The sequence below is a fragment of the Vitis vinifera genome, chromosome 3, assembly GCF_030704535.1.
Source record: "Vitis vinifera cultivar Pinot Noir 40024 chromosome 3, ASM3070453v1".
NCBI lineage: Eukaryota > Viridiplantae > Streptophyta > Magnoliopsida > Vitales > Vitaceae > Vitis > Vitis vinifera.
The window spans coordinates 19,309,884-19,364,585 of record NC_081807.1 but is presented as its reverse complement, the minus strand read 5'-3'; the positions used below and the strand labels follow the sequence as shown (position 1 = coordinate 19,364,585).

General features: G+C 35.9%; 2 protein-coding genes and 1 pseudogene across 2 annotated transcripts; 2 read left to right on the top strand and 1 right to left on the bottom strand.

The window, feature by feature from the left end:
• Positions 1-2,154: 2,154 nt before the first annotated feature.
• On the bottom strand, positions 2,155-4,037 carry LOC100256448 (7-deoxyloganetin glucosyltransferase-like; annotated as a pseudogene).
• Positions 4,038-8,391: 4,354 nt separating this feature from the next.
• On the top strand, positions 8,392-13,368 carry LOC132253522 (uncharacterized). Its single transcript, XM_059735705.1, has 2 exons — positions 8,392-8,540; positions 12,987-13,368. Exons 1-2 carry the CDS (start codon positions 8,392-8,394, stop codon positions 13,366-13,368), a joined length of 531 nt encoding a protein of 176 aa, XP_059591688.1.
• A 15,002-nt stretch (positions 13,369-28,370) lies between these two features.
• On the top strand, positions 28,371-33,993 carry LOC100251294 (small ribosomal subunit protein eS6). Its single transcript, XM_002271596.4, has 6 exons — positions 28,371-28,504; positions 28,599-28,663; positions 32,172-32,229; positions 32,315-32,423; positions 32,537-32,809; positions 33,474-33,993. The coding sequence occupies exons 1-6, from the start codon at positions 28,499-28,501 to the stop codon at positions 33,710-33,712; spliced, it is 750 nt and encodes a 249-aa protein (XP_002271632.1). The 5' UTR covers positions 28,371-28,498; the 3' UTR covers positions 33,713-33,993.
• The last annotated feature ends 20,709 nt before the right edge of the window (positions 33,994-54,702 follow it).

Genomic DNA, 54,702 nt, shown 5'->3' with positions numbered 1-54,702 from the left:
TTTCCCAAAGTTTAAGTCACTTGCATTGCAAGATCATATTGAGGTGCTGAAAAATATTGATTTGATTGCAGTAAAGAGGTTTTTACAAGCTCGTGATGGAGAAAGACAAAACAATATCTCTAAACGGAGTAAGAAGAATATGGTCAAGGAGGAATCTAGTGTACCAAGCATGTGGTACAACACTAAAAAGTAATTATTAAGACGAGTTTGACATTAAGGAATGAGGAATGAGAATGAATATTTTGATTTCATTTTTATTCCCTCTTAAATAGGAATGAATTTGTTAATTCCAATTCTTATGTTTTAATGTATATAGGAATGTAACAGTGGAATGGTAATTTGTTTCTAGTCCAATATTAAATAAAATAGAAATAAAAATGAAAAAAAGAAATAAATTATCAATAAAATTCGTATTTATGGTTTAAAATCATTTTTTATTTTAATTTTAATTTTTTTAAAATCTTACATTGTACATAGTTTGAAATAATTTTTTATTTTCATTTAGAAAAAATCATTGAGATTTTTTTTTTTTGCTAAATAATAAAAACCTATTTGAGAGTGTGATTTAAAAACAAGATTGTTTTAAAAAAATTATACCACAATTTGGTTGTTATTCTTTAGAAACAATTTTTAAAAACAAAATAAAATAGAGAATTGTTCTTTCAAATTTTTTCATTAGAAAAAATGAACATCAAATCAAGTGAGAGCCTTTTCTATTGAAGTTATTAATAAATTTAATAATTTTAAAAAATAATTTAAAACTCAAAAAAATATATATAATGACTATAAAAAATAATAGACATAATTAACGCTTTAAATTGTTTAATAAATCTTGTAATTTTTAAGAATAATTTGAAATTCAAAAAACTAAATAATTAATTATAGATTAAATAAAATAATTTAGAATGTTATCTTCTTTATACCTTAAAAATTAAATTTTATTTATTTTTATATTCATTTAAATCAGAATAGTATTAACATTTACTAATTTTGAATAATTATTTTTTATTTTTAACAAAATAAATTAATTATGATTTTATAATATTTTAATATCCCTATTTTTACAATATTTATAAAATCATGTAAATGGTATTAGAAATTATTAATTTGAATTATTACTATTTATATTAAAATAAATAAATCAATTAATGTTAATATTTATATTTTTATAATATTTATAAAGAAGTATGATTTATGATTTTATTATATTATTAATATTCATATTTTATTAAAAATAATTATTTTTAATTTATTTGTAATTAAAAAATATTTTTATTTTTAATAAGACATGAATTAAATTTAGTTTACATTATATAAAGTGAATTTACAATTTGTGTTTTTTACAAAATCAAAATAAAAAATTATTTTAAAAACAAATTATTTAGAAAAGTCTTTAATTTTTACATTTTTAAAAACATTTTTAAGAATAGCTTGCACTAGAAAATCAAAATACCTCCTAATTGAGATTTACGGGCTAAATCTCACTTATTAGTGGGATTTTATTTTCATTACAATAACTTTTGATTTCATTCCCACCTTCATCTAAGTTATTCAAACACGAAAATGAAGGAGAAAATGAATGAGATATTCATTCACTCCTCATTTTTGTATACTAACACATGTTTTAAGAGTTTTAGCTCATTTGGGGAATAATTCACGTTGAAGAACCTGCATAACTCAAATTGATGATATTATTAAAGTTGTTTTGGAAGAGCAACATTCCCCACAAACTATCACTCCCCTTCATGAAAAGTGAAGTAGGAGAAGAATTAATACAATTCATTCATCATCAGATCGTTAAATAGGGATTACATAGGGCCAACACCATAAAAAGGGGAAAAAATTATCGTACCCTCCTTTAATGGGATTCAAACAACATCTTTAGTGATAAAAGGAAATTAAGAACATCACAAGCACAATTAATGGCAAAACACTAAGGCACAATCAATGGGATTAAATAGGGTTCAGCAAAATCTCATTCACTCCCTTGCAAGCTGATAGGGAGGTAGCCACAGGACCTTATAGCAACATTGGCAATGAGAAATGGGTAGAAGTCCTTTAGTGAAGTGATCTTCAACTTGAGATTCTCAAAGACTACATAAGACATGGAGAACACCATTGGTTTGGTACATATGCATTCTTGCAAACAAAAGCTGAATGCACACATTAAATCTCATATGCATGGTTTGGTACTTAAAAGAATTGATTACATACATTAAAAAGCAAGCCCTAGTGTGTTCATCAGTCTACTTCTTTGACAACAGCACATCACTCAACAGTTTGTTGAAGTTGTTGTAAGAAGACCCACCAAGCATAATGGCCTCTTCTGCCAACTTCTTCCATTCCATGGCCTTCTTCTTCATCTTCTTACCCTTCTCTCCATCCATCAGCTCTCTCACAAGCTTTTCCACCTTGTCTCTCTTCACATTACCATTAATCTCCATCCCTATGCCCCATTCACTGCAACTATAGCGACAATTTGTCGGTTTCTCGGACCTGAATGGCATGCAAATCAGAGGCGCACTCCTCCACATATGCTTTCGCTTGTGGAGTTCCAACCACAATGTGTTACAAACCCTCCTACGGCCGGGTGCTTCAGGACTTGTTCTTGCGGAAACCAGCTTGCTAACATGCCTCTATCTCTTGTTTCAGTTATAAACTCTGGTGGCAAAGGCGCTGAGTCCCCTGCCACCAAATCAGGCCTTATGATCCATAGGAAGGGCTTGTTGCTATTAGCTAGTCCCCAAGCTAACTCTGTCAGATGTTGAGGTGTCATCACAATCATGCTCCCAAAATTCACGTACACTACTGAGTTGGGTTCTTTGGAATCGAGCCATTGGAGACATTCAGGTTGTTCTTTCCATAAACTTGAGCCTAAATTTGTCAGCCCATCGTCTGAAATCTGATGAACCAAATGCTGAAGAGGGCCGATGGTGTAAACTGGAGGAAGATTGGCTCTGAGAGCATCCAAAACATCTTTTTCCAATGCATCGAATGTGTTCAAAATGATGGCAGAAGCTTTACTAGCTCTCTCTGCCTCCACCATGATGAAGTTGAGCATGATATCGTTCGGGTCTGTAGTTCTGAAGATAGCTGGAAAATCCCTCAGACGGATGGTTTTCATTATTCCAGGAGTGGAGTCAACAATGGTGTCTAAGTACCCATTGGTCAGACAGCTTTCATCTGTGGATCACACACAGAAATTAGCTCCCAAACTCATATCGTTTGAAGGAAGATATTTGGATCTCAATTAAATCAAGGTAGAAACTAGAAATGCATAAACTAGATTTGAAACCGACCAGGATACATGTTGATTTCAGATCTATTTATAAAGGAAAATTTTATGATACGGCGACATGACACATGTTACTGAACTTCCGATCTCAATATTTTGTGAAAAAAGACAGATGCTATATATATACATACTTTTTGGAAAACTAAAAAGGACTAAAAAAGAAAACCTATTCTTTCAAGATTAATTTCAATCATTTAATGTTTTCTCGTTTCAGTAGTTAGAACCGATTTTGAACTATTGGAGTACGGGATCTATCTCCCCAAAAAATCGAAACCAAATCCAACCGTAGCCTCAGATAGAGATAAACAATACCTTTGAGTGGTATAAGACCTCTTTGAAGGAGGTCCCTGTACTGCCTATACCCCAGAAATCCACATGCACTTGTTGTCCAAAACACCACTTCAGGCACTCCAAACTTCTCAGCAGCATCAAGAGTGAAGGACATGACGCCATCGGACACAATACAGCTGACAGGCGAGCAAGAGGAGGAAGGATCATTCAGCTTAGAGATGAGGCTGCAAAAGGGAGCCAAGCTGTTCTTGGAGGTGGATTCACAGACTGAAGCGGTGCGTTGGGTGACATCAGCATCACTTGGTGGGAGGCCATCTGGGATAGACTCAAAGCGAAAATCAGGGAAGCCATCAAGAGAGTTGGGGCCTCTAGACCTGAGCAAACGCTTGTGGCTGTGCTCAGTGTTGACAAAAGTGATGAAAAAGCCTATGTTGTTAAGCAGTTTTGCCATGCTGTTGGAATTTTTTGTGTGGACTTACATAATCAATTTGATAATATCATAAATCAGTGTTAATTTTATTTTTTTGCATTGTGGTCCATAATGGGACTGGACACATATTGTTGCTTGATTTTTTATGAGCTCACCTTAATTCACTTGACTGACCCATTAAGTCAAGTCGTTCAAATAAAGTGTGTAATGTGTAATGTGTTATATATATATATATATATATGAATTTATTTATATATATATAAAGAGATGTGTTTGCATGTTTTTTGGAGAGCATCCTTTTTCTTCTTTTGGAGAACACTCCCGGCAAACACACACGCTTGCACTTTGGACTGAATTTTGGGATGCAAGGGAAGAGCTCATTGATCTCTCGTTCTCGGACCATCACGCACTCGGAAAGCAACTTATTGGATATCAACGGGAGAAGAAATGGCTTCCCATGGCATGATTCAAGGTAACCGGTTGAATTTTTGCTATTAAATGCATGCTTAAATGTTAACATGTGATCCTATAATATTTCAATTCTCTTCAATTGGTATCAGAGCAAGCATGATTGACATTTGAGCTGTAATTTTGGGTTAATTTTTTTATTTCTCGTTTTCTGGTTTCGGAAGACATTTTTTGGGGGTTTTTTTTTCGTTTGGTGTTAATTCTTGGTTTTCAAGCCCGATTGAGGTTGGAGACTTGTAGAGAATATTGTTTGGAACAAAACCCATCAATTTTGAAAAAAAAAAATTTCTTTCTCCAGAACCAGGCTGTGTTCAGTTGGAAGAGAAGATGAACAGTACCATGCTGATGTCATCATGACGTCATAAAAATAAAAAAAAACAATTTTTTTTTTGTTTGCCTTGGTATTCTTGGATTGATTATGCATATGTTAGAATTATTATGCATTTGTTAAAATTGACTTTATTGGGACAATTATTATAATTATTGTTTTTATGGTATAATTTTTATTTTATACCAATAATGTTGTCCAAGGTCAATTTTGTTAACTATTTAAATTTATTGTAGCAATATATAACACTTGTGTGATTGCCTATCGCAATTCCAAGTGTGTCAAATTGCGCAAATTAAATATTTCAGTTTATTGTCAATTGTGATAATAGTGAACATATATGTGGTTGCCTATCGTGACCCTATATGTGTCAAATTGTCTTTGCTGAGATAATTTAACTCCCACATTTAGTTGCTTTATTATTGTAATTACTAAGATCCATACGGGTATTGTAATTGTCCTATCGATGATAACAATACTTGGTAGGATGCTTAGATTGGTGAAGGAAATTAATTGTATATTATGAACCGTACTAATTTTCTTTGCCCTTTCAGTAATAAAATTAGTACATCTTGGTTGTAATATTTAATAAGTTGTCCTTACTACCGTGGAATTTTCAAAATTCCAAGCTATTGCTAAATTGAGAAATTATGGAAACTAGCAAATGCATGATATTGTAATAACATGCATATTGTTGAATTTTGCTATTTTCCAGCTACTAGCAATCCTGGTATTTCTCTGCAATTGTCTGCCATCAAACCTCTTACTGGAAATAATTTTGAAGAATGGTTTGAGTCCTTTAATGTGCATATGACTCTGCAAAATCTGGACTTGGCTTTGAGGGTTGATGAGCCAAGTAAGCCCACTGATGTGAGTTCTACAGATGAAAGATCATTTTATGAAATATGGGAGCACTCCAACAGGAGTTGTTTGATGGTGATGAAATACACTATGGATAAATCTATCAAAGAATGCGTGCCAAAGACGGAAAGGGCCAAAGACTTCTTGGAATATGTGAAGGCCAATTATACCAAGGTTGATAAGGCAGAAATGGCAACTCATTTGAAGCTTCTCACAACTACTGTATATGATGGAGTCAGTGGGGTTAGAGATCATATCATCAAGCTAAGGCACTACTTCAACAAGGCAAATGAGATGAAAGTGGAGTTGGGTGAAAAATTTCTGAAATGGTTGATACTTGAGTCTCTTCCTATTTCCTTTGATGCAGTGAAGTTGACTTACAATGCCTTGAAGGAAGAATGGACTCTGGAGGAGTTGATGTCCATTGTAGTGCAACATGAAGTCTCACTGAAGAAAAATGAGACTCACCTCCTTGCTCTTGTAATTGATCAAGTCAGTAATATGAAGAAAAAACCTCCACACAAGAATTTTGGAGGCTTTAAGAAGTTCAAGAGGAAAGGGAATTCAAATCAAGGAACCTCCAATGCATCTGCTTCTTCTAATGTTGTAAAGAGTGAGAAATTCAAGGGGAAGTGCAACTTTTGCCATAAGATTGGCCACAAGCAAGCTGATTGCTTCAAATTTAAAAATTGGCTAGAGAAGAAAAAGAAAGATGAAATTGTGGTTGTGGTTAATGTGAATGCAAACATGATTGAGACAAATATTGTTGATGTTCATGACAATTCTTGGTGGTTAGATACTGGTGCCACTATTCATGTCACTAATTCTTTGCAGGAGATGACAAACAGAAGGAAGCCGTCAAAGCATGAAGAATGTGTATATATGGGTGACGGAAGCAAAGTGAAAGTGGAATTTTTTGGCATGATAAAGCTGAAGTTGATCACAGAAAGTTTTTTATTGTTACACAATGTGGCTTTCATACCCTCACTTCGGAGGAATCTGATTTCTGTATCTTCTTTGGATAGACTTGGTTATTCTTTTCACTTTGGAGATGGAAAAGTGGATATTTTTTGCAACTCAGTCTTAATTGGCAATGGTGTTTGGTTTGGAAATCTTTATTGTCTCAGTTTGCATCATGGTTTATTATGTGATTCATCTTCTGTTAATTCTGTTGTTGGTTGCAAGCGTGCTAGAATGAATTTGAGTTCTTCCATGTTGTGGCACAAACGCCTAGGTCATATTTCTAGGCAAAGATTAGAGAGATTAGTGAAAGATGGTGTGCTTTCTAATCTTGATTTCTTAGACTTCAAAACTTGTGTTGTTTGCTTAAAGGGGAAGATGACAGCAAAGACCAGAAAGGAGAAGATTGATAGGTGTGGAAGTTCTTTAGACTTGGTCCACATAGATATATGTGGTCCTTTGACACCAACTGCTTTAGGGGGTTATAAATATTTCATCACTTTTATTGATGATTTCTCTAGATTTGGTTATGTTGAACTAATCCATGAGAAATCTGACTCCCTAAATGTGTTTAAAGCCTTTAAGGCTAAGGTGGAGTTGCAGTTGGGAAAACCCATTAAAGGTGTGAAGTCTGATAGAGGTGGTGAGTATTATGGGAGATATGATGAGACTGGACGGAATCCTGGACCATTTGCTAAGTTTTTGTTGGAATGTGGCATTGATGCGAGATATACAATGCCAGACACTCCTCAACAGAATGGGGTTACAGAAAGGAGGAATCGCACATTGTTAGATATGGTGAGGTGCATGTTGTCCAATTCCTCTTTACCAGAATTTCTATGGGGTGAAGCCTTAAGGACTGCGGCATATATTTTGAATTAAGTGCCCAGTAAGTCTGTGCCTAAGACACCTTATGAGTTATGGTCAAGAAAGAAACCCAGCCTTCACCATTTCCATGTTTGGGGATGTAAGGCTGAGGTTAGGCCCTATAACCCACGGTCAAAGAAACTTGATCCTAAAACCATTAGTGGTTTCTTTGTTGGCTATTGCATTGGATCAAGGGGTTCCAGATTTTATTGTCCATCTCATACCACCAGGACCATTGAGTCAGACAGGGTTGTATATTTTGAGGATGAAGTTAATGCTGATCCAAATTTTGTGCCTCGTGAGATACCTTTTGGAGAAGAACATGTTATGATTCCTTTTCCTACATCTCATGTTCCAAATGTGGATGTTCCTATTGTCCAACAGCCAGCCACTAATCAAGGGGAGCATGGTGATTAAGTGGAATCTGGCCTTCCTGTAGATGATACTGTTGTTAATGAGGTTCCTTTGAGAAGATCACAGAGGGTTCGTAGGCCGGCTATTTCAGATGATTATATGGTTTATTTGCAGGAGCATGAGTATGATGGTTATAATACTTTTGATCCAGTCACTTATCAAGAAGCAATTCATTGTCCTTAATTCACTTCTTGGAAAAAAGCCATGGATGATGAAATGAATTCTATGTATATGAATGGTGTTTGGGACTTGGTTGAATTGCCACATGGTTGTAAACCAGTTGGGTGTAAGTGGGTCTTTAAGACCAAACGTGATTCTAGTGGGAAAATAGAGAGATATAAAGCTAGACTTGTGGTTAAAGGTTATAGTCAAAGAGAAGGAATTGATTTCAAAGAAACCTTCTCACCTGTGTCGACCAAGGACTCTTTTAGAGTGATTATGGCCATAGTAGCTCATTTTGATTTGGAGCTACATCAAATGGATGTCAAGACAGCTTTCTTGAATGGTCATTTGGATGAGGAGGTGTATATGGAGCAACCTACTGGTTTTGCAGAAGTTGGAAAGGAAGATTTAGTTTACAAGCTCAATAAGTCCATTTATGGTCTTAAACATGCTTCGAGGCAGTGGTATTTGAAGTTTGATAGGATTATCACCCAAAATGGCTTTAAAGAGAATACAATTGACAGATGCATATATTTGTGGGAGTAGTTACATATTTCTTGTTTTATATGTTGATGATATACTACTCACATCAAATGATCCTGACTTGTTGATTGAGACAAAGCACATGTTGTCAACCCATTTTGACATGAAGGATCTTGGTGAGGCCTCTTATGTTTTGGGCATAAAGATTCTTCGTGATAGGGCTAATGGAGTGCTTAAATTGTCTCAAAGAGCCTATATTGAAAAGATATTGAAGAGGTTCAATATGCACAATTGTAAATCTACTAAAGCGCCAATTGTGAAGGGTGATAAGTTTTCAAAGGCTCAGTGTCCTCAAAATGATGATGAGAGAGAGGAAATGAGGACCATTCCTTATTCATCTGTGGTTGGCAGCCTTATGTATGCTCAAGTATGTACACGCCTTGATATTGCTTTTGTTGTGGGCATGTTGGGAAGGTACTTGAGCAATCCTGGGAGTCAACATTGGAAAGCAGCTAAGAAGGTCCTTAGGTATTTGCAAGGAACTAAGGACTTAATGTTGACATATCAGCGCACCAGCTTACTTAATGTAGTTGGGTTTTGTGATGCTGATTTTGCTGGCTACATAGATGATAAGAAATCCACTACGGGCTATATCTGTATGATGGCAGGAGGAGCTGTATCTTGGAAAAGTGTCAAGCAGACACTTACAACATCCTCAACTATGGAGGCAGAGTATGTGGCATGTTATGCGGCTTGTTGTCATTTTATGTGGATGCGGAATTTTATTTCAGCTTTGGGAGTTGTTGACTCCATTTCTAGACCGCTGAAATTATTTTGTGATAATTCCGCAGCTGTTGCTTTCTCCAAGAACACTAAGAGTATTTCTCGCTCCAAACAAATTGATGTAAAGTTCTATTTTGTTAAGGAGAAAGTGGTAGAGTCTCTTATTGATATTGAACACATGTCCACAAAAAGTATGTTGGCAGATCCATTAACAAAAGGCTTACCCATAATTGCATTTCAGGAACATGTATCTCAAATGGGGTTGTTGGAAGCCTAGATTGTATTAAGTTAGTGGGAGCCACTTTTGGTATTGTAATACTATGTTATTGTTGGAAGGATTGCTATTATTGTACATTTCCCTATGAATCAAGCAATGAAGCATATATGATTGCTTTTGATTATTTGTTTTTGATGAGATTCTATGGGACATTGATTTATGATTATGTATATGTTGTGATGTTTGATTATGTAGTCCAAGTGGGAGAATTGTTGGAATTTTTTATGTGTGGACTTACATAATCAATTTGATAATATCATAAATCAGTGTTAATTTTATTTTTTGCATTGTGATCCATAATGGGACTAGACACATATTGTTGCTTGATTTTTTATGGGCTCACCCTAATTCACTTGACTAGCCCATTAAGTCAAGTCGTCCAAATAAAGTGTGTAATGTGTAATATATATATATATATAATGTGTTTGCATTTTTTTTTTAGAGCATCATTTTTCTTCTTTTGGAGAACACTCCCGGCAAACACACATGCTTGCACTTTTGGACTGAATTTTGGGAGGCAAGGAAAGAGCTCATTGATCTCTCATTCTCGGACCATCACGCACCTGGAAAGCAGCTTATTGGATATCAGCGGGAGAAGAAATGGCTTCTCATGGCATGATTCAAGGTAACCGGTTGAATTTTTGCTATTGAATGCATGCTTAAATGTTAACATGTGATCCTATAATATTTCAATTCTCTTCATCTGCAGCAGTGGGTTTACATGGCCTTGAGATGGTATGGGATACACACAGCATGAGGTTTACCAGAAGCTCTCATTGAACCCATCTCTCTCTCTCTCTCTCACACACACACACACACACATGCATGGGTTTACACGCCTTGAGATGCATTTTAGAAAAAGAAGAAAAAATAATCTCTCTTTCATTTGTGGATTTACATGGCCTAGAGATGGGTGCAGTTGATTACTTGTATTTTAAAACAAGGACTAAAGAAAACCTGCGAAGATTTTTCATATTTGAGGACTTTAAAAATGGTTTTTAGCTTGAAAACTTCAATCATAAGGAAGTAGATTTTCCCGTTTGTTTAGGAATTATTTCATCATACACTTTACTTCATGTTTATATTCTTTATGCATGTTAAAAACTGAATAGAAGTAAACTCCTCTAAGGTTTTTACTTCCATTACATGTATTTTCAAGCTACCCCACGAGTTCCTAAAGATAACTATTTTGTAACCATTGATTGACCCCATCTCTCGCACAAAGGGGACAGTTCTCATCAAGAAGAACTAGGCATGGTGTTGGGCTATATGGCCATTGCAAAAGGAAAATTTTAGGTTTATGTACCCATATTAAATCTTAGGTGGTGTTTGTTTTTTCACTTAATTCTAAATAGAACTTTAATGCTTAATAGTATTAAATATTAGGTTGTTTGTTTTTGTAGTATTTTATTTATATTAAGTATTAAAAAGTAAAAAAAATCAATATGTTATTTTTTCTATTTAGAAAAAGCTACATATTTTGGCTTTTTCTATTTAGTAAAAAGTTTATAATAAGTCATGCAAAAGTAGAAAAACAAACAACCTAAATTCTAAAACTAAATTGCTTTCAGTAAAAAGCAAAAAAAACAAACACCACCTTAGTATTTTATATTTATATTTAAAGTTAAATCATTAAATAAAAGTAAATAAAAAAAAAAGACCGATACAAATAAAAGTAATTATATATAATTTTTTATTATATCAAATAAGATAAAAACTATACCAAATTTTGGAAATCATTTACAACCCACTTTTCTTTAGACGAACCCAATCCCAATCCCATGACTAAACCACCCATGTCATTTCAGGGGAAAAAATGTTCAAAAAACATTGCCTTCGCATTTAAATTAGCAGTACCCCCCATCATGTCATCAGTATAACAGTAATAAGACCAAGCTCGATGGTGCGAGTGTGAGAAGTGGTGGTGGTGACTTGTTTTCACAGGATGGAAAACATACAAGGACTTGTGGATACTTGTTTGATGGGAAGCACAAGAATCACATCCATTTTAGTAATACAAAGAGTGTATAAAAAATAAAAATTACAAATTAATAATATCATAGATGCAATTAAATATAATTAGTGTCTAACAAATGTATAAGATATTGAAGTCTTTGACATTAAACCCTCACTTGTTATCTTTATTTTGTATAGGTATTAAATTTCACATATTCATAAGATATCAAAAATAAAAAGCAAAAAATATATCCAAAGTTCACTTTGATCTTTATCCATTTTGCAAGCCCTTTTTTTTTTTTTTTTATTTGTCCCTTCTGATGGCGCAGCCAACTAAGGCTTAGGAGGGCAGGTTGAAAACGTTAAAAGAATAATCTTTATTTTCTTGCAACATGAATATAACCCAAAACCCCGTTTATGCCCCCTACCCCTAAAAAGGGTTAAGGTTAGGCCATCAGGTTTATAAGTGATAAAATTTATATATGCCTCAAATCACAATTAGTAATTTCGTTAAAAATATGAAACTAATTGAGATGACTCTTGATAAACCCATCTCAAGACCTAACCAAACTCCTCCATTTCTCTGCCCAAACCAGCATTGAAAGAAAAACAATGCTTGTTTTTGTTTACAATTCAATGATCATCAAATTGAAAATTGGTATCTAGGTTTAATCATCAGGCTCCGTTAGTCCCTTCCTAAATCACAATTAGTAATTTTGTTAAAAATATGAAACTAATTGAAATGACCCTTTATAAAGCCCTCTCAAGACCTAACCAAACTCCATTTCTTTGCCCAAACCAGCATTGAAAGAAAAACAATGCTTGTTTTTGTTTACAATTCATTGATCATCAACTTGGAAAATGGTATCTAGGTTTAATCCTTGTTTTAGTAAAAGCAAACCAACAATGGAGAGAGAGAGAGAGAGAGAGAGAGAGAGAAGGCATTGTTAAACCCATCAAATAGAAAGCTACATTAAGGCTTAAACCTTGGACTTTAAGTTCAAGGGCATGAGTGCCACACCTCTATGTTGGTTGTGTTTTTATGTCTTTATGTTAAAATTTGCAAAACAATAAATAAAATAATATCACTCTTTTTTATAAATAAATAAAAAAATTATAAATATGTAAATAATATAAATAAAATAATAAGATGCTTTTTAAAATTATAAAATAAATAAGATATATAAATTTTAATATTTATATATATAATTAAAATTAAATAAAAGAATTTTTCTTCCATTTTCGATATATATTCACACTTACTGTTATGAATATTTTATTTAATAAAATTTAAATATAAACACATTTATACTTATTCATGATTTAATTCGATATATCAATTATGAAAAAAAGTGACTCATGAAGGCAATAATGCTGTGAAAGTGTCCAAACTTCAAATGTTGACCTCTAGGTTTGAGACAATTAGGATGGAGGATCATGAGAACTTTGGAGAGTTCCATGCAAAACTGATGGACATTGTGAATTCTAGCTTTAATCTAGGTGAGCCCATCCCTAATTCCAAAGTGGTTAGAAAAATTCTAAGATCTCTTCTGAAGAGATTTAAAGCACAAGTCCCTGCCATTGAAGAGTCCAAGGATGTGGATTCCTTGAAAGTGGATGAACTTGTGGGTTCCCTCCAAACCTTTGAAATGACTCTTGGATCACCTAGGAAATCAAAGGGCATTGCCTTGAATGCCATTAAAGAGGAGTCCTTGAGATTCACATTTTCAGAAACGCTTAGAGTTGGTTCCCAACACAACACCTTTGAATGGTTGGAGGAGAAGCTCACATAGCCATGCGAGAATGGGTGGAAATTGCAACTCAAATTTAAGCATTTTGGTTGGGTTGATTAGCAAAGGTGCGCCAATATTCGCATGGGCATGCAAATCAGGTGTGGAAAAACAGCACAAATACAAGTGTTTTTTGGGGCTTCATAGGAGTATTCCAAACCTTCCACAGTTATGCAAACAAGAAGTAAAAAATGCAGCCCATATCATGCATGTTGGTTATTCTCTCATAGCCATTCCAATCTTCGCATAGCAATAATATGAGTTTTTTTGCTAATTATTAAAGCTTTTCTGTTCTCTACAACAAAAATAAGAAATAAAAAAAAGGTTTGAAAAACATATTTGACAACAAAAAAATTAAAAAACAAAAAAAAAATTTAAATCAATTTTTTATTTTTAAAAACAAAAAATATGGTGTTTTTTAAAATCTTTTATGTTAGATTTTGATAATCCGAATTTTATTTTGTTTAACCTGAAAAGCTCATGGTGTGGCACATGTGGTGAATAAAAGTTATGAGAGTTTTTTGGGATTGGCTCAATCCTGTAGCCTACCATTGATATTGCTAGGGGTATAGGAGCTTGCCCTACGGTATGGACCTACTTTATTTATTTTATCTCCCATATATATATATATGCTATGATGTATAAGATTTAGGGCTATGTAGTAGCCGCTTGATTTTCTTCCATTTTATACCAATTTTTTATAGTGGATTTTCTTTTCCTCTATCTATGGTTTTTTCTATCTAAGGTTTTCCACGTAAGTCTTTATATTTTTATTTTCTTATTGTCTATTCACGTTTTGAAAAATAATTATACAATTATAGGGAATGATTAAAAATAATATACTATATATAAAAGTTATTACTAAAAAATATTTAAAAATATAGAAATTAGGTTTAAAAACATTTCAAGTTCTCAAACAAAATTTTCTTTTACGAAATATGCATCATAAAATTATTTTAAAAAAACTCTTCTCAAAAACAGTTTTCATAATTACTTTTTAAAACACTCGCCCAAACACAACCTATATTTTCACTTGTTTTCAGCTTCTAATATGGAGAACACAAGCAGCCTTCTTCCTTTCCTCTTTTAACCATCAATTCCAGCTTTCATTCTCATCATCTTTGACATTAAAACAGCTCAAGGATCATTTACTAGTAGCATTAGCATGGATTCCAAGCATCTCAATCATGGAACAAAGGATTCACAAGGTGTAAAATTGTATTCCCATTGTGGAGACTCACATTCCTCTCCCAATGGTCATTCACATAGCCATTCGAGGATGAAATTAACTTTCTTGCATGGGTATTCAAATTGGTTAATGTAACAATCAGTAGTTAATATATACCTCTCCCGGTCATGTTCGCATAACCTATAACCATTTTTGCAAGGAAAACATGAAGAACACAATTGTCGATCAAGTTCATATGATCATGTTAAATCTACTAAATCCAGCCTATTTTGCATATTCTCTTATACAATTCAAAGTTTTACATGTTGGATTTTAAGGGTATGGAAACAAAGACTAGTCCAAAAGACACAAACAAATAACAGAATGAATAAAAAGAAAAACTTATCAGCTGAGGCGTGACAAACACTGTCCTTGAAATAGATCCACCCTCCTCGAAGACGAACTCGGTGCATTAGGGTACCAGTAGTCTATCTCCAAGATTCAATAGTCAGATCTCGCCTTGGGTGCACTCCGAGAGCAAGATGTGCACAGCTCGAGTTTTGAATAAATTCCTCTAAAAGGATGTATGAAAAAAAAACTCCCTGAAAACTCTCTAAAAAATTGGTATCTTTATATAGAGAGGGGTGACCTGCTTTTGTAGGCTACTAATACAGTCCCAATGGGAATCTACTTGTAATTAGAAAATGACACAAAGTGGAAGGTGATTCTACTTATAAAAGGAATGAGACTCCACTAGCACAATCCCAATAGGACTTTTCCCAAAAATATAACACTAATAGAATAAAATAAAATAAAAAATAATTCTCAATAGGACACTTCCCAAAAATAGAAGATTAATATAATAAAATAAATTAAAAGTAATTTCCAAAAATAAAAATAGAAATTATTTACACTCTTCCTACAATCCCCTATAGAGTGTAAACGTTTTTTTTTTTTTTTTTTTGAGGAAAAAAGAATCCAATGCATTAGTACTGGTGCCCAAAGGTTATAAACCAGTCTTAGGACAAATAAGTATTGAATCACAAAACATGGCGAAAATAAATTTCTATGAACCAATATTTCTTTATGTAACTCAAGGGACTTTTATCCACATTGGTTTTCTCAACTACACTACAACCTGTACAAAACGGGTTGTCACAAATAGGACATGCACCCTGCCTGGATATTCATGAGAGCTCTAGAGAACCTACCTAAGTTCTCATAGGAAGTAGTCCCACTTCAACTCTCATATAGGTGAATCCATCAAGTATGTTCTGCATTTAAACATACCATCCATGAGGAATATGGTATTCATTAAGAGTAAACACTCAACCTTAGTCAATGTAGAATACGTTTTATCTACACCACAGGGATGGACTCTCATACAATTAGAGTTGATAGAGCACCTCAAGTCAACAAGTGATTTGTTATTACCCATATGAACCTACTTCATGGAATTTCCATTCTAATAGGTTAGGTTACCACCACTCTTGACTTCTGTAATAGACATAAGCCCCATCCCCCTCGATGTTTCTTCCACTAGTTTCTTATTTAGTGGTTTGGTCAAAGGATCGGCCAAATTCAACTCTAACCTCACAAATTCTAGGGATATAACCCTTGTTTCAAGAAGTTGCCGCACAATATTGTGACTTAGGCGTATATGTCTGTTCTTCCCATTAAATATTTTACTCTTAACTTTAGCAATTGCAGCTTGGCTATCACAACGCATAGACACAAACGGGGTTGGTCTCGTCCATAAAAGGATATCTGCTAAGAGGTTTCTAAGTCACTCAACCTCAAAACTTGTATTTTCTAAGGCAATAAACTCAACCTCCATAGTAGACCGAGTAATGCAAGTTTGCTTGGCAGACTTCCAAGAAACTGCACTCCCACCAAGGACGAAAACATATCCACTAGTGGATTTCATCTCATCTGAATCCGAGATCCAATTTGCATCACTAAATCCTTCAAGGACACTTGGAAATCCACTAAAGCACAAACCATAGTTAATGGTGCCTCTCAAATACTTAAGGACTCTACGAACAACAGTCCAATGGTCCTGATTAGGACTTTGGGTGTACCGACTCAATCTACCTACTGCATAAGCAATGTTAGGTCTGGTACAATTCATTAAGTGCATTAGGCTCCCTATGACCTGAGCATACTCTATTTGGGCAACATTATGTTCTCTATTTTTCTTCAATTGTGAGTTAGGATCATAAGGAGTTGACATTGGTTTACAATCAAAGTGTTCAAACTTCCTTAGGATCTTTTCAACATAGTGCTCTTGAGAAAGTTTAAGCCCATTAGGTGTTCTAGTTATTTTAATTCCTAAAATCACCTTTGCCTCTCCTAGGTCTTTCATATCAAACTTAGAACCTAGGAATTTCTTGGTCTCAAAGTGTTCAAACTTCCTTAGGATCTTTTCAACATAGTGCTCTTGAGAAAGTTTAAGCCCATTAGGTGTTCTAGTTATTTTAATTCCTAGAATCACCTCTACCTCTCCTAGGTCTTTCATATCAAACTTAGAACCTAGGAATTTCTTGGTCTCACACACAACCTCCAGGCTAGTTCCAAAGAGATCGGCATGTCATCAACATAAAGGCAGAGATGACTACACATGTGTTATCTTCATACTTGTTGTAGATACACTTATCAACATCATTAATGGAATATCCATTAGTTACTAACACATGATCAAACTTGTTGTGCCACTGTTTGGGAGCTTGTTTTAACCAATATAGTGATTTAACCAACTTACACACCTTTTTCTTGTAAGGTATTCTATTTTGAATATGGCATACAAGAAGGATAGCTTCCCCCCCACAAGTTCAAGGGTGTTCCTGAACTTACTGACATTGCATTCAAAGGTTTTAGGACCTAATTTTTGTTTTTTAGGTTCAGAGAGAAGAACTTTAACTAAACATCCCCACACTTTTAGGTATGCTATATTAGGAGCATAACCTTTCCACAACCCATAAGGAGTTTTGCCAGTTTTTCAAGTTGGTAACAGATGAGAACTATTTTCTAGTTTTAGGTTAGTCAAAATGTGTCCCAAGTTCACTACATTGATTGCAAAGAAAACCCTTTCCTGCCATCTCTTAAAGAATGTCCCATTGAAGGGATCAATTTTAGAGGTGTCTGGAAGGGTGTGAACTAGGGAAGCTTCCATTTGGATATATTTCAAGATTGTTAGATTTTAAGGGTATGGAAACAAAGATTAGCCCAAAAGACACAAACAAATAACATAATGAATAAAAAAAAAAACTTATTGGCCAAGGCGTGATAAGCACTGTCCTTGAAATAGATCCACCCTCCTCAAAGACGAACTCGGTGCACTAGGGTACTAATGTCTACCTCCAGGATTCAACAGCCATATCTTGCCTTGGGTGCACTTTGAAAGTGAGATGTGCACGGCTCGGGTTTTGAATAAATTCCTCCAAAAGGATGTATGAAAAAAAAACTCCCTGAAAAACTCTCTAAAAAATCGATATCTTTGTATAGAGAGGGGTGGCCTGATTTTATAGGCCACTAACACAGCCCCAATGGGAATCTACTTGTAATTAGAAGATGACGCAAAGTGGAAGGTGATTCTACTTATAAAAGGAATGATACTCCATTAGCACAATCCCAATAGGACTTTTCCAAAAAATATAACAATAATAGAATAAAATAAAATAAAAATTAATTCTCAATAGGACACTTCCAAAAAATAGAAGATTAATATGATAAAATAAATTAAAAGTAATTTCCAAAAATAAAAATAGAAATTATTTACACTCTTCCTACATTGCAAGAGCTTGTGGAATAGTGCAGTAAAGAAATCCCTTTTAAGCTAGTTGGGTCTTTTCCAAGGAGTCCAAATGATCCTATGAAGTTTAATGTTGTAGCCACCATAAATATCTTTTGTTACATTTCATATGGCCATATGAAATTTTTGCATGCCTATCTGAAACTTGGTCAACATGGCATTCCTTCATATTTCAGCCTTATTTATTCACTCAACAAGATACCCATTCATCTTGGCTTCCCTGGATGCATAATTTCAATCCAATTCCTTTGGCTGCAATTACACCATATGAACTTCCAATCCATGTTCTTCCAATCCGTTGTTGCCATTTACAAGATTAAGTTTGCCAAATTGTAGAACTCTATATACTTCTAAGACCTCAAACTCATGCTCCCTTCAACTAGCTTCTATATTTTACCATTTTAACTATTATCAAGACTCCAATTGTAGCAGAAACCAAATTAAATCCACACAAAAAATGTTATAAAATAATTTTACAATCAAATAAAGCGTAGTAAAATCAGATAAGAAATACACTTTCAATTTATAATCAGTAAAAAATGAAAAATGAAAAATAAATAAAAATAAAAACACCTATCTAGTAGTTCAAAGATTCTCAAAACATCTCAAATTTTCTTCATATCTCCATACTAAAATTCCCACTCTTCAATTACCTCCACATACACATTTTCTTATCCTTTCTTGCAATCAAAGAGATTACGAACTAGGTAATGAGACATCTTTAAAGGAGAAAGCAAGTAGTTGCTTTATGTGAAATCCATCTAATTTGTAAACCTATTGTAAACACCCAAGAGCGAGGGTGAATTGAGTAATGGTTGCTTTTAAAATTTTTACCAAATTACAAGATTAAATGCAACAAGGATATAAAATGATAACCAATAATATAACAAGAAAATCATAAGTGCTAAGAAGAGAGAAAGCAAACAACAATTTTGATGTGGTTTGAAATAATTCTACCTACGTCTGTATCCCCAAACTTCCATCCAAGCCTTGAGATACTCTACTATATATGCTAAGGATCCTTCCAACCAAGGAATCCTTTAATGCACACTTGGCTTATAAGTACCAATTAACCTTTGAAATTCTATGAAAGTTCTTCAAACACTTAAAACAACTTCACAAGTGTTCTTCAAATATTTAAAAATACTTTCTCATGGAGTATACTAAATTTAGAAACAAAAAAATACAAGAACTAACTTCACAAATTGATTATAATGAAAAAGGTAGCTAGTCTCAAGGTGCAATGAGTAAGTTTTGTAAGTTTTGAAATAATTGCGGTCAAAATATACCAAAGACTCAAATTTTGGATTACAAGATGATTTGCAAGTAGTAATTCACCTCTCCATAAATATTTTAAAGAAAGCATTCCATCTAATGATTCAACTATCCAATAGTGTAGATGCATGGGTTGTGGCTTGTCTCCTATGGTCTACATTATTTTCATGTTACAAATTTGTACATCCTTGCGTCTATACCATAACATTCATAATTCATCCTTCTGTTGTTGGAAATGATCTTTTTCTACCATGTTGGTAACATATTTTCCATTTGATATGGCATATTTGCAAAATCAATTCATGCCAAAAATGATAGAAATCTTTATTGGAATGAAGCCTAAAAAATTAAATATTTAATAGGGTTGCAACTTAGACAAATTGTGTTAGTTAGTGGCTTACCCAAGCATAATCCAACTCAAACTTTAACCTGAGGTACTCAACCCAACCTTGTTTTTTCAAAGCTCGGGTTGAGTTCAGGTTTGTTAGGTTGATCAAGTTATATGATTCAAAATTCATCTTTAATATTTTTTTTTTTAAAAAATTATATATTTATATCAAAATTTAAATAGTAAATGATCCAAAATTTTAAGACAATAACAAAAAATAAAAATAAATTTATATATAGAAAAAATATATGATAGAATTATAATTTAATATTTTGGTTAAAGTTTTAAAAAGAAATGAATATTATTGTAATATATAATATACATTATAAATATTATAAAAAAATAGTAAATCAAGTTCAAGTTAGGCTCAAGTTATTCAAAACTTGATCCAACCCAAACCCAAATTTAGTTTAAGTTAAAAAAAAAAAAAAAAAAAAAAAAACTTAATCTAAATTCAACTCAAGTATTAAAAATTAGTATCTAAGCCCATCCAAACATCGGGCCAATTTGCCTAAGTTGCACCTCTAATATTTAAACATGATCAACAAATAAGTCAACTCATTATTAAACAAAAAGAAATCCATCAAAACCTTAAGAACACAAAATTCACAAACAAAAATTTGAATATACAAATATTATGTAGAATAAAGAGGCAATATATTACCAATGGATGCCTCAATAAACATCCATCAAAATTTCAAATCAAAAAAATAAAAATAAATAAATAAAACCATAATTCAAACATAATAAAAAATATAGGAGTGAAAAATATGAAAAAATATATCAAAAATTAAAATTTTCAAAATATCCAAGATCCTTTTTATTACACATCAAGAAAATAAGAAATTTCTCATACTCCTTTTGTTTTTATGAGAAGGGTTTTGCTATACTTGTTTGAATGAAAAATAAAATTTTGAAGCAAATCACTAGAATTGTTAGATAAAGGAAGCATCCTTATGATACTAGTGGTATTAGCATGCTTTGGTATTAACAAACTTGAAAAATATGGAGTCAATATAACTTTAACATCTAGCCAATTCCTAGAAACTTACTTCTCCAAAACTGAATACTTATTTAGTTTCTCTATTTTAAAATGAATTAATATATGCAAATATGTAATACTATGCACTATTTAGAAGTATCTCCAAAATCAAATTTTACTTAGTGGATGAAGCTAATGGTTAGTAAGATGGAAATTTGCTTACTGGTGAGGATGAAAGCAATGAGATTCACAAGTTCTACATTTATTAGTAAACAGCCAGGTTTTCTAAATGTTTTTTGTGAGTATTCTACACAAGCTTTCCCTATGGTAACTTTTTCATAAAACTTCCATTTAGAAGAAAAAGAGGGGGAATTCACATATTATGTTGGGCACGATAAGCATATAGTTGAAAATATTGATGGCTAATATGTTATCATGCTTGTATAATAAAACAAAAAAAAAAATCTTTTTGGAGAAAGAATAACAACAAAATTGTTCCCCATTTTATGTTAGACATTTTTATTCAATGAATTAGTAACTAAGTATATTATTCAATTTTTTTGTAATTATGAGAGATTTTCTTTGTGTCTTGCTAGATTTGATGAGAGGCTAAGCTATAGAAAGTTTCAAGCATATGACAAAACAAATTTTCCTATGCCTCAATTTTTAGATTCCACTTTCCTCCATGATGTGACAATTGCATTAAGAAAAGAAATCTTGAAATTCTTATCTTTGAAATTAAATAGAAGCATAGTGATGATATCTACTATAATTATTTCTACATTGAATTATAATAATGTTGTGGTTGGTTAAGTCACCAACCTTGATAGACTAAAAATTTCAATCAAAAGAAGTGAGAAGTACATCACTTTTATAAGTCTACTCCTATATTTGGAAAACTATGATGAAATTAAAAGTTCAATCAAAATGAAGTACAATATGATATAAAGAGGACACAAAATTAGGCGTTACATAACCTTTGGTTTCGCGATTGACCCAGCCTTGGGTCTCAGGCTTCCTATGCCTACTTGGATAAAAGCTCTTAGGCTAAGCATTATAGCCACGTCTATGGACCCATGTCATCCCCTACTCACCATGGCCCTCAAGATGCATCTCCAATATAGGAAGCATTTGCAAAGGTGGATGAGCTTTGAGCTATATGGAGTAGGATGCAACTCCAAATGTAGATTTTCTTGAGCCAACTCTAAGGACTCAATCTAGTCGAGGTCGTGCTAGTTCTTCACAAGCTTCACACAATGCATCTTCTTCGATCGACCCGGCTTCCCAAGAAATGATGGATTCCATACGTCGTCTTCACTTAAGGATGGACTCACAAGACAAGTAGCTTCATGAGGGTCAACTCTCATATATCATATCTTGGATCCACTATGATCAAGGCGTCTCGAGCTCCACCCCTTCTTCGCCTCCTCCAGATGCTTAGTTTAGTTATTTTTATCTATTTATTTGTATTTTATTTGATATATATTACTATTTATTGCTTATCGCCTATAACTAGAATCATCTTTTTATTATATGTGTGTGTGTGTGTTGCTTTATAGTTTCTATTTTATATGCTTCGCCATTTTTGTGAAAAAAAAAATAGGGAGATCATTGACCATATTTGACTTACTTAAATAGGGGAAGCATATTACTTTTGAGAGCTAATTGAGAAAACATAATTAAGAAATTCCTTAACAAAAAAGGGGAAGATATTCTTTAGGGGGAGTTAGTATTTTTTTTTTAATTGTTTAATTCATTTAATTCTTAAGGGAAATTAATTGAAATATTGGAGAAAACTAAACCTGAGACATTGGAGAAAATCAAATAAACTAATGAAAGCATGCCTTAGAAATTTAGGAGAGATGTCTGATACAAATGTTTCTTACAAGATATTTCTGTTCGAATTGCCTATCTATCTCTCTAAAACTATTCTAAGTCACAGAAGCTTCCTTTCATGATTTTTACTACCTATTTTCTGGTTAGAGATAGACATTTGTGCTTTATTGTTGATCTATTGTGTCTTATCAAGCTTTTATTATGTTTGGTTGATTTGCATACATTTATATTCCTCTTGAGCTTAGCTTTGTACATTGATGTCGCTATAGGGACCTATTCCTCTTTCATGCTTTAACAATGCATCAAGCAAAACCTCCCACTATCATGTTTTGTTGCTTTGATCATATCTTATCCCACCATTGTTTTACCTTTGGTATAGTTTTCTGTATGTGTTCAAGTTACAAGTTTGGGAAATAAGTACTACAAGATGGTGAAATGCATTCCCTTAAATCATTTTTAATTGGGTGTTAATGTATGTTATGTAAAACTTCATTGTGAGAGTACAAATGGGTTTATGTAACAATGTTTTATCATAATTGCCAATGGGAGAGGTTGGTAGGACATGCAGTCTTGTTTATTTGTTGGTAATTTTGTTCATTTTAATGTTTGGTCATAGAAGTCTTTTTGGATAGTGACTTACTCTCCATTAAAAATCAAGGATTATTGTTCGTCTAACCAAGAAGTCACATGTACGTCTAAAAAGGTTTGACTTGTGGCAAGTTAGGCTCCTAAGCGGTATATATAAAAAGGAACGATATCTTTTAAATCAACAAAAGGTGATTGTTTGTAAAAGCTAAAAGAAACAAAGGATGCTTGAGTAGGAAACAGTGCTAGCTCAAGCATTTGGACCACTCAAGCACTAGGATCACTCAAACACCGGGACCGCTCAAGTGCTTAGCACCACTCAAGCACTTGAGGTACTCAAGCGGTAGTTAAGTGCGCTCAAGAACTCATGTATTTTCTTCCAAAAATAAGATAATATTTTGAAAATTTCATGCAAAATGGATTTGGAAACCTATTCATACTAACCCTTTTTGGGTTATTTGCTTATAAGGTAAATTGGTCAGACAAATTTGTATAACTTAATCTCATATAGTGGATTTAGATTAGTAGTCTTAAACCTCATAGTTTTTTATCTCCATAGTTAATGTAGGGGTTTTCCATGTAAAAATCCTTATGTCTCATTACTTATTTTTTTTATTATCTTGATTGTATTGCCTATCATTGAATGAATTGATAATCCCTAACTACTCAGGGAAAAAGTTAGTTACAAATATATATATATATATATATATATATATATATATATATATATATATTAATTTTTAAATGCACTCATTCAACACCCCCTCACCCTTCCCCCTTCCCCCTTCCCCCTCCCTCTCCTTTTAAGTGTTACCCTACTGAACTTTCGGGTTTTTTCACAAATTCTCCAAGGTGGCTCAAAAAGGTAAATTGTATGAGTAGCAATGGACCATTGGGGAACTACTATGAAGTATTGAAAGAGCACTTAATAAGCATGTGCTAAGAAATAAAATGGAAGGTCTACACTATATTACCAATAATGACGCATCTTTGGATCCACTTATATATCATGACCCATATATGGTCTAGTATCGTTCCATCACACGTCTATTTCTTACTGCCCTTAGATCATTTCATGACTTATTGGTTAAAAAAAAAAATCCTTATTTTTTTGGGAAAATTTTATTTAATTTTAATAAAGACTTGAACTTTATCTTCTTTCAATTTATAAAATAGCACCTTGCAGTAAATATGTCATCTAACACATGCAGATGATCATTATATTTTTCAATTATGCACCTCTTCATTAGCAATTGTGCATGAGATAAATCGACTTCAAGGATCCTCTCCTATTGCTACGACACAATTATTGCCTCAAGGTAGAAGGGTACAAACGAGGGGAGGGAAGGTGCAAACGAGGAGAAAGGGGGCAGAGATAGGAGAGGTAGAGCCTTCTAAGGGGGCTATAGTGTTGAAATACCATCATCATATACATCACATGCACCTAGATCATATCAACATATAGGCACATAATCACAACCTCGATTAGAGCCTTTATTTTGTGATGACAGAGTGACACAACTACACGTTAGCTCACTACCTCAAAAGAAGTCCACCATGCATAGTGAAGTATTTTTAGAGTTGCCATCTAGCACTGAGGAACCAAAGCCATCCACTCCACTACCAACACCTTTGATTATGCTATCACCACAACCATTAAATGAGGGACGTGGACGAGGACAGAGACGTTGGGTAGCATGTGGGGCTCCTTTTGATTCATCATAGTTGTAGGCATTTCATATACGACCACAACAAAATAAAGAAGGTTCCTTCATGTGGCACACATTAATGGTTTTGTATATTGTTTTGTACATGTAAGCTATTTTGGACATAATTTCTAGTTGGAGTTGTTTTTTAGATTATCATATATGACATGTATTATTATAGCTATTTTGAAGATTATTATATATGGGCATGTAATATTGCAAGTATAGCTAGTGATATATGTTTTTTAGTTGTTAAGTTAAATTGATGTTGGTTGATCCTTATTATTATGATTTATTATTGGATGTTGAAACAGAGAATTTTTTTATGTATTTAGGTAATTTGAGTGCCTAAAATAAAGTAGCAGGTAAGAAATCATATTAAATTTGTGTTTTGCAAACACGATTTCATTATTTTACACTGAAATTATGTCTTCATTACACTGAAATTGTGTCTTGAAGTCACATGTTACACTTAAATTGTGTCTTCAAGTCACAATTTCATTATTTTGCATTGAAGTCGTGTCTTCAAGACACGATTTTATTATTTAACATTGAAGTCATGTCTTCAAGACACGATTTCATTATTTTATACTAAAATCGTATCTTAAAGACAAGATTTCATTATTTTACATTAAAATCATGTCCTCAAAACACGATTTTATTAATTATTTTACACTATTTACAATAAAGTCATGATTGAAGACACGATTTCAGTATTTTTATATTGAAGTTGTGTTTCAAAGACACAATTTCATTAAAATACATTAAAATCATGTCTTGAAGACATGATATCCATGTGGCGCTTTGCTAGTACAAAAGTGCCATAGATTTGAAATATTTTTTAAAGCGTCATATTTTAAAATTTATGGTATTAAAATAAAAGCCCACAAAGAATTTGAAAATAGTTTATGAGAATTGTTTTTTAAAAAATAATAATAATTTTTTTAATATGTTTCAAAATAAAAGTTTGTTTGAAATATTCTTAACCTATTTTTCGTATTTTTAAATATTTTTAAAATGATTTTTGTTTATAATATTGTATTTTAATCATTATCCATATTTAATCATACAATTGTTTTTTAAAATGGCTTGAGAAAAGAAAGTGCAAGTAACCAACTAGAATTAAAATAATTTTTTTTAAAATATCCTACATGATTTATAATCATCTAAATAGAGAAAAAGTGGGGGAAAAAAAATAAATAAAGTGATTATGATGATTGCATGTCTTCACCTAAATCTAACTTCCCTCCTCTCCCCTATTCCAACTACTTCCATCTCTGTTTCTCTTATTGAAACTCTTATAACCATGGCTTCATTTTATTTTGATCCTTTTTCCTTGCATTTGAGGTCTTTGTTTTGACTTTTTTTTCCTTTGTGTTTGAGATCTTCTATTGCAAGAGATCTTGCAACAACTTTCAATGTTTCTCAACTTGCTAGATGCATTGTTTATCTTCTTCTCTCTCTCTCTCTCTCTCTCTCTCTCTTTCTTTTTCCATTTTTTTTCTTGAAGTATTGTTAGACTAAAAAAAATCTAAAATGTTTTCTTTCTCTACTCTATAGAAAAAATAATTTCCCATATTTTGCTATTATTTATGATAATGTTTTGTATATGAAGGATGTTTTCAAAGAGGGTTTTGTTTTTTATATATAGTGAATGGTAGTATTAAAATTTTGTTCAAAATAACATATTTCTCTCCCGTACTAATTAAAAAAAATTTTGAAATCACATTTTTAAAATATGGTTTCAATAGATATTTAGAATTTCCAAATATCTATTGAATATCTTGAAATTGTGGTTTCGATAGACATTTGTCATGCACATGTATTAGAACATATCCACTTGTCAATACACCTTCATGCATCCTTCAAAAGAAATTAAACTATTGGTGCACGGTCAACAATATTCTTCTACAAGTAGCATTTGCCACTTAACTGCTAGGTGAACCTACAAAAAATGAATGTTTGGATATTTGTTTGGGCAAACCCCTTCAATGGCTAAGTTAACTTTTGGAAATTTTTTGACCGAGTTTTTGTATTAGTCAAAGTGCATATCTCTCATCTAGTACCTTGATGTGTTTTTATAGCGAAGGGGTCTGTAATGTTGTTTATCCCTTTATGATTGTCATTTATTATAACTAATGCGTAACATTTAATTATTAGCTACCAAAAACGACTAACTATTAATGTTGCCCAATGATTGTTTGTCTCATGCGAAATGCATAACGGTTGCATTTACACCTTTACTACCCTAATGTGCATTAATTGATGAGCTTCAATTGTGTACTAAGTTGGACGGGCAATGCATAATGGTGAGGCAACCCGACTGCCTCTAGTGCCTACATAAATTGCCACATCTCTCCTTCCCCATCTTCTTCTCTTGTTCTTTTGTTTATTTTCCAAAGCAGTAGTGGTTTCATCCCTAGTATCTAATTTATGTAGAATTCATTAAAAGATTGTAAATCTCTTTATTGAGAATCGAAAGTAGTAAGTGATTCTATAAATCTATGAATTTCCCAAAATTATTTTTATCCTACTATTACTTAAGGATTTTTCACAAATAATAAATAATAATTTAGTAAGAATTAATTGAATTGAAGCTATAGCACCATCATTTGTTGGAATCAAAATATTTACGAGATGGAAGTCACGATTTGTATCGATTAAACAAATCATTGGATATCCCAAAGTACTACATTCTCAAAGAGCCGTAAATTCTTCTTGCTAATTAACGATTTATTACAATATCAAGTAACTCTGTCATGTATTTAATCCCACCCAGATAAGTTTACAAATGACCATGAGCCATGCCACCTACTTTACCCTTACATAGGCGAGGCCGCCACCCCAACCTATTATTTCAATTGGGCTGGGCTCTCGAACTGGCTCTCCGCCGGTCCATTAGATTATACTAACTAAACCCAACCTATTTTATAAAAATATTATGAACCCATATCACACCATTGGGCCATGGGCTTGCCATGTCTTTACACGTGTCAAGCCACCCAATCTGTTCCAGCAATTGGGCTGGACTGCTGGTCAGGCAGCCCGCCCCCGCCCATTAGACTCTGCTAACTAAATTCGACCTGTTTAGTGTTTTGTTAAAAAAAGGCAACCCAAATCACACTATTGAGACATGGGTCATACCTAATCGACCCAAAGCACACTCTTGGGTCACTGGCCTGTTGCCCACCATGCCGGCCCAGCCCATTATGCAATGGGGCCGGCCATCCATTAAATTCTACTAACTAAACCCGACCCATGGCAGGGACAGTCCCTATAAAATCCCACGTTCAAAACCCTAACCCTAACCCTGAATCATCCTAAAACTCGCTGCCTCCTTCTCTCTCACTCTCACGGCGGGAGCCAGAGACTGTGATCCAAAATGAAGGTTTTCCTCTCACCAAAGCCCTAATTTGATGCTGCTTTCTCTTGATTCTCTTCAACTCTTGGTAAATCTTAACTCCTCTCTTCGCTTTTCGCAGTTCAATATCGCAAATCCTACTACAGGATGTCAGAAGAAGCTCGAGATTGATGACGATCAGAAACTGTAAGCTTTCAAATTCCCACGTTTTTTTTTCTTCCTATGCGTTTTGTTGCTGAGAAAATGATAGAAATTATTAGTTAATGTTGTTTTAGGTTTTTTTTCCTGCTGCATTGTTTTCGGCAACCCCACTTGGGGTGATGAGTATGATTGATGTTTTCAAATTTGTGGCTGCTTTGATTTTCTTGGATCCTGGGAAAGTGGTATATTGGTTTCTGAAAATAGGCAGGCAGGAGATAAGAGTACAAAGCTGTGCTTGACTGCTGAGAAATGAAGAGAAGAAATTTTAATTTTATGCTTTGATGTTTTGGTTTATTAAAGAATGGAAACCCAACTAAACCTCAAAGTAAGTTTCCATCTTGAAATTGTTTTGAAGTCGTTTTCTTGGCAACTAAACGGGATTTAGTGATTATTTGGAATTGAGGATTTAAAATTAAGATTTTATGAAGTTGGTGCTCTCATTTCTAGTTGCTTTGATTTCTCTAATCCCCTGAATTGGAAAAGATTGTACACTGATCTGTGAAAACAAGTAGGAATAAATAACTTCATCTAAAGTTGCAAGAATGGCTAGGAAAGGAATAAAAATTGAAAATTAAAATTAAAATTTATCAAACCGGCGTTTACCTTTGATTTCTTCAATCCTCAGTATTTGAAAAAGTGGTACATTGATTTGCGAAAATAGGTAGGAATAAATAGTTCTTTGTCAGTTGCAAGAAAGGCTAGGAAAGGAATATGAACTGAAAACTTGAATCTTAGGCCCTGTTTGGTAATTGATTTTGAAAACAGTTTTTTATTCTCCAAAATATAAAATATGAAAACACGTTTGGCAAAAAGAAAATAGAAAATAGTTTAATGTTCTTGAAAACAGAAGGCATGGTTTTAGTTGTTTTCATATGTTTTCTGAAGGCTAATTTAAAAAAATAATTAAACAAATGTGAAGAATGATTAAAAATAAAGTATTACATATAGAAGTTGTTTAAAACGTATTTAAAAACATAGAGAACTAGTTAAAAACATTTTAAGTTCCCAAACAGACATTTGTTCTATTAAACATCTAAGAACAATTTTGAAAAACTATTTATTAAAACTGGTTTTGAAAACAGTTATCAAACAGGGTCTTAGTTATTTTATTAATTGTGATTAGAACAAAAAGAGAAGTAAAACTGGCCTAGTAAAAGATTCTCAGTTGATTATTATTGTTCAAAAATCTTGTCTTTAGCATCAGATGCAAGGAAAAGAAAATCTTGAAAAGCATGTTTGGCTGACATGGATCAACTTGAAATCTTTTCAAAATGCTAGGATTTTTCTCTCTCCCATCTTAGGTTGCGACATTTATTTGTATGTCAAGTTGCTCCTTGTGCTTCTTCATCTATTTATGGTATTGAAATTTTATTTTATTTTATTGGCCTCACTCTTGCAAAGAAAACTTTAATTTCTCACTTCTTACAGAATTGGCAACTAAACACCAATCAATCACCTGAATGATGTCAGATTTGTTTTTGCACTGCAAATCCTAAATTTATGGAGTCTAAAAATGAAAATTACACTCTTCAAAATGGAAAGATTATAAGGACGGATAAAACATCTTTCAAAAGAAAGCAACATACTGAAACATTTGATGCCCTAGAAGCCAAGGAGCTCAGAATCTCGCTCTTATCTAATTTGCAAGTAAATTACCTTCTACATGCCTCAAAAGTTATAACCTAGAAACCCAAAGGAATTGACATTGTAGAAGTCAATGCCAAATCTGCTGAATAATGTTGATAATCTTTCATTAGGGATGGATGCTGGAAGATGGTCTGCCGATAATAGTGAAGGAGGATATTCAACTAATAACTCATTCAGAACCATGTTGTATGAATCTCATAAGCTCATCTATAGAGCTTCCAGCTGATGGTATCATCCCCACCAACTTTGTTAGAGTGGATAGACATAACATCCACAATATGTGGATAGACATAATTTCTGTAATGCAGCTAATGGATATCAACCTCTGAAGAAACTTCATTTTGGCCTTGGTTACCAACAGGTCAGTCTTAATCACCTGACCTGAGGAGGCAACCACCACATCTTGGTTATGCATATCAGCCAAATGCTTATAGACTCAATAGTGACTGAAGCATTTAAATAAATACAGATGCAATCCTCTCTTATAGAGTTACAGTCTCTCCCTAATTTAAGATGCCATAAAAAGTTCTTGATTTACGATCTAGCCAAGTTGCCCAAGTCAAATGCCAAACATCTGGTTATTTTTATTACTTTATCGTGACCTAATTTAAACCATAGGTTTCCCCTAATTACTAACTAGCTTCTGCCAACCAGACCAAAAATCTTTGCTTTTGGGGGAACCTAACCTGCAGTATCATTTTGGTGGGCTGAAAGTCCTGGCATTGATCCTTTTTAATCAAAATTTTGGAATAAGTTTGTACCAAATATATCTTTTCATGGACACCTAAATGATCATGAAAACATGTAAGGGGTGAGAAACGATCTTGATAGAAATGAATAATGGATTTGAATCAGAAATTTCCCTATTCTTAAGATTGCAAGGAGGAAAATTACGGGAAAGGGAATCATTTGATTTGACAACATCCAATAACTTGGCCATGATGGATGATATAAGCAGGTAATGATGGACAAAAGTGTTTTTTCCCCTCCCATGACACATCCTTCCAGAAATGAGTATGACTACCATCCACGATGATCATGAGAGTCAAAGCTTGAGTGAAACTTCAAATGGCAAGTATGTGTTATCTTACTGCATCATTAAGCATTCCCTCATTGTCTGGAATTTGCTACTTCTATCATTAAGCACCAAGACTAGTTTTTCTCTCAGGAAAACATATGGTCATTTTCTTTATTACTGTTACATTGACCAAGGCAATCTTTTCATATCCAAACACCCTTGGAAATAAGTTAGGAAAGCCATTCCCTAGTTTCCAAATGGCCCATTTTCTTCTCAGTCGTTTAAGCTTGGAAAGTGTCTTTAGATGTTTTATAATTTTTATATGCTAATCTTATTTGGGATTCTAACCAAGGAAATGAAGTGTATAACTACAATTGACAGACATCCTTAATCCATGCTGTCCTTCCTGAAAAAGTATGCTTTCTATCAACCACCTAGGCATTTGGCTGCCTGTCCCACTGGATTACACATAAGGTTATTGGATGGCCTTAGAGAGGAAGCCAGAATTTAAGAAACAATTCACTGACTATTTGTGCATTTGGTTTAGTACCCTTTATTTTTTTGCCTATTTATAAAATAGTAAAGATACAAGCAATTAATGAATTGGTGATTGGACTTTATGAATGTTTTTTTACTTATTTTACCTCTCTCTCTCTGGCAGTGCATTATTACCATAAGCAATATCATACATGATCTAATAACAAACATGCCCTTAAAGGGTCATAGCTTTTGCTGTTAAGTTTAGCCGGTGTTGTGGGTGATTCTCTTAAGTGTGCATGTTTGTAGTACTTCCTAAGATACTAATATAGCCAAAATTTTTGTGAACAGCCGAGCATTTTATGACAAGAGGATCTCACAGGAGGTCAATGGGGATGCACTGGGCGAGGTATGCCTTTTCTGCTCTTCTCCCACTTATTTATCTCATATTGTTTGATCTACTAATCATACAAAACATGTCATCTGCTTCACAGGAGTTCAAGGGCTATGTTTTCAAGATCATGGGTGGTTGTGACAAGCAAGGGTTTCCCATGAAGCAGGGAGTACTGACTCCTGGCCGTGTTAGTCTTTTGCTTCATAGGGGTGAGTAAACTGGGACTGTTCTAATCCTTAAAAACTGATCACAACCCTTAAGTTCATATTTTTATGCAAGTTGGGTCTATGAGATTTATTACACTTTATGCTTATTTGAGCAGGTACCCCATGCTTCCGTGGATATGGAAGACGTAATGGAGAGCGAAGGAGGAAGGCTGTTCGTGGGTGCATTGTCAGCCAAGACCTCTCTGTTTTGAACTTGGTTATAGTGAAGAAGGGTGAGAGCGATCTTCCTGGATTGACCGACACAGAGAAACCTAGGATGAGGGGTCCAAAGAGAGCTTCTAAGATTCGAAAGCTCTTCAACCTCTCTAAGGAGGATGATGTTCGGAAGTATGTCAACACATATCGTCGAACCTTCACAACAAAATCTGGTACAATTCCTGATTTCTTATCTTTTTAATATTTACTTTTAGAAGTTTATAAGTGAAGGGAACAAATTGTATAATTTAATTTAATTCCTACATTGCTTTCTAATGCTTAGGGCATTTAGTATGATGAAAACACCTGCAGTAGTTTTCGTAAGTCCTCATCGTAGAGTTCATTTGCATTATTTCTTTTGGTTCATTTTTTGTTGTTGTTATGGTGAGCATGCAATGCATGCTAATTTTATATATTTAAAATTTTCTCCTTAAAATATTATATCATGTTTGTTAAATTGCTTCTAGATTTTTGTCGAGAAAATCATTTACCATAATCATTGATGATTTTACTGCATGAACTTATACCACATCACACAGACGACACAAAGAAAAGGCAACTCTTTATTTATTCATTTTTTTGTAGTCATATAAGGATAATTTAATAACAAGTCTAAATTAAAGATGACTGAAGATAATTAATTTTATCATAATCCTTTGCAGAACTTGATATTATGTGTGGGAATAATAGGGTAAAGGATGATGATATAATAAGTAGTTGCAAGTTAGTTTAAGATGACTGAAATTCATGTGATGCTTAAAAGTATTATTTCAGTATTTTGCTTTTTAAAAGACTAAAGACAGAAGATTGATATGGTTTCATCACTGTGATCCTCAGGGAAGAAATGCAGTAAAGCCCCTAAGATTCAGAGGCTGGTGACCCCATTGACTCTGCAGAGGAAGCGTGCAAGGATTGCAGAGAAGAAGAAGAGAATTGCAAAGGCAAAGTCAGAGGCAGCCGAGTACCAAAAGCTCCTTGCTACCAGGTTGAAGGAGCAGCGAGAACGCCGCAGTGAGAGCTTAGCAAAGAGGAGATCCAGGCTGTCTGCTGCCTCAAAGCCATCAGTTGCTGCATAAATTTGGCTTTTACGGTCCAGTCACAGGGCCTGATGTTTCCCAGTGGTTCAGGTTTTTTAGTAGTGTTATTCTATACTTGATCCTTTTTGGTGATTATGGATTCTGTTTATGTTTTGTTTCTTAGACACTGAGAGTTGGTTTGAATTTTCCGGGCATGTTGTGTGTTAAAAACACTATTTAGCAGCGATAGACAGTTTACTACTTATGTTTGCTGCCATGCGAATTTGCAGGGAAATGTTTTTAAGATTAAATGAATGGACGAGGAATGTTTTCTGTTAAAACTACTGAGGTTTTTGCCCGTCTGGTGCCCAAGTGCTTAAGGCGAATGCTAGGTAGTGGATGGAAGCACACAAAAAATTTGTTTGGAAATTTATTCCTCGACTTAATCTGAAACTTGGTTATTTTCTTCTGTTTGGTTTATCTTTTAGAATAAAATTTTATTTAAAAACTTGGATTAAAAAAAATATCAATCCGACTTATTCCCCCTAAAGGCATTACATACATTATCTGTATCTTTTGTTAGTAGATGAAATATTTCACAAAAATTATGTGAAAATATTTTAAATTTATTCTAAAAATCATCTTATTTTCCATAAAAATCTCTTAAAATTGTTATGGAAAAATACTTCTGTTTTAAAAAATTAAAAAATTGTTTTCAAAAATGATTTTCAATGGGCTCTTTAGAAATTGGACACTTGGAGTGTGTTTGTTTTTTCAGTTTTTTTGTTGAAAGCAATTTTTTCATCTTTTTGTTAAAAGTAATTTACTTTTAGGGTTTAAATTGTTTGTTTTTTTATTTTTTTTCATAACTTATTATGAATTTTTTGTTGAATAGGAAAAGCTTGTTTGTTTTTTAATTTTTCATAATTTACTATAAATTTTTTGTTGAATAGAAAAAGTTGAGGGTGTTTGTTTTTTTTTACTTTTTGTTGAAAGCAAGTTAAGTTATTTTCAAACTTTAAATTGTTTGTTTTTCTACTTTCTTTTTTTATGAGTTATTATAAATTTTTTATTGAATAGAAAAAACAAAAATATTGGACCTTTTCTAAATAGAAAAAGTAATATATTGGTTTTTCTTTACTTTTTAATGCTTAATAGAAATTAAATACTATAAAAACAAATAACTTAATATTTAATACTATTAAGTATTAAAGTTCTATTTAAAATTAAGTAAAAAAAAAAAACAAATACTATCAAAATATTTTACTTTTTTTAAATAGAAATAGTATCATGATGTTTGTTTTTTTATTTAATTTTAAATAGAACTTTAATGTTTAATAGTATTAAATATTAAGTTGTTTATTTTTGTTATATTTTATTTCTATTAAGTATTAAAAAGTAAGGAGAAACCAATTACTTTTTTTATTTAGAAAAAGTTAAATATTTTGATTTTTTCTATTTAGTAAAAAGTTTATAATAAGTCATGAAAAAGTAAAAAAATAAACAACTTAAAGTTTGAAAATAAATTTGTAGACTCCTTGAGAGGTGGATATTTCTTTTGTTTTATGATTTTCTTCTTTCTTCTTCTTGTCTTCTTCTTACCACCTCGAGAAAGAGTCGTTCTTAGGCAGCCACAAAGGATAGGAGGCAAAGGAAAAACAGCTAGAAGTGGGTTGTTCTTGGGTAGCCAAAGAAGATTGTGGTTGCAGGATGGGTGAGCTGTCTTTGGGCAGCTAGATGGGACTTGCGTGAGAGAGTTGCAAAGGGCAGGTTTGAGGATTGACTACAAGGAGGAGTATCTTGAGGGGAGGACGACTTTGGGATCAGGCAGTTCGGGTAGGAAAGAAATGAGCGTTTTTTGGAGGTCGTTAGAGTGAGTGGGAGTGTGTTGGGTGATTATTGCTACTAGTTACAGAGGGATATTTTAGTAGCTTGGCAGAGAGGACGATGCGAGGGGAAGGAAAATGAGCTGAGTAAAGGAAGTTAGTTTTAGGATCTAAGCAAACTCTGGCTCGAGAGAAGCATTGCCTGGTAAGATTATTTGTGTTCTTTGTTCATTATATCATCATATTTCTCTCATCTCTTTTTGAGGTAGTTACTTTGCATCGTTTGTGAGTTGGCTTTGGTTTGGTTGTTGTAATTTCATTCCATGCTTTTCCGTTCTCACTCAAGGATGATTTAACTGTGTTTTGATTGTTTGTTTCATATTTGAGGATCTCCTTGTGTCTCGTTTTTTTTTTTTTAGACATTCTTCTGGTTTAATCCACGAATTTTTAAGCCCACGGATGAAGGAAAAATGAAATGGGTCTCTTCATGTTTATTGGGTATTCGGTCCTCATCTACTCCTTTTTAAAGAAAGCTTCACTCCATCACATCCTCGTACCCACTGCCCATCTCCATACCCACCTTCCACGCTCCCTCATGCCTAAACCCATTTTCCACACCCATTGAACCACCTATCTCTCCCCATCTCACCACATTCTTTCATCTTCTATACCTCCATCATCCACTTCCCTCACTATTTTTTCCTATCACCCCCACCATCTATCATTCATTCCCCACCATTTTCCCAAGTGCATGAGGCCCAAAACGCATGGCCACCCTCACCTCATCATCTTTCTAATCGTCATACCCACTGTCATACATCACACCCATCTCCATGCCCAGGTTTCTAACTTTCATTCCACCACCCAATCCACCTCCCTCACTTCCACCCTTTTCACTCATCCCGTCATCAAACTATTTCTCTTCACCGCTTCCTTATTTGAACTTTCTTTCATCCCCTCTCATACGTTATGCACGTTCGGTACTCCATCTTAACGTCTTCAATACTTGGTGGCTTCACGTTGGGGAGCGGATAATGATAGAGATTTTTGGGTATATATGCTGCAAACTAAGATTTCGGCATGGCTGCAAGGAAGATCAGAGGAACTTCCTAAGGACCCCAAATAAAATCCTTGAAGTCTGTGTTAGCATTACCATAGAACTCCTAGGCGTTTGAAAGATTTAATGGAAATGGGTTTGTGGTGCTTTTTTTTTTTTTGTTTTTTCCTTAAGGACATGCATGTACATGTTTGGCCATCCTAAGGCCATTTCTTTTTTTATTACTTTCTTAGTTTTCTCCAACTTTTGATGCCAAAGATTTCATTTTCAAAATTTTAATTTTAAGATAATTTTTCAAGACCCCAGTTTTAATTTAATTTTTCAAAGCTCCAATTTTAATTTAATTTTTCAAAACTCCCATTTTTAAAATTTTAGTTTTTAAAACTTTGACTTCTCAAACTTTAATTATTTTCAATTTTTTTTTTAAAAAAAACTCCATCTTTAATTAACTCTTCCAAATTCCGATTTCCAAATTTAATTCACAATTTTTAAAATTTCAATTTTCACATTTACTTATTTAATCATTTTTATTTTCGTTATTATTATTATTCTATTTATTTTTAAAAAAAAAATTACATCTTTAATTAACTCTTCCAAATACCGATTTCCAAATTTAATTCCCAATTTCCAAAATTCCAATTTTCACATTTATTTATTTAATCACTTTTTATCTTCGTTATTATTACTATTCTATTTTTTTTTAATAAAAAAAACTACATCTTTAATTAACTCTTCCAAAATTCCGATTTTAAATTTAATTTCCAATTTCCAATTTCCAAAATTCCAATTTTCACATTTATTTATTTAATCATTATTATTTTCGTTATTATTATTATTTTATTTATTTATTTAAAATAAATTCCATCTTTAAATAATTCTTCAAAATTCCTATTTCCAAATTTAATTTCCAATTTCCAAAGTTCCTATTTTCACATGTATTTCTTTAATCATTATTATTTTCATCATTATTTTATTTATTTATTTATTTGTTTGTTTTTAAAATTCCATCTTTAAATAATTCTTCAAAATTCCAATTTCCAAATTTAACTCACAATTTTCGAAATTCCAATTTTCCAATTTTCGAATTTAATTTCCAATTTCCAAAATTCCAATTTTCACATTTATTTATTATTATTATTATTATTTTATTTATTTTTAAATTTTTCATCTTTAAATAATTTCCAAGATTCCAATTTTCATAGTTCCAATTCTCAAATAATTTTAAAAATTCCAATTTCTTTCAAATTTAATTTCCAAAATTCCAATTCTTAAATTTAATTCCCAAGACTCCAATTTTCAAATAAATTTCAAAAAATCCAGTTTTCTCTTGAATAGTTTTAATTCCATTTCGGTTCTCAAATAATATTCTGTTTCCCTTGATTTTACATATGCAAGAATGAATTTTTCATAATTCCAAAGCAATGGAATTTGTGAGACTAATTCATGCAAAATAAATTGGGTTTTGGTGGGGGGCTTACATATGAGTTTTCTCTTCTGATGGTCAGTTGTTATGCTTAATGAGAATTGTCTAATCTTTGCATTGCTCTTTGATACGCATGTGATGATTTTATACTTGAGCTGGCCCTGTTTCTATGATAGCGTACTATTAATTGCTACTAAGGTACGATCTCATTCCCGCCTTGCTTATTCTTATGCATGATTCGTTTTATTATTTGATTATTTCATTTTGGTATCCATTGATTTCCTTACGAATTGTCATGCTTGCTTCATCTTATTAGTAGAGACACGTTTTTAGGGACTTAGAGGGGTGCTTCGGTCTCTTTACCGTACCTTCCCAATAAGTGACCTAACCCCCGAGCTCATATTTAGTTTTTCACAGACCACCTTTTCTAAATAAGGAATCACACTTAGGGTTTTATTTCTTATTTTGTTTACCCTTTAAAAATAAAACAAAAATTAGTGGCAACTTCAAGTCTTTTCTAAAAAAATCATATTTTTCACCAAATAAAATAAAAAAACGAGTCTCACCATCGAGTGGGAACGCATGAGCAAAATTGCAGGGTCCACAAAATGGCAGCTCCACTTGGGACGTGCTGGAGGATCAAACTTGAACTTAAGATGAGGCAAATGTGGTGTTTGATGGGTCGATCAGTGGGTACCTATCTCTTGATTACACATTGAGAGCTCTTGATATCATTGGATGCGTGCTTGGTTATTGTGTTCATTTGGGGCATTGACATGTTGATTATGATGATTGAGGATTCTGATGTAGCTTTTTTTTTTTTTTTTTTCTATGCTTCATTGTTATATTTATTTGGGAGATCGACATGTTGATTATGTTTATTGATTATTTTGTCTGCCTTAGCATAGTGACTTTGATTTTGCCATGATTGTTTTGCTCGCCTTGCATGTATAGACTTATTGCTGTATATCATTTGACTTGATGTGTTGATTTCCTTGCTCGTATATTGTCTTGATCATTTTTAAGCATGCTGTCTTTGTCACTATTTGTTTTGATTGTCATATTCTCGTTTAGCTTGTGTGTGGACATGGATGATATATCTGCGCTTTGCTTGACTGTTTGTTGCATGACCACCCTTCTTCTATATGATTGCATGTTGCTTGTTTGTGCAGGCCGCACATCTATCCCTTTACCTCTGACCCTCTTGTTTCGATCATTCCCTTCATTTTGGTTCTCACTTTTGCAAGTATGAGGCCTTGTGTGTGCTTGTTTCTCTGACCGAGCCAGAAGTTAGGAGTAGGATCTAACGACGGACTATATTGATGTTTGGGAGCATTCTGGAGGAGACCGACACATTGATGTTGATTGGAGTCCGATCATTGAAGACCTGTATAGCCTAGAGCTAGGTTTCATGGATATTTGTGTGACTAGTATGTTTCCTCTTCTGTTTTGGCTTCATAGGGTTTTCGGATGCACGCACATCGCTCACTATGCACTCTAGTTGACCACTGAGTGTTGAGAGTTTTGAGAGATTTCACCATAGGAAACCCACTAGGATGTCGAAGTAGTGTATGTGTGGAGGTGATGACCACCTTGCATGGAAGCGCCTCGTCTCTTCGGAGGTGTGCAGAGGGTTGCGTACCTCCGAAGGGTATGATCGCTTCTACTAGGGATAGTTTAAAGTCCACCCTTTTTTTTTTAGAGCCACCTTGACCCTATAGGTTGAGCCTTAGATCTTTCAATCAAGATTTCATTTCCTAACACGTGGGTGCATCTGTGGGCCTTTAGAGTCGGTTCAGTAGTGATAGGTTTAGTTACCTTCGTAGTAGTCTATCATACATCTACTCAGGATTGGACATCAGTTTGATTACTTCCGGGTTACTTTTCAGCATATTTGATAGACATTCCTTATGGAGTTTCCCTTACCCCGTATCTTATGAAGTATTTCCACTATTGTAGGAGTATTGATACGTTTGGTTTGGGTTCAACTTCTTGGATCAAAGTTGGGGGCAGATTGATCAGGGTATTAGACCAGAGATCAAATCAAAGAGATATGGATTCACAAATAGTTACCGTCAACCAGTTTGTTGCGGCCATGGCTTCCGTTTAAGAGGCTATAGCTAGCATTGGTCTGAGGATAGATGGGCAACAGGTCCAGTAGGGCCCGCCTCAGGATGACACCCAATATGACCTTACAGTGCCACCACCCCCTCCACCCAATTAGTCAGCACCCCAGGCTATACCTTTCACCCTAAATAGTCAGACTGAGGTTGCCCTGCTTCCTGTCATCATGCCTACCCCGACCTCAGAGGACCCACATGCTCTCATGGATAGGCTTGAGCAGAGGTTGAGGCAGTTGAGGACTTCAGACAGAACTGTTACTTGGGATGATTTCGATGGACTACTAGTGACCAGTCTGCTGACCCAAGTTCAGGATGCCAGAGATCGAGCGATACACGGGGATTGGTTGTCCTCGCATCCATTTGAGGCTTTACAGTACGATCATGAGGGCCCATGAACTGGATGAGGCCCAAATGATTATGTTTTTCCCTAGGTCCCTGAGTGGTACAACACAACGATGGTTTGCTTCATTAGATGTATCATGCCGCTGGACTTGAAATGATTTGGCCCAGGAGTTTTTGAGACAGTTCACATTTAATATTGTCATTGACGTCTTGAGGAAAGAGTTAGAGGCATTGAGACAAAGGCCAGAGGAGTCAGTCACCTCATTTATCTCTAATTGGAGGGAGAAAATTTCACAGGTTATTGATAGACCATCTGAAAGGGATCAGATAGCATGATTATGAGGAGCTTGTAGCCTCGATTTGCTAGGCACTTGAAGGGATTTCCTCATACGGATTTTGGATCTTTGGTACAGGCCTTGTATGATATAGAAGAGGGCATAGCCAGATGATTATGGTATGAGTCTTTTCCTTCTGTTTCGAAGGGAAAGAAGCCCTTAGGAGGACAAAGACCAGGATATGTGGGTGCTATCAGTTCGGCAAGTTTGAGACCTCCTAGGCGCTATCGGACAGTTGGACAGACTTCTAGACTCTACTACCCATCATCGCCTTGTGTGCAGTATAGGCCACGGGCACCTCATTAGTCATATGATCAGGCCTACATACCTCCTGCATTAGCATTGCCTTACCACGCCGCACAAGACACAAAGAGGCCCCCTGTTTCATATTCTGCCACAAGGCATCCATGCTATGCAGCATAGTTTGTCGCGAGACTTTCAGCATCCTATCTTAGACCTATAGCTTAGCAAACCTCTGCTCTTTTTTATTTAAAGACTTAGAGACAGTTTTCACATTTGGGTATGCCGTTGAGCCAGACTCTTTAGAAACTCGTAGAGACTGGATTGTTGATAGCTCTCACTCTTAGACCATTGCCTCAGCTTGTCCCATCTCAATTCAGAATGGATCTACACTGTGCATATCATCAAGAGTCAGGACACGAGACTAACCGTTGTATTGCTCTGAGACATGCTATCCAGGATCTAATTGATCAGGGTGTGGTTCAGTTAGGTCAGTCGAGTGTAATCACAAACCCATTACCGGGCCACACTACACACGCGGTTCCCCCTTTGGCCAATGGCACACACTCCATTGACTTCGTTGAGCTTGACTATCACATCCACATGCTGAGCTAGGATGATTCAGAGCTATAGCCCATAGTATCAGATGAGATTTATGAGATAAGTAGAGTGACTTTGGGCCTTAGGATGTCCACACCATTCAGATTGGTTCTTAAGGCGGCATCAGTACAGATGGCCACAGTTGAGCCATTGACTTTCCCACATTACAGTGTTCAAACACCATTCGTCTTGATTTCGGATGTTGATGAGGTTCAGACTCCATATGTTGATGATGTTCACACTTCCGATGTACAGTATGTTATTCGCGGGGGTAGAGTAGTACGACAGTAGCCCCCCGCAGCCGCTAAACCCTTGGAGGGGATGTTCGCTCATGAGAAGGTCAGGATAGAGGATGATGAGATCCTGAGACAATTACAGAGCACCTAGGCTTGTATTTCTATTTGGAGCTTGCTGACATCTTCCAACACTCACAGAGACGCATTAATTCGAGCCTTGAGCTAGATCAAAGTCGAGACTACCATCGCATTGGAGGGATTGATTCACATTGTGACAGCTAGTAGAGCCATTTGGATAGTATTCTCTAATGATGACTTGCCACCCGATGGTCCAGACCATACACGTCCACTGTATATCTCAGACGATTGTTCAAGCCACCGAGTCCCATCTATCCTCTTAGACAGTGGCTCAACCCTGAACGTCTGCCCTCTAGCTACTGCCATTGCCCTCAGCTATGCGTCCTCTGACTTTGGTCCCTCCACTCAGACAGTCCGAGCCTATGATAGTACGAAGAGGGAGGTTATGGACACTTTGGAGATTAAGCTATTGATAGGTCCGACCACTTTTCCCACATTGTTCCAAGTTTTGAGGATTCCTACATTCTTTAACCTGTTTTTGGGTTGACCTTGGATTCACAGAGCTGGGGTTATTCTTTTTTCCCTTCATCAAAAGGTAAAGTTCATTCACGATTGCCAGGTCATCACAGTGCAATTTGTGGGAGATATGTTCATTTCTTTTGAACCAATGCTTCAGATCAATCATAGTGATAATGACCTATTTCTGATTGAGTTCACATTCGATGAGGTGCAAGCCCTAGAGATGGAGGATTTTTGCCAAGACTTTGTGGCTATGTCATTTGACCAGCATGACAGCATAGTGGTGCTCGATATGATGAGGAACATGTCTTATTTGCCCGACATAGGATTGGGGCGACGTCAGCATGGGCCCAGTGAGTTCATGGCTATCCTAGATCACGATGTACCGTTCGGACTCAGGTTCATCCCTACTGAGGCTGACTATCAATATATGGCATGATTGCGCAAGGAGAGGGTGAGAGCCCGGCTGACTCACACACATTTTGACTATCATGTTCGCCCATACACCATGAGCTTGGCGGACTACTTTGTGAGGACGTCAAAACTATAGACACATTCGGATGGGATCATTGGGGGATTCAACAGTATTCAAGAGGCTGAGCTTCAGCGTCTTGTCCACCAGCTGTAGTTGAATGACAGAGCTCCTGACACTTCTACTTCTGTATTGGGTGCCCCATCATCTCTAGATCGTATGAGCCTTATAACGCTCTATTTCCCGGATGAGGTCGATGAGCGTGGGACATTTGTTGAGATTGGAGACATAGTAGATGGAGTTGTTCCACATGACGAGTACATTGATGAGATGCTCGTTGAGTATGAGCCAAATTGATGGGGTAGTTCAGCCCGAGCTTGCTTCGCCATTTGATCTCTTCAGGGTGTCCGCCATCGAGATCGCTAAGGAGATCCAGACAGCTCCTATTCTAGAGATTTCAGATGATATTATAGTTGTTGACGATTTGTTTGATGGCCCTATTGGCTCAGTTGAGGGAGTGTTCGACTTTGTGGACCCACCTCTTTCATTTGATGTTTTATCGGGATTTGTCTCCCGTTTTGACGATGTTCATGACTCTTCATTTATGGATTTGAGCATTTTCGAGTATCTATATGTCTCTTGTGATATTACTTTATCTACACCCTCTTCACCCACATCACAAATATTTGATATAGATGATGAGATTGTGCAGCACGATTCAGATGATGACTCATTTTCTGCTTCTAATTCAAACCCCATTGATCAAAGAGTTTCACCTACCACAAGAGACGCTGAGATTGTTGATTTTGGTACAACAAACCAACCAAGGGAGCTGAGGATTGGATTGGATTTGTCTACAGATGAGAGGGATGGCCTCGCCCGGTTGCTCAGATCATATTTGGATGTTTTTGCATGGTCTTACAAGGACATGCCAAGCCTTGATCCATCCATAGTTAAGCATCACTTGCCACTTCTGCCTCATGTCAAACCGGTTAAGCAGAAGTTGAGGCGATTGCACCCTCGCTAGAGTTTGCAGGTGAAAGAGGAGATTCAGAAGTAGCTCAATGTGGGATTTTTATCATTAGTCGAGTATCCCGAGTTGCTAGCCAATGTCGTCCCTGTTCCCAAGAAGGACGGCAAAATGAGAGTTTGTGTTGATTTTCGAGATCTCAACAAGGCCAGTCCTAAGGATGATTTTCCCCTCCCACACATCGATATGCTAGTTGACAGTACAGTAGGTCATTCGATGTTGTCTTTTATGGACGAATTTTTTGGGTACAGTCGGATCTTGATGGCTCTAGAGGACATGGAGAAAACGTCCTTCATTACTGAGTGGGGTACTTAATGCTACAGAGTGATGACGTTTGGTTTGAAGAATGCAAGATCTACTTATTAGAGAGCAGTGACTACTCTATTCCATGACATGATGCATCGGGATGCCGAGGTTTATGTAGATGACATGACAGTGAAATCCCGATATAGAGTAGATCACTTAACAGCCTTGGAAAGATTCTTTGAGAGGATTAGGCCATTCAGATTGAGATTGAATCCCAAGAAGTGCACTTTTGGAGTGATTTCTAGGAAGCTACTGGGATACATGGTCAGTAAGAGAGGCATAGAGGCAAATCCAGATAAGATCAGAGTCATCCTTGACATGCCTGTGCCGATGACTAAGAGAGAGATTAGAGGCTTCTTAGGTAGACTTCAGTACATTAGCAGATTCATTGCCAGATTGACAGACATCTGTGAGCCTATTTTCCGACTCTTGAGGAAGAGTCAACCTACCGTTTGGGATGATCAGTGTCAGCGCGCATTTGAGAGGATCAGAGAGTACTTATTGTCACCTCTAATCTTGGTGCCTCCTACACTAGGTCATCCTTTACTCTTATACCTGTCGGTTTCAAACGTAGCTTTGGGTTGCATGTTGGCTCAACTCAATGATTCAGGCAAAGAGCGAGCCATTTTTTATTTGAGTAAGAGAATGTTGGATTATAAGACGAGATATGTCATGATTGAGCACTACTACTTGGCATTGGTTTAGGCTACTCGGAGACTAAGACATTACATGATCGAGTATTCAATGCACTTGATATCCCGTCTTGATCATCTGAGATATTTGTTTGACAATCCCGCTTTGGTCGGACAACTCATGAGATGGTTGGTACTTCTAACTGAGTTTGACATTCATTATTGTTAGCCCAAGGGTTCTCCTAATCGGGTTTTGATGATAACAAACCATGATTAAGTAACTAATTGGTTTAATGTTTAAGAATCTCAGGTATAAACTCGAAAATTCATCAAATGACCAAATGGATACAAGATCGAGACACTTGGAAGACTTGTAATCATAGGAAACTAATGTAAGATGAATGCATGAGTGCACTTAGGATTTTCATATGTTTCATGCATCTTAGAAAACTAGATTTATTCTTTAAAATGTTGATTTCATTAAAACCCGAGTTTTTAACTAATTTACCTTAGGCAAAATGTTTTAAAATTGGCTTAATAATTTACCTAAAGACCTTGCCTAAGTGTTAGAAAATAAAGGAATCAAAAAATAGATTTTTCGAGGCCAAAAAGGCTCAACCAGTCGAGCCTATGGCCAACCGGTCGACCGATTGAGGAACCGGTCAATCGGTTGAGGTCGTCCGGTCGAGAACCGGTCGAGGAAAGTTAAAAACCTTCTCTCTCTCCCAATAGTCTTCTCTTCCCTATCGAGGTGATTCCTTTACCGGTCGAGGTCCGGTCGAGGTCCGATCGAGGTCCGGTCGAGGTCCGATCGAGGACCGGTCGAGGTCCGGTTGAGGCAATAGTAACCTGTCATGCATTAAATGCTCCAATGGCTAGTGAACCAGTCGACCCCTAGCTCGACCGGACGAGGCTGCCTTTTGTTGTTTTTGACTCCCAAGGTTAGAAACCTATAAATTGAGAGCTCCACTTCATTTATTGACAAGAGAACACTTGCATTCAAAGCCCACCTACCTGTTCTTGATCAAAAAGCTCTCATTTCTTTCATAAGTGCATTAAATCACCACTTGCATTTCCTTTAGTGCACTCTTGTTTGTCATCCTAGCTTTGTCTTGTATTTGAGCCATCTTTAAGCTAGGTTGAGTGATTATATCTTGTAACAATCTGAGTGTTAAAGCCTTCAAGAGGGTTGAATCTTGAAGAGGTTGTGTAAGAGCCCATTGGAACTGGAATCCAAGTGTAAGAAGATTGGAAGCTTGGTTGAAGCTTCAAGTTAGTGGAACCCTCACTCGGTTAGGAGGTTGAGGAGAGTGGACGTAGGCAAGAAAGTGTCAAACCACTATAAACCCGAGTTTGAATTCTCTAAACTCTATCTCTTTACTTTGCTTATATTTTGTTTAATTTTGTTGTGATTGAAAAGATTTTAAAAACCCAATTCACCCCCCCCCCCCCTTTTGGGTGTTTTTCTTAACTAAACTTAGCCTCTGTTTTCTCAATTATGTCACTCGGAAGTCTATGAGATGGAGAATTGTTGTAGATCACTTAGCCTCATTACTAGTTTCTGATGGTAGAGCTATTGATGATGATTTCCTAGATGAGGATGTTGCTGCTGTGACTAGTTTTTCGGGTTGGCGTATGTACTTTGATGGTGCGGCCAACCATTTTGGATATGAGATAGGTGTCTTTTTTATATCCCCTCATGGTGACCACATTCCTAGATTTGTTCATTTGGCATTCTCGGATCGACAGCCTACCACAAACAACATTGTTGAGTATGAGGCTTGCATCTTGGGACTAGAGACAACTCTTAAGCTCGGGATTAGACAGATAGAGGTGTTTGGTGACTCCAATCTGGTATTGAGATAGATTCAGGGCAAGTAGAAGACTAGAGATGTTAAGCTTAGGCCTTACCATGCATACTTGGAGCTACTGGTTTGGAGATTTGATGATTTGAGATACACACATTTGCCCAAAGTGCAGAACCAGTTCGCTGATGCCTTAGCTACTCTAACTTCCATGATTGATATTCCCACAAATACCGTTGTTCACCCTTTACTGATTGAGTTGAGATCAGTTCTTGCTTATTGTTGCTTGATTGATGAGGCAAAGTTTGATGATGGCTTACCTTGGTACCATGACATATACCAGTTTCTGAGACTTGGCGCATATCCTGAGGCCGCCACAACCAAGGATAAGAGAGCATTGAGACAATTGGCCGCCCAATTTGTGATATGTGGAGAGACATTGTACAAACGATCAACTCATGGGATGTTGCTATTGAGCTTAGACTGTGTCTTTGTCGATCGAGTGATGAGAGAGGTCCATGTGGGAGTCTGCAGACCACATATGGGAGGGCATATGTTGGCCTGTAAGTTCATGAGGACTGACTATTTCTGGTTGACCATGAAGACAAATTTTTGTCAGTTTGTTCAGAGATGTCCAAAGTGTCAGATACATGGAGATCTCATTCACATGCCGCCTTCAAAGTTACATGCATTAACTTCACTATGGTCATTTTCAATATGGGGTATAGACATCATTGAGAATATTTCACCGAAGTCTTCCAGTGGTCATGAGTTCATCTTGGTTTCCATTGATTACTTCACCAAGTGGGTGGAGACCGATTCATATGCGAGATTGACATCATCTGTGGTTGCTAGTTTCATCATATCACACATGATTTGTCGCTATGGAGTCTCTCATGAGTTGATTTCAGACAGAGGAGTACATTTCAGAACAGATCTTGACACTTCGTTATAGAGATACGGTATTCAGCATCATAGATCATCTACGTACAGGTCGTAGACTAACGGAGCGGTAGAGGCTGCGAATAAAAATATTAAGAGGATCTTGCGGAGGATGGTTAAGACTTCTCAGGATTGGTTAGAGAAGCTCTCTTTCACATTATGGGCTTATCGGACTTCTTTTTGCACCTCTACAAGAACCACACCCTACTTCTTAGTGCATGGTATGGAGGCAGTGCTACCAATTGAGATTGGGATGGGTTCATTGAGAGTAGCATTGGAGCAGCAGATTCCAGAGGGAAGATTGAGCTCAGGCTCGATTAGACCAACTCAATCTCCTAGATGAGAGGAGATTGAGGACAACAGACTATGTTCGTGCCTATCAGAGGAAGATGGCCTATGCTTTTAAGAAGTGGGTCAAGCTTAGACTGCTACAAAGAGGTGACTTGGTTCTGAAGGTCATCAAGGGATTGATCAGAGATCCTAGAGAGAAGTTCAAACCCAATTGGAGCAAACCTTACTTCATTAGGGAGCTGACCCCAGAAGGCGCTGAATTGTTGATGGATCTAGATGGAAACCGATTCTCGGAGTCGACCAACATGGATCAACTAAAGAGGTACTATGTTTGAGACCATGGTCGTAGGATGGGTGGCCATCATTTTGGTTAGCCATATACCTTGTTATTCCCTTTTGACATACAGACTGTTGTTAGCCCATTGAGTCTCGCATGTGCATTATAGTCTTTCTTTCTTATTATCTTGCTCACTTTTTTTGCACTGGGATAGGGGCCCTTGAGTGTATGCACGCATTGTTTGGGAGTCTCATGAGTCTTGGACCTACAGGTGCATCTTTCTCTCATTATTTTTCCTACCATCACATTACTGCTTTCATCACATCTCATTGGTCATGTTCTTCTTCTTCTTTTTTATTCTATCTACTACTTGTTTTGCTTCATATTCTCTCCACCCTGAGTGGTGATCCTCCTCAGTTCATTGCATGGAGGATAGTCACATCATTTCTGCTATCTATCCCATAAACACTAATTCAGAGATCCTTAGTTTGAGAAAGTCATCTCGTCAGAGAGAGTTTTTGTAACTTTAGCACTTGAGAGCGTGTCTATCCATCATTGATATCATCTTTTGGGCTTATTTTGTTCATGTTCAGGGTATGTGCATTTGTATATATGTAAAAAAAAAAGAAAAAAAGAAAAATAAATGAAATGAAAAGAAAAATAGACACATGTGTGTATGTGCATAGTATTTTCCATCATTGGGCGTGTATATTGATGTTTGAGGGTCACTTCATTGAGTATGTTTGTTGATGGGAGCTCGTATGTGAGCTTTTTGAGACCTTTCATTATTTGTATTCATATTTCATATATTTTAAGAGTGAGATGAGTGACCTTTCTCTTAGGAGCTCTGTGTCATTGTCATTTCCATCATTACATTCATTGATGATGTGACTTCACTTTATGTTGGATTTGAGCAGATCATCACTCCTCTTCGTGTTCTTTGCTTTACCATCATTCTTGTTTTTGCTTTTGATTCATCCATTGCGTTTCACCCCTTGTCCTTTTCTTACAGCGACCATTTTCAGGTTTGTTACTCTCTTTGCATCATCATTACACATCTCATTATTAGTTTGATTTTCTTCATTGCCTCGTTATTGTTATCATATTCACATTGGGCACCCTCGGGTCCATGACTCACGAGATTTTCTATACATGTTGCATTTCATATATGAGGGCATGGGTTTTTTTATCATTGGGTTTTTGGGCCTAGCTTCCCTTCATTTCTATCACCCTATCACCCTAGCCTACGTTATGTCCCGTGTCTTAAGACCACCTTCAGGCCATGGGATCATATGTCATCTTCGACATCCCCCACTTGGACAGGTGTTTGAGATTTGGTCAATATTTGAATGTCATCATGTCTTTTCTTCTAGGAAACGCTTCTTCGATGTTTAGATTCGTTTTCAGCTATGGATTTGGATTACTAGGATCACATATTTGATGATGGACGATTTGGTGCCATCTGATTTTATGATCAATCATATAGTTGATGCCATACTGGGACATGTTTCCTTTTTGGTTGAGATTTATAGATTTTCAGGGAGTTGCATGCTCGTCCTCACTTACGAGATACACACTGAGGCGATGACCTATTTGTTATCTTGTCATGATTCCCCGGTGGAGTCCCTCTTGAGCCATTCAATCAGACTCACACTTTTTGGCATTTAGATGTCGTTATACTTCTCATTCGGGATACGTCTCTTTTCATACATGGGTCCGATTCGGCTGTGGATTTGGATTACGGAGATCACACATTTGATGATGGATGATTTCAGGTCACCCGATTTTTTACCTACCATATATCTGATGCCATACTAGGGCATATTTCCTTTTCGATTAAGAGTTATAGATCTTCATGGAGCTACATGATCACTCCCACTTACGAGATGCATGCCGAGACGAGGATGTGTTCCTTATTTTATCATGATCCCTCAATGAAGCTCATCTTGAGCCATCCAATCAGGTTCGTATTTTTTGGCATTTGTATGTCATCATGCTTCTTATTCTGGAAGATGTTTCCTTGACGTTTGGGTTCGATTTGGATTACAGAGATCACACATTTGGTGATGGATGATTTCATGTCACCCCATTTTCGACATACCATATATCTGATGCCATATTGGGGCATATTTCGTTTCAAATGAGATTCATGGATCTTCATGGAGTCGCACGATCGTCCCCACTTACGAAATACACGCCGATACGAGGACTTGTTCATTATTTTATCATGATCCTCTAGTGGAGCCCTTCTTGAGTCATTCAGTCAGGCCCGCATTTTTCGACATTCGGATGTCGTCATACCTCCCCTTTTGAAGTACGCATTTTTTATTTGTGAGTCTAATTCAATTATGGACGTGGATGACTAGGACTACACATTTGATGATGGATGACTTGAGGCTATTTGATTTTTTTGAACTATCACACACTTGATTCCATACTGGGGCATATTCATTTTTTGGTTGAGATTTGTAGATCTCCATTGATTTGCATGACCATCCCCAGTTACGAGATGCACGTTGGGCTGATGATTTGACTTCACTTTGCCTTGATTCTCCAGTGGAGCCTTTCTTGAGTAATTCAGTCGAGCCCATATTTTCTGATGTTGTCATGATTCGATCAGGCCCATATTTTATGATGTTGTCATGATTCTCATGGAGTCTGTTTCAGACCATTTTCGTGGATTGAGAGTTGTAGCAGCACGCTACACTGAGGCATATCTCTCCCTCATTATCTCTTTGCATTTTCAATTTGACATTCAAAGCCATCATGTCTCTTTTCCGTTTGGTGTTCAAATTCGCATTTTCATTTTGGCGTTCAGAGTCATCATCGCTTCTCAGTTTTAGCGTTCAAAGTCATCATCGCCTCTCAGTTTCGGCATTCAGAACCATCATTGTTTCTTAGTTTCGCGTTCAGAGTCATCATCGCTTTTCAGTTTCGGCATTCAGAGTCATCATCGCTTCTCAGTTTCGGCATTCAAAGTCATCATCGCTTCTCAGTTTTGGCGTTCAAAGTCATAATCGCTTCTTAGTTTCGACGTTCAAAGCCATCATCACTTCTTAGTTTCGGCATTCAGAGTCATCATCGCTTCTCAATTTCGGCGTTTAGAGCCACCATCGCTTCTCAGTTTCGACGTTCGGAGCCATCATCACTTCTCAAATTCGGCATTCAGAGCCATCATCGCTTCTCAATTTCAGCATTCAGAGCCATCATCGCTTCTCAGTTTCGGCGTTCAGAGCCATCATCGCTTCTCAATTTCGGCGTTCAGAGCCATCATCATTTCTCAATTTTGGCTTTCAAAGCCATCATCGCTCTTAGTTCCGGCGTTCAAAGCCATCATCGCTTCTCAGTCTCAGCATTCAAAGTCATCATCACTTCTCAGTTTCAACATTCAGAGTCATCATCGCTTCTCAGTTCCGGCGTTTAGAGCCATTGTTCACAGTTTGGTGTTCAAAGCCGTCATCCCCATTTTGACGTTTAGAGTCGTATTTTCAGTTTGGCATTCAAAGCCATTGTTTGTCCTTAGTTCGACATTCAGAGTCGTCATCATCTCTCCGCAGTAGGGCGTTCAAAGCCATCACCTCTCTACAGTTTGGCATTTAGAGTCCGTTGTTTGCAATCAAGCATTCAAAGCCATCATTCATAGTTTGGAGTTCAGAGCCATGTCTTCAGTTTGGCATTCAGAGTCACTGTTCCTTTCCAGTTCGGCATTTAGAACCACCATCTCTTTTCAATTTGGCGTTCAGAGCCGCATCTTTAGTTTTAGCGTTCAGAGCCACCATTCCTTCTTATTTTGGCATTCAAAGCCACCATTTCTTTTCAGTTTGGCGTTTAAGAGCAATCATCCTATCACGATCGGCCATTCGTTGCCATCTTTTTGGCGTTCAGAGCAACATTCTTGATGTTCAGAGCCATCGTTCACAGTTTGGAGTTTAGAGTCATCATTCATTCCCGGAGTTCAGAGCCATCATATCTTTAGTTTGGCTTTTAGAGCCATTAGTCAACCTGTCATTCAGAGCCACCATTTTCCTTTAGTTCGGCGTTCAGAGCCACATTCCTAGCATTTAGAGTTGTCTTTTTCTTTTAGTTTGGTGTTCAGAGCTACATGGCTAGCATTTAGGATTGTCATTTTCTTTTAGTTTAGCATTTAGGGTCGTTCTTACCATTTAGAGCCACTTCCATCAGTTTTAGGTGTTCAAAGCCATGTCTTCATTTTGGCGTTCAGAGCCATCATCCTACTTAGCATTTGATGCCATCATCTTCCTTTAGTTTTGGCATTCAGAGTTGTCATGCATACTCATTCAGGCATTTAGAGTCATCATTTTTCATCATTTTGGCGTTCAGAGTCATTTCTTCTCAGCCTTGTCATTCAGAGTCACGACTCCTGACATTCATATTCACTAGCATTGCACATCTTACCTTCATGGTTCTGCATTCGTCCTTGGTTTTTCCTCACCTTGTTACCTTGTGCTTATAGCTTATTCATCATGCTCTTCTAGACTTCCCCTACCACTACACATGACACAGTCTTTTGAGTTCGCAGCACATATTTTGGTCATGTTGTTAGGCATACAATGCTTAGCATTCTTATGTAGTTCACATAGGGCAGTCCCATTTGGGCGCATTCTTTCCTATACTCGAAGGTGGTTCGACCATTACTCATCTTTGATATTGATTTTCGAGTCACTTTTGGAGAAATCTCAAATAGAGTTTGGATCCTTAGTGCGGCTTTGGGAGCACTTTGAGAGCTACCTTCCTCTTAGGATTTTAGAGCCATAAGTGAGCTTCGTTTTACTTGTGTACCTTTCGAGGGTCTTTCTTTATTCTTCGGTAGAGTTCACTTCATTTCACTCACTTTTCACACTTTCTTTTCACTCTAGTGTTCATATTCCTTGCACTCGTGAACTCTACCAAAGAGGGGCATACTTGTAGACTCCATGAAATAGGGGCATTTATTTTGTTTTATGATTTTCTTCTTTCTTCTTCATGTCTTCTTCTTACCACCTCGAGAAAGAGTCGTTCTTGGGCAGCCACAAAGGAAAGGAGGCGAAGTAAAAACAGCTGGAAGTGGGCTATTCTTGGGCAGCCAAAGAAGACTGTGGTTGCAGGATGGGTGAGCTGTCTTTGGGCGGCTAGATGGGACTTGCGTGAGAAGGTTGTAGAGGCAGGTCTGAGGATTGACTATAGGGGGGAGTATCTTGAGGAGAGGATGACTTTGGGTAGGAAAGAAATGAGCATTTTTTGGAGGCTGTTAGAGTGAGTGGGAGCGTGTTGGGTGATTTCTACTGCTGGTTACAAAGAGATATTTTAGCAGCTTAGCAGAGAAGACGATGCGGGGGGAAGGAAAATGAGTTGAGCAGAGGAAGCATTGCCCGATAAGATTATTTGTGTTCTTTGTTCATCATATCATCATACTTCTCTCATCTCTTTTTGAGGTAGTTACTTTGAATCGTTTGTGAGTTGGCTTTGGTTTGGTTATTGTAACTTCATTCCATGCTTCTCCGTTCTCACTCAAGGATGATTTAACTGTATTTTGATTGTTTATTTCATATTTGAGGATCTCCTCACGTCTCGTTTTTTTTTTAGACGTTCTTCTAGTTTAATCAACCAATTTTTGAGCCCACAGATGAAGGAAAAATGAAATGGGTCTCTTCATGTTTATTGGGTATTCGGTTCTCATCTACTCCTTTTTAAAGAAAGCTTAACTCCATCACATCCTCGTACCCACTGCCCATCTCCATACCCACCTTCCACGCCCCCTCATGCCTATACCCATTTTCCAGACCCATTGAACCACCTATCTCTCCCCCGTCTCACCACATCCTTTCATCTTTCTATACCTCCATCATCCACTTCCCTCACTATTTTTCCTATCACCCCCACCATCTATCATTCATTCCCCACCATTTTCCCAAGTGCATGAGGCCCAAAACGCATGGCCACCCTCACCTCATCATCTTTCTAACTGTCATACCCACTGTCATACATCGCACCCATCTCCATGCCCAAGTTTCTAACTTTCATTCCACCACCCAATCCACCTCTCTCACTTCCACCCTTTTCACTCATCCCGTCATCAAACTATTTCTCTTCACCGCTTCCTTATTCGAACTTCCTTTCATCCCCTCTCATACACATGCAGCCTACATGCACGTTTGGTACTCCATCTTAACGTCTTCAATACTTGGTGGCTTCACGTTGGGGAGCGGATAATGATAGAGATTTTTGGGTATATATGCTGCAAACTAAGATTTTGGCATGGCTACAAGGTGGATCAGAGGAACTTCCTAAGGACCCCAAATAAAATCCTAGGAGTCTGGTGTTAGCATTACCATAGAACTCTTGGGGGTTTGAAAGATTTAATGGAAATGGGTTTGTGGTCCCTTTTTCTTTTAATTCCTTAAGGACATGCCAGTACACATTTGGCCATGCTAAGGCCATTTCTTTTTTTTATTATTATTATTTTCTTAGTTTTCTCCAACTTTTGATGCCAAAGATTTCGTTTTCAAAATTTTAATT

What these genes read in the sequence shown, in the direction of transcription:
- LOC100251294 (XM_002271596.4), top strand. An exon ending in TAGTCTTTTGCTTCATAGGG is followed by an intron (nt 32,424 to 32,536) that starts GTGAGTAAACTG and finishes TTATTTGAGCAG; the next exon opens with GTACCCCATGCTTCCGTGGA. An exon ending in AACCTTCACAACAAAATCTG is followed by an intron (nt 32,810 to 33,473) that starts GTACAATTCCTG and finishes TGTGATCCTCAG; the next exon opens with GGAAGAAATGCAGTAAAGCC.
- LOC132253522 (XM_059735705.1), top strand. Translation starts at nt 8,392, where the DNA reads ATGGATGTCAAGACAGCTTTCTTGAATGGTCATTTGGATGAGGAGGTG. An exon ending in AAACATGCTTCGAGGCAGTG is followed by an intron (nt 8,541 to 12,986) that starts GTATTTGAAGTT and finishes GTTGACCTCTAG; the next exon opens with GTTTGAGACAATTAGGATGG.